The sequence below is a fragment of the Balaenoptera ricei genome, chromosome 10 (assembly GCF_028023285.1).
Source record: "Balaenoptera ricei isolate mBalRic1 chromosome 10, mBalRic1.hap2, whole genome shotgun sequence".
NCBI classification, from domain to species: Eukaryota; Metazoa; Chordata; class Mammalia; order Artiodactyla; family Balaenopteridae; genus Balaenoptera; species Balaenoptera ricei.
Window position 1 is genome coordinate 77,287,641 of NC_082648.1, and position 72,089 is coordinate 77,359,729.

The 72,089-nt window shown below is 36.0% G+C and overlaps 2 protein-coding genes across 2 annotated transcripts; both read right to left on the reverse strand.

The window, feature by feature from the left end:
* Positions 1–1,856: 1,856 nt before the first annotated feature.
* Positions 1,857–3,035, reverse strand: CCER1 (coiled-coil glutamate rich protein 1). Its single transcript, XM_059934729.1, has one exon. The coding sequence runs from the start codon at positions 3,033–3,035 to the stop codon at positions 1,857–1,859; it is 1,179 nt and encodes a 392-aa protein (XP_059790712.1).
* A 6,424-nt stretch (positions 3,036–9,459) lies between these two features.
* On the reverse strand, positions 9,460–43,602 carry EPYC (epiphycan). Its single transcript, XM_059934730.1, has 6 exons — positions 43,438–43,602; positions 22,763–22,934; positions 17,570–17,728; positions 16,531–16,733; positions 15,130–15,225; positions 9,460–9,630 (listed from the first exon to the last, which is right to left on the reverse strand). Exons 1-6 carry the CDS (start codon positions 43,600–43,602, stop codon positions 9,460–9,462), a joined length of 966 nt encoding a protein of 321 aa, XP_059790713.1.
* Positions 43,603–72,089: the final 28,487 nt, after the last annotated feature.

Below are 72,089 nucleotides of genomic sequence, written 5' to 3' on the forward strand. Positions count from 1 at the left end.
TGAACGAAACCCTTGAGGCACTGCTCATATTTGCATCCCTTCCAATGACTACTGGGTAATGTCTTGCGTATGTGGAGGCAGTTAGAGTGTGCTGAATTTTGTAATGTAAAAGTGGAATCTTTTATAAGAATAGCTTGAGGATTGTCCTGATATGACTGTGAAGAAATTCAGTCTTGAATGAAAGTGTTTCTTTAATGAGAACTTAGTGATTGAGGATCATGGGTAAAGTATTTTGGGACTATGGCTTGTAAGGCTTTATTGATCAATATCAGCAGCAGGATTCTTGGTTTCCCCCTGTGCATTAGAAATGCATAATGGGTGGTCAGTTTTATACTACTTTTATAGGTCACTCAAAAATTGCATCTTGTAGAAAATAGTGATTTCTTAAGAGTATAATAAATGTTTGGTTATTCACTGCTGTAGTTTGGAGGGTTTGGTGTGATTTTAAAAATCCCACAATGTTTGTGTGAGTTTTTCTTCTTATGTTCATCCTGTTGGCCACTTAAGTATTGCTGAATAAGAGGTCTGATATTTAAAAAATAAGAAGTGAGAAGCAGTTTCATTCAACACTTTAATTATTTTATTATTTATTTTTTAACAGTTTAAGCTTATCACCCGTGAAAGCTGCAATAAAATCAGCATCCAGGCAAGATATCATTCTAGAGTTTTCTCTTCACTAAATACTAAATTATGGTTCAAACTATACTTAGAAGTATAGTTTGTCAAAAGATGTAATTTTTGAGAAGTGGGGCTCAAATTTTTCATCTAAGGATATTCTGGAAATATGCTATGGCTGGAACCTTTATTAAGTTATGAGTATTAAGGGTCCAAGAAGAATGGTATTACTTCCTAAAAGTGTTTGAATAAAAGCTGTTTTTTTGAGTGATGAATTCTCCGTAGGTAATTGTTTAGACATTAGAAACTAGCTCACGTAGGCTTGCGCTTAAACATATTGGTTTTACTCTCCTTTATAAGGAAGACAACTGGGAAAGAAATTTTAAAAAAAGATATTCCACCCCCAAAAGGCCAATCATCTTTAAAAAAAAAAAATCCATTCTGCAAAAACTATTTTTATTATTCCTGTGAACTTATGACAAGGAATATATCCAGGAAGAAGGCTTCAAAATCTAAGCTATGTTCCACTGTTTGCAGTTTCCTTGGATTTTAACTAGGTGTGCAAGTTGACTTCTGACCATGGGGAATCCTCTCCATTCGTGGATTTATGGATTGTTGAGGCCATGGCAGATAACCAGCTCCACAGAAGCAACTTCACGTTCTTCTGAGGAAGATCCATAGCACTGTGGAACAAGGAATATAAATGAGCAATGCCACAAGAGACTGCAAATGGGGTTACCAAGATACAACCCTCAAAAATGAACTCTGAAGGTGGAAAAACTACAAGAAAAAAATATTAAAATAGGCGTTTTAAAAAGGTTTCAGCTATCATGTTAAGAGCACTGATGGACATTCAATAGACACGGCACATGCTTCTTAGGCATGGAATGTATAAATCTGTTATAAAAAGAAACATTTTCAGCATTGCCAGAATTTAAAAACAAAAACCAAAAACCTCAAGCATCTAGCGGGGAAAACACCAAATGAAACTATTCAAACTGTAGTAATGAATATTTGGCCTTTAATCGTTTCCAGTTAAATTATATTTGAAAGCTCCCCCTCCCTCACTCATAGTCATACACAAACACACCAATTTTTAAACGTTTTATAATGGCCAAAGAAGGGGTTTACATAGATATGTTTATTAATGGAACTCTTTTTTTAATTAGTTTTTAATAAGTTGCTAATTCATTTTAGCCTCACATCAGTTCCATCTCATTCCTCAGTCCCTTTCCTGACGTCTAACAGTTAATGTCCTGTACCATGAGGAGAGCTTCCTGGGGCACTTTGGGAATTATCTGTTTTGGGTTTAAACTAGTACAGTTTATAAAGTTCTCTCTCTCTTCTTCCGCCCCCACGAGGATCGATAAAGGCATTTCCAGAGGCAAACGATTCTCTTCCTCCCTCCGCTCATCCTCCTGCAGCCCCTCCTCTTCCTCTTGCAGCCCCTCCTCTTCCTCCTCCTCCCCCTCCTCCGCAGAGTCAGACTCTTCGACCTCCTCTTCACCCTTGGCCTCAGCCTCTGCATCCTCCTCCTCGCTCTCCAACCCCTTGCCATCACACTCCTCCTCGTCACAGCCTTCCTCCTCATCGTCATCGTTTTTCTCCTCTTCCTCTACCAGCTGTGGGTTTGGAGACTGGTTTTCCCCATCCGGGTCAGGACTGAAGGCTAGAGAAGGATTCTGCCCAAAGCTGTACAAAGTTTCCCGCAGCTCCGCGTCTTCCTCGCCACCGCTGGGGGGCGCATCGTTTCCGAAGGAGCCGGCCGGGGACGCGGTGCCGCCCGCCTGGGCCTGCTGCGCGCGCAGCGCCTCCTGCTGCCGCATATCCTCGTAGATCTGGTTCATGATGAACTGGGTGGTGTTCCGCGGCGCCCGCAGGCCGGGTACCCGCCACCTGGACAGGTTGACCGGCCGCAGCAGCGTGCTCAGATCCTCTGAAGGGCTCCTCTGGAAGGAGCGGCGAGGGTCGCGGCGCAGGCCGCGGCCCCGGCGGCCCCAGTGCTTCTTCCTGCCCGGGGGCCTCGCCCAGCCGGGGTTCCAGGGCCCGCGCCAGCAGGAGCAGCAGCAAAGGCAGAATGGGTGCAGGCCGTACACCTGGATCACTTGCGCCCGGCCGGGGGGCTTCCGGAATCCCTCCGGAGGTGGGTGCCAGGGTCCTCCCCAGCGCCCCCAATTAGAATACACGGCCCAAGAGGGACGTCTGGGTGGCTGGAACCAACGTCCTGAGCCGTGCTGTTGCTTCGGCTGTTTCCTCGGGGGCTCATACTCGGCCTTGGGACCATAGCGATGCCACCACCTGTAAACCGGAGCGCCCCTGCGCCTTCGATGGCAGGAAGACCAGGTGCTTAATGGGGCAGAGGACGCCCCCCCGCGGCCCAGGTTAGGAGGATCCTCTTTGCTATCGAGGGGCTGGGTCATGATTCAGGGAGCTCCGAGAGATCTAAACGGAAGCGTCCTAGAAGCTGCCGTCAAGTTTGGCCAGATCTGATGGTCTGAAGAGCCTCGTGTCTCTCTCTCTCTGCGCAGCACCACGTGCCTGCCGCTGGGATCACGCCTTTCTCTCCAAAAGGACCCCTCTTCTCTGCTCGCTCGATCGTTCTTCCACGTAATCTCTGGCCCTTGGCACCCGGGTTGTCTCGTCCAGGTGAGTTTGGGTGGGACTGGGGCTGGGTAAGGATGGTGGGGGAGGAAGCTGCTGGTGGGCGACGCGCAGTGAGACCCGCTCCCGGGTCCCACACACCCCCGCCTCACTGGAGGCTCGGGCTGGGGACGGGAGAGGCAGGGGTTGCGCGTTACCTTGCTGCTCCCTCTCAACCCAGGTGCTTCACCGTCACCGTCCTAGCTAGACTGAGGCAGGGTGGGCAACGGCAGCCTTTAAATACCGGCCAGGGGCCCCGCGCGCCCACCGCATCCTTGGTTGCCCCGGGAGACAGCCAATTGGGCTTGAGGTCGTTCTCCCTGGGCGTGGAGTTGGGGTTACGCCCAGAACGAGGTTGCCCATGAACATTCGCAGGGGGCTTGTGACGCAGTTCTTGAGGGAGGTGGCGAGGGGCGGGAGGCTGGGTTTGTGCTGCCCACGTTAGGAAACGGTTGAGGCAGCTTATTTGAACCCTTAAACCACCTGGAGGTGCGAGGTTGTAGAAGATGGACCTTCGGCTGAACCCAGAGGCGGGGGTTGGGGAAGAATTTGTGTATCGAAAAACAATATCCTACACCTTTGGGGTGGCCCAGGGGTTAAAGAGAAAAGCCCTTGGAGTCAGAAAACTGGGCCCCACTCCTTACCTTGTGGTCTGTGCCCACTCTTCTAAATCCTAGGAGCTCTGTGTCAACGTACCTGAAACAAGACGGCAAACGTTTATTGCGTGTGCTTACTGCGCACAGGTGGGCTCATGGCACATAATCCTCACACCTACTCAGGGAGGTAGGCATTGTTACCACATCTCATAGATTAGGAAACGAAATTAAGCTACCTAAGGCAGTGGGACTGATGAATTTCAGGGCTAGTGTTTAAAGCTGAGCCTGTTTGACCTCAGAGTCCAAATTGTCAATGAGATTACTATACTACACGGCCCAAGCACCTTAAATAGCACTCTGGTGATGAGTACAAGGAATCTGTATGGACAAGCAGTTTACTAATTGTAACATATGCAAAACATATGTCCGTTGATTAAACATTACCAGGATGTATACCGTGGGTTTGTACCTAAGAATGCTAGTATGCCAATTACATTTTTCCTTTTGTTAACCAGACAGTGTGGTACCTTGGGAGCCTTTATAGTATTAAGGTTAAGAATATGGGCTTTGATTTAAATAGACAAAAGCCTACCCTGAATGATACTATATGGTGGGTACAAGTCATTATACGTTTATCCAAATCTGTAGAATGTACAACATCAAGAGTGACCCCTAATGTAAACTATGGACTTTTGGTGATAATGATGTGTCAATGTAGGTTCGTTATTAACAAAGGTACCACTCTGGTGGAGGATGTTTATAATGGAGGAGGCTCTGTATGAGTCGGGGGAGAGAGTGTATGAGGAATCTCTGTACCTTCTTCTCAGTTTTGCTGTGAATCTAAAACTGCTCTAAAAAACAAGGTCTATTTAAAAGTAGAGGTGTTTCAACTTCAACTCACCAGTTAACCTCTGGAAGCCTTCAGTTCCTTACCCATACCATGAGTACAGTTAGAGTGCCTGCTCCAAAGAGTTATGTTAAGGATTAAGTAAGGTATTGATTAAAGCACTTAGCACAGGTACGCTGTGAGCACTCAGTAACTGTGAACTATCATCATTATCATATTTACATGCTTTAGGACTTGTAAAGAAATTGATACAGTATACGTAAAGATAACTCACCCTGTGCCTGATGCAAAAATAGACATCCCCATCCTTGTGTCCTTTTCTTGTCCTACTTTTGAGAGACATCAAGAAAGTGCTACCAGCCTTGATCCTACAGAAGACCACTGAGTATGTCTCCCTATCACCTTCCTGTGTTGAGTGGAATTGTGCAAAAATGGAACACTGCCCACTGGGAACCTGAGTCCATACAAGCTTCCATTGAATGATAGAGAAGCAAAATTAGGGGAAGCCCTGATGCTTGCAAAGGTCATTTATGCCTTCCTGCTTGAAAATTGAGAACAGTACATGGATTCTTGGTTCAGCCCTCCACCCTTTGCTGTGGGACCTATAGATTCCACAGGCATTATTCAAGTTCATTTGCTCTGTGGTTTGCTGAGGAGACAAGCCTGCTTGACTCAAAGTGCAGAATGCTGACATTTTTAGCCTCCAATGTCTCTTTTTGGATGGAGACTCACACACTTGGCCTCAGCCTCTGATCTGCTTAACTTGAAACGGAATGGTGATAATCCCGATTTATTTTTCTAAGAATATACTTGGTATATGATACTGAGTTTGAATTAAGAGCTTTAGAAATTGGTCATGTTGCTTAGTGGAATTCCCATCAATTTCTTCTTTTTTTAAAAAAAGATTGACTCACAGGTAATTAAAGACATCATTTTTTTGAACAGTTGATGTGAACTTTATACCAATAATACTGGCTTTATACACTGTTTTCATGGTGAGATATATATCTTTCATATTCATCCTCCCTATTAAAAAACATTAATGCAGGATTGTCTTGTGCTACTCTTTCTTAAGAGAAGCAGCAAATTACAATTTATGATTATTGGTTTTTTCAATAGATTGACATTATAATACAGATTGTTCATGTACTGGTAAATCACCCAAGAAAATTAGCACCAGAACATGTTAAACACCACCGTCAGAAATGCAACTAAGAAATTTTAAAGACTTTTAAAATTGACCCATACTCTTTAAATACTGCAAAATGAATTATTTTGATTCAACATTAAAATATAACACACCGTGTTTTTATATATTGTATTCATTTATATTGCTACATAAAAAGTTCCCACAAACTTAGTTACTTAAAACAACATACATTTGTTATCTCAGAGTTTCCAAGGATCCTGGAACAGCTTAGTTGTGTCCTCTGCTCAGGGTCTTACCAGGGCTGTGGTCAAAGCATTTGGCCGTTTGGGTTCTCATCCTGCAGCTCAATTCGGGAAAATCTGCTCCCAAGATTATTCATGTTCTTGGCAGATTTGTTTCCTTGTGGCTGTATAGCTGAGGGCCACACCCTTCAGCTGTGTGTTGGCTGAAGGAAGCCTTCAGGTTTCGAGGCAACCTGCAGGTCCTCGAGGACAGCAGTGGTTCTAGCGGCTGCCCACAGTTCCCTTCCATGGGCTTCCTCAACATGACTGCTCACCCCATCAAGCCAGCCGAGAGCATCTTCTTAGTGCTTCCTAGCACAATGAATACACACACACACACACACACACACACACACACACACACACACACGTGTGTATCATAATCATGGAGCTTGACTTTTGTGACATCCATCACCTTTGCCATATCCTATTGGTTAGAAGCAAGGCCCAGGTCCTACCAGCACTCAAGGAGAGAGGGTTACACAAAGGCATGAACACCAAGAGGCAGGAAATCATTGGGGATCAACTTAGAGTCTGTTTGCCACATGTTTCAAGTCAATGCAGTAAAATATGTCCTTCATATTAACTAGTTACGACTTTATTTGGGAGATTTTAATGATATTGTTGCATTTTGAAATTCTGCTAAGTGCCATGTGACAGCATTGGTTTTGCTATGCTTTATGTTATTCAGAGCATTATGTTGTTAAGTTGAAAACACTGCAATCTTGGTGTTGATTTTTGTGCATTTGGGTGACTTGAAAAGAATGAATCCTAACACTTGATGGCAGTAGTAACTCATTCAAAATTCAGTCAGTGAAAGTCCTTATTTGAAAGAAACTATGTGAAGTTAGACCCTTTATAAATATATTTGATCACGAATACCTTATTTAAATTACTCCAGGTTGCCAATATTAATTATTATTTATTCTATGTACTAGTACTATGTGTAGGTATTATTTGCTATCGTCCTTTGAAAATATTACTAACCCTATAATAACTCAGGGTTTTCAGAGGATTAACACAACACATTTTAGGCCTGTCATCTGAAAAACCTGTGTATTCAGTAAGAATTACTTAGGAATTTTATTTTATTTTATTTTTTTTATTTTTTTTTAATTAATTTATTTATTTATTTTTATTTTTGGCTGTGTTGGATCTTCGTTTCCGTGCGAGGGCTTTCTCCAGTTGCGGCAAGCGGGGGGCCTCTCACGTTGCTGAGCACAGGCTCCAGACGCGCAGGCTCAGTAATTGTGGCTCACGGGCCCAGTTGCTCCACGGCATGTGGGACCTTCCCAGACCAGGGCTCGAACCCGTGTCCCCTGCATTAGCAGGCAGACTCTCAACCACTGCGCCACCAGGGAAGCCCAAGAATTACTTAGGAATTTTAAATGGAAATGTTTGCTTATAAATAGTTTTAAAGTATACTGTAATACAGGGCAATAAAATGCAGTGTCCTCCCTTTTGGAAAATAACCTGTAATATTTAGAGAAAAGTAAATGTGTGTAGCAAATTCATAAAGAAAAAAACGTTGTCATTAAAAAAAAAGGATTGTATTTAATCAGGGATCAGTTTTAGAGTTTTGGAGGCTAGGATGTCCAAGATCAAAGTCTCAGCTGATTTGGTTTCTAATGGGAGCTCTCTCCCTGGCTTGCACATGGCTGACTTCTCATTATGTCCTCACATGGCTTTTCCTTAGTGCATGTGCACATACATAAACACGCACACACACACAAACACACACACAGAGTAATCTCTTTTCCTTCCTCTTCTTATAAGAGCACAAATCCCATCATGAGGGCCCTATCTCATGACCTCATCTAACCCTAATTAAACTTCCAAAGGCCCCATCTCCAAGCACCATCACATTGAGGGTTAGAGCTTCCACGTGTGAATTCTGGGGGTAAACATTCAGTTCATAACAACTTCTCTGTCCAGCCTGTACACCACTTTCTTGTATTATAAAACAGGGAAAAGTCACATTCATAGTATTTGAGGCGGGACAGTGGGGTGGAATAGGATAGGCCTTTGGAGTCAGCCCTTAATCCAGGGCAAATTATTTAAGCTCTGTCTCTGATCTGTGACTTGGAATAGTCATTACTATCTCCAGCTCCTAAGATGTTGTGAATTAATACATGCAGAACACCTTAGTAGATGCCTGGTATGTATTTTGTGTCCGAGAATTGGCTCCTATTATAACAATGTACCTCCATGTAATGGGCTGATATGTGTTGTTCAGAATCAGTAGAGCTGTATGTGCTGATCTGACAAAAATCACCAAGAAATATTTTTAAGTGAAACAAGCAAGGTGCAGAATAGTGATTATCTTTTGTGCTTAAAAATCCATGTTTACATGTACTGATACATACATATTGGTGGTATATATATACATGTAGCAAGCGCATACACTTTTCTGTAAAAAAGGGGGAATTATTTATGTGCAAGTTTTTGTTTCTCATGGAAAACTTGATAAAAGTATGCAAGAAACCATTGACTACTTCTAAGGAGTGGAGCTTAGGGTTTGCTGCTGGAAGGAAACTCACATTTCATTGTATACTCTTTTGTTATCTTTCAATTTTTAAGCAAGTGCCTGTATTATTATCATACATTCCAGAAAGATCAACTTTTTCTAGAAGGTACTCCTCAACTTCTTCCCTACTGTGATTTTCATATCATTGTTTATGTTTTCCATTTTGTATATTTTATTTTTTTCACAGGCACAGAAATATGCCAAGTAACTAGTCAGTTTCGGAAAGGTCTAAAATGAGTTGGCAGGTCTTTAAGATGATAAAATATTTTTCAAATACTGAAGCTATGTGTATTATTGTGGTTATTTGCACGTTGTGATTATAATGAATATTTTTCCACAAAGCCATTATAATTTTCAAATATTTTTATTCTTTTCTTCATTTTCTTCAATGAATTTGAAAAAAGAAACATGCTTTAGTGAAAAAAAAAGAGAAAACTTTAATTAAAAACATTTAAATCTTGGCAATATACCTAAAATGTTAATTTTTAATTTTTATTATATGATTAATTTAAAATTATAGTCCCTAAAACTTGCAAATTACATATGATATATAAGAATATCTGTGAAATATTTTCTATCTTTTAGTTTTGCTCTTTCTGTATATCTTTTAGTTTATTCCTGATTCATCTCCTGTTTTCTTAGATTACTAAGTTGCTATCATATATTAAAACTTTTAGCCGTTTTTTATGTAATTAATCTTTCAGAACACATTTTGAAATTATCATGCTGAGTTTTCTTTTGGAAGAGAGCGGTAAGAATTGTTTTGTTATAGCAGGCATCATAACGCTGACCATTATCTGAAATTAGACAAGACTCCCAATAGGCAAACGAGGTAGGCACATGTATGCTTGAGGAGTTTTGCTGAGATTGATAGGGTTTCCATCCAATCGAATATCCTCTAGTGCCTTACGAATGTAAGTCAAATTTTTAACATTGCAGAAGGTATCTTCATGCATCTCCAGAATGTTGTTATTCTAAAAAAGATTAAAATAAATGATTAGACATGATATAACATATTCTTAGTATTGATTAATAAATAGTCCATTTTGCTTCACCCTTGTTTTTACTCTTTCATTCCTTCTGTCATCCAAAACTGCACGTTATGTGATTATTATACATCAAGCACTTTCTAAGCAGTGGGGATAAATCAATTAACACAATACACAAGTACGGAGCTTGTACTTCAGTAATGGGAATATACAATAAGGAGGTGAAAAAACAAATTTAAAGAAAACAAGTTATTTCCGAAAACGATGTGAACTCAGAAGAAAGGATGGTAACTGTGACAAGTTATCTTAAGAGGCAACAGTGGAGCTGAGCATGGAGTGACAAGGAGACATGGGCATGGAGAGAGCTGAGGCAAGAATATCCCAGGCAGAGAGAACACCAAGTTCCAATTCTGAGTAATTAGTATGGAAAGTTTAAGAATGGGAAAAAAGGGGCTTCCCTGGTGGCACAGTGGTTGAGAATCTGCCTGCCAGTGCAGGGGACACGGGTTCGAGCCCTGGTCCGGGAAGATCCCACATGCCGCGGAGCAACTGGGCCCGTGAGCCACAACTACTGAGCCTGCGCTTCTGGAGCCTGTGCTCCGCAACAAGAGAGGCCGTGGTAGTGAGATGCCTGCGCACCACGATGAAGAGTGGCCCCCACTTGCCGCAACTAGAGAAAGCCCTCGAACAGAAATGAAGACCCAAAACAGCCATAAATTAATTAATTAATTAATTAATTAATTTAAAAAAAAAGAAATCAAAGCCTGAGTTAAAAAAAAAAAAAAAAAGAATGGGAAAAAAGTCAACATAGCTGAAGCGAAGTGAGGGAGAGAGTGAGCAAATATCAGAAAGATATAGATCTGGGTAGGGCCCAGAACTAGATTTTTTAAAATAGCTTTATTGAATACACTTCATATACCATAAAATTCACCCACGTTAAGTGTACAATTCAGTGGTTTTCAGTATAGTCACAGACTTGTATAAGGATCACAACAGTTTAATTTCAGAGCATTTTAAACATCCCCCAAAGAAACCGCATAGATATTAGAAATAACTCCCCATTTTCCCCAACCTCTAGCCCCTGACAATTTCTAAACTACTTTCTGTTTCTATGGATTTTCCTATTCTAGACATTTCACAAAGGGAATCAAACAATATATCATCTTTTGTGACTGGGTTCTTCCTCTCAGAATTGTATTTTCAAGATTCATACATGCTGCAGCATGTATCAGTACTTTTTCTTTTATTGTTCAATAATATTCTGCTCTATGGATATGCCACATTTTTGTTTATCCATTTATCAGATAATGGGAATTTGGATTGTTTCCACTTTTTGGCTCTCATGCATAATGCTTCTATGAACGTTTGTGTACAAATTTTGTGTGGACATATGTTTTCAGTTCTCTTTCATATGTACGTAGGAGTTGAATTGCTGGGTGATATGATAACTCTATGTTTAATATTCTGAGGAAGTATTAAATTGCTTTTTAAAATAGCTGCACTCTTTTACACCTCTACCAGCAATGTATGAGGGTTCCATTTTTCTCTGCATCCTAAGCAACACTTGTAATTGTCTGTCTCTTTTATTTTAGCCAACCAAGTGGGTGTGAAGTGGTATCCCATTGTGGTTTAGTTCATTGCTAGCATAGAAATACAATTGATATTTTATGTTGATTTTATAACCTTCTACATTGCTGAACTCATTTATTCAAATAATTTAATAAATTACTTGTGAGTTTCTATATAAAACATTTGTAGATCAATTTGGGGGGTATTTCCATCTTAATATTAAGACTTCCAAACCATGAATATGGGGATATCTTTCCTTTATTTAGCTCTCTTTCTCCCCAGGTTTATTGAGGTATCTTTGACAAATAAAACTGTAGATATTTAAGGTATACAGCATTATGTTTTGATTTATGTATACATTGTGAAATGGTTACCACAATCAAGCTAATTAACATTTCCATCACCTTACATAGTTACCTTTTGTGTATGTGTCTGGTGAGAACACTAGAGATCTACTCTCAACAAATTTCAAGTATACAGTATAGTGTTATTAACTACAGTCACCATGCTGTATGTTACACCTCCAGAACTTATTTATCGTGAATAACTAAAACTTTATACCCTTTGACCAACGTCTCCCTATATCCCCCACTCCCCAGTCCCTGGTAACCACCATTCTATGAGCTTGACTGTTTTAGATTTTACACATGGGAGAGATCATATAATATTTTTCTTTCTATAGCTGACTTATTTCACTTATTTCTCCAGATTCATCCATGTTATTGCAAATGGCAGGATTTCCTTCTTTTCTAAGGCTTAATAATATTCCATTGTATACATAGACCACAATTTCTTTATCCATTCATCCATTGACAGACATTTAGGTTGTTTCCATATCTTGGCTATTGTGAAAAGTGACACCATGAACATGGAAGTGCAGATAACTTCAAGATACTTATTTCTTTTCCCTTGGACATATACCCAGAAGTGGGATTGTTGAATCATATGGTAGTTCTGTTTTTAATTTTTTTTGAAGAAACATCATACTGTTTCCTGTATCTGTATCACCTTACATTCCCACCAACAGTGTACAAACGTTACCTTTTCTCCACATCCTTGCCAACACTTAACTTTGGTCTTTTTGATAATAGCCCTTCTAACAGGTGTGAGGTGACATCTGTTTGTGGTTTTGATTTGCATTTTCCTGATGATTAGTCTTGTTGAGCTCCTTTTCACATACTTATTGGCCATTTGTACGTCTTCTTTAGAGAAATGTCTAATCAACTCCTTTGCCAATATTTTAATTAGCTTATTTGTTTTTTCCTATTGAGTTGTTTGAGTTCTGTATGTATTTTGGATATTAACCCCTTCTCAAATGTATGATTTGCAAATATTTTCTCCCATTCCGTAGGTTATCTCTTCTCCCTGTTAATTGTTTCCTTTGCTGTGCAGAAGTCTTTCAACAATACATCGTAGTTTTCAGTATACAAATTTTGCATTCTTTTATTAATATTATTCTTAGGTAATTTATTATTTTGTGACTGTTATAAATAAGCTTGTTTTCTTAATTTTATTTTCAGATTTTTCATTTCTAGTATATACATATACATTAGTATTTATATATTGATTTTGTAAACTGTCGTATTGCTGAACTAATTTATTAGATTTCTACTCTGATCCATGGCTTATTAATGAAGGTGTTGTTTAATATCTACATATTTGTGAATTTTCTGTTTTCTTTGTTGTTGATTTTTATTTTAATTTCATTGTAATCAGAAAAATACTTTGTATGATTTCAATTCTTTTCAGTTTGTTGAGGCCTGTTTTGTGGCTTAGTATATTGTATATCCTGGAGATGTTCCTTGTCACTTGAGAAGAATGTATATTTGCTGTTGTTGGGTTGAATGTTATATAGATGACTGTTAGGGCTAGTTGGTATATAATGTTGCTCAAGTCTTGTATTTCTTAGTTGATCTTATGGCTAGTTGTTCTATCCACTATTAAAAGTGGAGCATTGAGGAATCCAATTATTACTGTTGAATTGTCTATTTCCCCCTTTAATTCCGAGAGTGTAGTCTTTATAACTTCTGAGGCTCTGTTGTTAGGTGCATATGTGTTTATAAGCATTACATCTTTCTGATGGATTGACTCTCTATTATTACAAAATGCCCATGAGGAATAATACAGATTTAGTGCCTATGCACTGTACTATTTTCTTTGCTAGGTAGTAGATACACATTGTTAATAATTATCATGCCTCACCTTTAAGTGATACTTATCATGTATCAGTAAATGCAGTACCCACTTTATAAACTAAACCTGAGATGCAGGCAGGTTTAGATATTTGTCCAATCATTAAATAGTGTCAAGTAGAATTTCAGCCCAGGGAATCTGATTTTGCCAGAGTTGTCATTCTTAATTACTATACCATATGTTGAAAAACATTTTTCAAATGAATCAAAAAAGGAGATTTCTATATGAGCATTAAAAATGAATATAAAATGAAGATAATTTAAATTAAAAACAGCTTTATACTGGATATTGGTGAGGTGATTGTGAAAGAGAAATATTTTAAAAGGTTCACTTAAGGCCTTTTTAAACCTTAGAATAGGGACTGTAAAGCCAATTACTTCAAAAAAATCTTATATTGTATATACAAGCACATTCAGTTGAAATATAACATCAGAGACCTGGTTACTCTGTAGAGGTCAATATCATCAAAGACAATAATAATAAAATTTAATTCAGAATTGGAAAAAAAATTCCAAAATTTCCCTGAGGATGCCCTTGAAAATCCTCTTCCAATCCTAAACAAGGCAAGAAATCCTCATATTTATAGAAATTCACCCCCAGAAAAAGAGAGACCAAGAGAGAGCCATAGAGAAACAGGACGAGCACCAGAAAGGGAATACACATTAAGGAAGTTAACACAGCCAGAAAAACTCTCAAAAGTGACAGACTCGTAGACAAGACTCATAGACAGATATTCACAAAAAGACAGCAAAAAGAAGTATGGAAAGATATAAATAGGAATAAAAGAAAATTCACAGAGGTAAATAATTACAGGATCCACAGAGAAAAAAAGAATCAGACTTGCTCTCACATAGCAAAATCACTTCTTGTGATGGTCTATACTTTTTTTTTTGCTAAAAGATTGTAATATTACACCATGATATCGTGTCTTTGAGCACATAATGGTTGTGTTCCCTACAGATTTATTCCACAGATGAAATTATTACATTGATTACAGCTGTAGAACAAAAGTTACTCATATCTGAAATAAATAATTTATCTTTCTTTTTTTCAACAACCAAAACCATTTGTTTTAATTGATCATATTTTTAATATATTTAGAAAATATTAAATCATAACATTTTGAAAATGTGTTTTCACTCATTATTTCAGAGATAAAATGTAGCTTAAAGGGATTTAAAATAATGCAAGCTTTCAAATATGTTGGTTTAGAAAAAACTGCATTTTCTTAATCCAGAGAGATGGAAGTCTGTCATCTCTCAGCAGATAGGAATGCCCTAGGATTGAATCTTCCTCCGTACATGGAACCTAAAATCAAGAGCTAAAACTGACTTTTTTTTCCCCCTGAAAGCTAGAAATCAAATTAGATTTTTCTTTCCCTCTTTCTTCTCTTCCATTTCTAATCTTTACACATTTCTTCAGCAGATGAAGCTCTCATTTTTTTTAAAGAAGCTTTGTATGTCAAAAAGATGCATTATGACTTGGCAAAGAATGAAAATAAAGACTAAAGTTATCAGAAATAAATCAGTAGAGATAAGAGTCATGAATGTATAATTACCTTGTACTCAGATTGAGAGAGAGAATGAATTAAAGACAGGAGAAAAATAAAAGAAAAATTGTCACAATGTATCAACATGCCATTATAAACAGCTTTTGCATCCCATCCTGTTTGCTTCTGTTTTCCATGGAGGTGTTGGGGATAACTTACTAGTAGAAGCCTACCTGGAGGTGAAGGGCTCGTAGATTTTCTGGGAGTGGCAGAGGGATGTGTTCCAAGTTGTTATCGGAGAGGTAGAGATGATGGAGATCATACATATCCTGTAAACATTCCAAATGTAGGGTCTTAATAAAAATTAGTGGTGCTACAGTTGTATTTTTCATTCCCTGTCTGTGAAACTATTTGTGAAATAATACATGCCTGTTCAGGTCTTGTTTTGTAAAACTGAGGCAAATTAATTTTCTATGTTACTGGACAATTCAAATGAGTTTTGGAAGAACTGAAAGCAAACAAATATCTCTCGATGCAAATGAAACGTGTTTCTCAATCTCTAGGCAGAAGCTTTCTTTGCCCACTCTAACTTTCTCTATTTAAGCAAGGCAGCGACTTCCCACATAAGACACTCTGCAATAGGATTTTGAGGATTTTGGTGAGACATAGCAAGAATTTCCTTCATGTTACAGGAATGGAGAAATGAAAAGTTCTCCCCAACAAAATCCTGCTCGCTCCAGCCCAAGTACCAGGTAAAGGGCAGCCTAGCAAGACAGAATAAGTTTAGACAATAACAGGTCTACTCTAGCCAAACATCACAGGATAAACTGTGACTCACTACCGCCCATGCCAACAAAATCTGAGTGGAGAGACTAGATTTTGACCTTTGCCAGGCTCTAATGAGGTGCCCTAACTTCCTTGCCCACCAGGGTGGTGTCACAGGAGGGCTAGTGGAGAGACAGGGTTTCCACCATTGCTCAGGGCTAATGGGTCCACACAACCCCCTGTAGCCTCCATGGAAGTAATGTGATGTCCCTTCAAACAGTAGTTTAAATTTATTTGTTCAACATATATTTAGAGGAGCAGCTTGAATGGAGAAAGAGTGGGTAAGAAAGCCAATCTGGTTACTATTCTCAGACTCTGTGCCGTTATTCCAAGCAAGTCACTCTAACCCCAAACTTGTTTCCTTCACTTAAAAAACAAAATGCATAAAATTAACTGAATCCATTCTCCTTACAAAATAATTTAGAAGGCTTCTACCCTCAAAGGCAACACCCACAGTCTGTACAAGTAGTTGTCCTTCCAACTACATAAGATACTCTTGTTAAGTGGCGTTTTTGGTAAATACAATTCATCCAGCTTACAACATTTCCAGGTGCAATTTATAGACTGGTGCTCCAGATAGCCACGCACTTCTTATTCCAGCTCTGCTTTCTGTTCTTGGTGTTTGAGCAGCCTCAGAATGTACCAGAACACAGTATTTCCCCAAAGCATGATACATAGTGTTGTAAAGTTTATTTTAGGAGTTAAAAGTCTCATCAAATTGAATCCCTTTGTGGAAATAAAAAGGCTAGTCATTGATAGCAAAGGGAATGGGAAGATGAAAGTCTTTCATATTCAAACTTAAAACTCACTTTAAATGCTTCTTGCTTTATTCCTTTCCTTCCAAGTCTATTGTTGCTAATATCAATATATGTCAAAGTGGTTGGCAATTCTGGGAGCTGCCTTATCTTGTTGTCACGCAGGACAAGCTCTCGGAGTTGAGGCAGCTTTCTGAATGCATCTTCATCAATCTCAGATATTAAATTTGATGTCAGATCAATCCTTCTTAGATCATCTGGAAAAAAGAATGAGGGAAGTAGTTAAATATTCTTGAATATGTTTTGCTCACATAAAAATAGGAATATAAATTTTCCCATATACAAGCAAATATAAATATGAATTTAATTAGCAATGGACAATTAATGAAACAATTATTTCTAACAACTTTATAAAAATTTAATTGTTTTCCCCAAATACTATTCATATTTATGCACTTGTAAGAAAGTGTAAATTTAGCAAAGAAACTGACTCATTATATTTAACTGGTCTTTTCCCTATATTCTTCATAAACTTTGTCTGGATTTTCTATTTAAAACATTTTTCTCATTGATGGCAGATTGTTGTATTTTCTAATAGTAATAGATGCATTAGCATTAAAATACAAAGGCATTAAAAAGAAACTTTCGAATGATTAAAACACTTAAGACAAGTACCAAAATTCTTCAAAGTTGACAACAATTATAAAGTCAGATTTAGGTTTGCATTCATCAACCATAAAGCAATTGTGCTTTACTTGAAGTCTATTCAAACAAGCCAGATCCTAGTAAATATATGACCATGACTTTCTACTCTTATTGTTACAACATGATAATGAGTTTTAACCTATAAAATAGAATTATTTGTGATTTTTCTTTAGTTGAAAATAGTTTGAGAATATCAACAACTATATAGTTTCGTAACAACCTTTAATTATTCATCATTTTTTCTTATAAAACAAACCTTCAAACGTAAAAATAATTGATTTGAGTCATATTTGGATATTCAAGTTTCATTTTCAGTACCAACATTTCACAGTGCAAACATTTTAGGAAAAGTCTGTAAAGAGAAGGATATTAGTGCCATCATCCTTACTTAGGCTTGCAAAATCATTTCTGTTGATCTTTTTAATTCTGTTAAAGCGGGAATAGAAATAAGCAGTGTTCTTGGGCAGCGGAGGAATAGCATCAAGTTCATGGTCATCACAGTATACAGTGGTACTTATACAAGTACACAGAAGGCAGGTTGGAAAGTCTAAAAGAAAGAGGCAAACAATATATGTAAGCAACAAAAGTAATTTCTAACAAATTATGTGATTACGAATATTTATTAAACAAGATTCGAGTCTCATACAGACTATTCTGGCATATTTAATATTTTCTCATATAGTTTTCTTTAAATAGAATATTAAAGTCAAATATACCAACTAAGGCTACCTCAATAATTAGTATATTCTTTGTAATGCTTTAAAATTTTATTTTAAATTACTGAGTGAATATTGCATGGTTATTGCTCTTATATTTACTGGAAATTCTATTTTCAAATGTAAATATTAAGATTATGGTTTTTATAAATTTAAAACATCACATATAATATTTTTATTAGGTCTTTCATTCAATATTTAAACAACCCACTGAATCAAAATCAAGAAGAAGATAGGGCAATAATCATTAATGTTAATTCACTCAATGTGCATTTATTAAATCTTTTCTTTGTAAGTGGCACTGTGCTAGCTGATGAAACAGTGGTGAGCCAAAGAGACAGTTCTGTTTTATAATCTGCTATGTAAGACAAATGTTAATCACACAAATAAATAAAATGATGACTGTGGTAAATGTCAAGAAATATCATAGGAGCATAAACTACAGGAATTTGATTCAGTCTGAGAGTCATCGTTTTCTGAGGAGGTGATAATTGAGTTGAAATCTGCAGGAAGAGCAAGACTTGATTATGCAGGTGAGCGGGAAGAGCATTCAGGCAGAGGAAGCAGCAGGTGCCAAGTCCTTTCACTTTGGAGGAACCAGAAGGTGGTCCCTGTAGCTACAGCACAGCGAGCATTGCAATGTTTAAGACATAACACACACGGGCCTTATAGGCTGTGTTACAGGTTTTGTTCCTTATCCTAAGGATGGGCAGGGGTATTACATGATCAGATTTGCGTGTTAAGATGTCACGCTGATTGAAGGTGAGCTGGAAGACTGAGGGAGGGCCAGCAGGCAGAGAGGAGATGAGTTATCTAGATAAAAGATGATGGTTGCTTGGCTAGGGTAATGGTGATAGAAAAGACAACAGATCCAAAAGAGTTGTCAGGCTGGATTATATCTCCATTTATTAATCTAATTGTTTTCTATCACCCCCGTACATACACACTCCTACCCGTCCTTCACTCTCTGTTTATTGGTCATGTAGAGGACAGTGAGCTTCAAGGGAGATAGAGAAGCAATGGCCAGAAGAAAAGAAGGACAATAGGATGGACGATGGAGGCCAAGTGGAGAGATAGTTTGAAGGAATAGGGAATAGAAAATAATCTAAGCCTCCTGAGATGTCAGTTAAGGACTGAAAAATGTCTCTTGGATTAGTTACTGTCGGGATTATAGGAAACTTCAGTAAACACTGTGGAGTGATGAGGCTGGAAGCTGGATTACAGCCACTGAAGGAGGAAGTTAGAGGTGAGGAAATAGTTACAGCGCATACAAACAATGCTATTGAGATGTTTGACTGTAAAGAAAAAGGAAAGAAAGATGGTGATAACTGTAAGAAGACATATTTGTGGTGTGTATGATGAGGAAATGGACTAAAGTGGGAGAGATTTGAAGAAAAGAATCCAGAGGAAGAGAGACTGAATATAAAAAGGATCCTGAGAGGGCAGCAGGAAATGGGACTAAAAAAAAATGGGAAGAATGAAGATTTCAGTTTAATTTAAAATCTGTGGTGTGAAGGACGCATCTGTGAAACCAAGGTTCCTAGCTCAATCCCTGTATGTATCATTTAGTTCATTGAGAGAAAGTTTGTTCTATAATTTGTCAGTTTTCCTAGTTGTTTCTGGTCACTAGTCATACCCTGGAAAAATTATGAATTAACTTAATGTAATTCTACCACCGTTACTGGAAAAAGAGTGCAAAATTCTGATAATAAATCATAGGTGTAGTAGGGGAAAAAAAACACAATCGGAAGAATTTACATCCCACATGTGGGAGGACAGACTGTTCCTCTGTTGTAATAGGAGGAGATGCATGGATGTAGATGTAGGTAAATTATACGTCTGCAAACAGAAAGACCAAAGAGCTGCTGACCGGAAGACAGCATTTTCTTTGTGAAGGAGGCGGCTAAGCTCTCTGATGAGTTTGAGGAGTTTAGGGAGGAGGAGAAAAAAGTTGTGAGACATGAGATGGATGGGGAAAGTGAACTAGCCATGAGAGATAGAAGAAGAAAGTGATGGAAGACTTTCTTGGGATTGCTCAGTGTCAATTCATCCCCATTTAGCTGAGACTTTGCTAGTTTTAGCACTGGAAGCCCCCGGTCTTGGGATCCCTTCACTCCCAGGCAAATCGGGACATTTGGTTGCCTTCGTTGAAGGAGCCATTCGTGGTTTGAAATCAAGAACTAGTAATGCACCTACTAAGGTCTTATTACTGTTGTTAAATAGAAAAATCACTTATAATAACAGCTTCAGGAATGAAAACTATTTTAGGAATGTAAATCCAGGGAAAAATTTTAAGAGAAAGCTATGAAATATTTAATACTTGCTAATTTCTCTAATCACTGTTAATGAATATTTGCTACTTATCACAGTTTTTAGAAAGTAAAGGATTTTGTTCTTCTATATATTCATGGTCATGCTAGTTTAATAATCACTTAGGGTAATTATATATAGTCACACCAGTTATTATTTAATTCTAGTTTTTTCCACTCATAACTCAAGCCTACTTTATGTGGCTTCAGAATACTATTTCTAGAAATTGGTATTCGTAGTAACAAATAATATTTTGATTTTTAATGTTTTAAATATTTCCAAACTATTTGCCTTTGATAAATTTATAAGATTTAAATTTAATTTTAAGGTTTAGAATTTCGAGAGATGCTTCCTCTTTGGAAAGTAAAATGTGAATTAAAATTTTAACTTCATTGCTTATTTTCAGACTCCTTTAGAGACAAAAATTTTTTTAAGTCATACTTTTTCTTATATTGTTTCAAAACTGACATTATTGAGCCATAAGTTTTACTAAAGCTTTTAAAAAGATTGGACATTCTGCTCTTCTATTGTTCCTGGCTCATCAGGTAGTGATGCCAGATCAGTCAACTTTTGAAAGATCTGAAATTACTTAAAAGTAAGTAATGTTCTAGAGATATTTAATTTCCCTATTTTGAGGACTTTCTGCTGGATACGCACATTTCCTTCTCACTGTGTGTGTATCTCCCTGTTTCTGCCTGTAGCGTGTTCTGCTACCTCATAGAAAGTTGACTATGTGGAAAGAATATGGTGTCTTCATTAAAGACAGGATTTAGTGGCCTCTATTTTCATTCCAGCACCCCTACGTACCACTTCCATGACCTTGGACAACTTTTATAGTATTTTGGAATTTTAGTTTTCCTATTTATAAAGTGAAGATAATAGTAACTAGTACTTACTTAGTGTTGTTATATCTCTTCAAAGAGCTAATGTACATAAAACACTTTAGTGGCTGGCGTATAGCATTTCACAAAAGACAACTTTTTTACACTACTTATTGGTGAACAGTTAAAAACTCACAGAAGCAGAGGGTAGATCGGTGGTTACCAGGGACTGCAAGGAGGAGGAAAGAGAGCTGTTCAACAGGTGTAAAGTTTCAGTTATGTAAGATGAATTAAGTTCTAGACATTTGCTTATAACACAGTGCCTATAGTTAACAATGCTGTATTGCACACTGAAAAGTTTGTTGAGAGTAAACAAAAAAGATATACTCTCCTATCAAGAATAGAGTATTGAGAATAACTAACATTTATGATGTTTACTGTGGGCCAGGCACTAACTTCACTCAATTAATCCTTACAACAACTCTATGAGGTAAGATCTATTATTTATTATCCCATTTTTTAGATGAGGAAACAAAGGCCAAAAAATATTGAATGCTTTGCTCAAGACTGTATATCTAGCAAAGTCTCAAAGCTGGGATTTGAATGCTCTCTCCTCTCTTCTGTTCTCTCAGTGTGTTCTGTACAAACTTTTCTTATATTACCTATAACACATTACTGTCTCTAAGTTGGTTTACATGTCTGTCTCTCTGTACTAGACACAAATATCTGTGAAAACAGTAGTCATTTTAAGATAAGTCTTGTGTCTCCAGAATTTATAGTACAGAGACTCTTGATACTAACTAAACCTTTGCAATGGGAACTCTATACCCCCTCACAACACCATTCTCCGTGTGTGTAAAAGTGTTCTGGTGTGAGCCCACTTGAACAGCCCCCAGGGTTGACACTGACAAATTCTAACATGAAATACCGACAAATCATAGAATCAGCTTCAGCACCAGGAATTCCTTCTCATGACCTAAATAAAAGGCCATGGTTTACATCAACTTCAGGCCCTACGAGATGGAGTCCAATGTTATGAAATACTTTCTTCTCTTTTCCTTTTCCTGCTGCTTCCCAGGACTGAGTGAAAAGAAGCCTGTTTTCCAATAAGTACACAGACAAGAATCAGAACAGGCTTGCTTCAAACCCAGTGTGTGAACCTAATATCTATGTGATCTCTGGAAAGTTCCTACGCTTTCTGAGCTAGTTTCCTTGGTAATAATGAAAAAAATTAATACTAATACCTTCACAAGGAGGTTGCAATAGTCAAACGAGATAATGTGAAGAGCTGAGCATTATGGCCCACAGAAAGCATGTGCTCAATCAATGTAAAATATCATTACTATCATCACCATCATCATCATCGGCATCCATCATCACTTGATCTCCTTGAACTGCTGGGGCCTGATCTCTCAGACACAGATTCTGATCTTGCTGATAGTGTATAATTTGTTCTAGAAATGTGTTCCTCTACAAAGCTTTCTGAGTAATGATGCCAGACAAGTATTTTGACCCCAAATCTTTGGTTATTTGATCACGTCCATCGTGCCAAAGCGGAATTATTAAAACAACTTTATATTTTAATACAAAATACATGTATATCTCCTGCTTCAAACCTAGCCTATAACAAAGTTTTCTCCTTGGGTCATGGGGGCTCCCTGCAGAGTTGGAGCTTGGCAGTTTTGAGGAATGAACAAGTGGACTTCATTACAATCCAGCTTTGATGGACCTGACCTTCATTGGTGTGTGGGCCCAGAACCCCAGGGAATTCAGGCTCCTGTGGAGAAGAGCCATCAATCAGCCTGGGGGTGGACTCCTCTTCCTCTTCCTCTTCAGCCTCCTTTGGCTGTGGTGGCGGGGTGAGGAGCTCTCTGTTCCCCGAAGGTATCACTGTCGCTATTTCAATCTGAAAAAGCAGCAGAATTTCATCAGGCAACCTTCTCAATCACCCTCTGTGGCAGTTAACACAAATTTAAAATGTATCCATCTTTGCCGCAAGAGGTCGCTGGTGTTCTGAAGTTGAACAGGGTGGGACGCCTGCTTGCCTGGGAAGGTACATGCGGTTCCAGTTACTGTTATTGTTTTCAATTACTTTTGTTTCTCAAATCTTAGTAATAGTTTCCAATGCCTTTTTAATTTTGGTCTTACTGCTCTTTACAACATTAAAAATAACCTCGTTTATTGTTTTCTAAATACCTAGCATTCCAAGAATACGTTATTGTTGTGAAAGATTCAAATTAATCCAGAAGTGTGCAGAGTAAAATCCAAAGTCCCCTTCATCCTGCAGCCCCAGTTCTACTCCTCTTGTAGACAATAACCAATAAGAAATCGATGTGTGTTTTCAAGTCCTTTTAATCCTTGGTTTTCTAGATTCAAATATTCTGTTCCTTTACAATGACTTACACTTCCGCCAATTGCATTTTTAGTGAAAAGTATCCTTTGTACTAAAATAAAATATATGGACACAAGAAAACTACATGATTTGATTATGGAATGCTGTTTCTCATATATTTTCACTATTCTTTGAATAACAAATATTACCAATAATATTTGGGTATTAAAATTGACCTTTTTGAGAGCTTTGACAATAGGAGGCACTTTTATAAAATTTAAAAAGCTTCTCAAAGATTTTTTTCATGGCTTCTATTTTAGATTACACTTGCACTTACACTCTTCTTACTTGCGTATTTTATGTAGTGAGTTGTTGCTTCTAAGAACAGTTTGCATTTAAAACAACCCATTACTCTCAACTTTCTTCCCTTATCTCAATGTCTGTTCCTTTGTATCCCTTAGTAAATCCCTACCTCCCTACCCTACATTCCTGCCGACCTTGTAACTTTGGGCAGGAAATCTGTTCAAGACAATTGGTTATCAACATGTAGGAACCACTCTTTGAGGCCTAATTTTTTCATGGCATCCCAGAAATTCCAAATTCTCCCTGCCTCCTGATTCTTTCCATCCTTCTTTATTTGCTTTCATTAAAAAAGAAAAACACACAAATTACTTTCTAACTTATTTAATGTCAAAATGGTATGCAAGCTATTACTTTCATGTGTAAAATAAGTACATAATTAGGCTAGATATTTTCTGAATATTTTAGATAGATGTTTCAGTTAACCATAAAATTTTAAGATAGTCTTATGATTTAATGTCACTTTTATACACTTGAATACATTCCTTCACAAATGAAAATTATCCTTTTAAGGAACGCTAAATTTTTTTTGTCAGTTTACTTTTCTGGATGTGTCTCCTTCTATGTTTCTGTAGTTTCTCCATTTCAGCCCTTCCTACATTGTATGGGATTGATTCCATCAGGTTTCTGCCAACCCAAGCCTACTTGATGGTACGCTTTGCGTTATGTCTTTTATCTTCGTACCTCAAGGCTATAGCATAGTAGGTGATCAACAAGTACTTACTGAATATAATAAAAAATTTTGCTTGTCCAAAATAAATCTAATTCACAGCTCTATGCTTAATTTTAGAGATTTTGCTGAGAAAAAATCAACGAATGTATTAATGCGTTGAAAGCAAACCAAAAGCAAATTACAGTGTATTTGGTGCATTAGGAAGCCATACATGAAGATATTATAAAACGTGTCTAGAAATCTCTGCTTGAGAAGATTGGGCACACTTCCCTAAACAGAGAAACATACGGTTTCCATCTGCAGGGTCGGAAGGAGGCAGATTCAGAAGGAATGGATTTGCGGAGAGACCAAAAGGAGGCTCTGGGAAGAGCGGAAATTGAGACAGATCTTTCATGGAATGGAGGCAGCCTAAAGGGAGAAACACATTCCAGACACGTTGCCTTGAATCTTTAGCTTTGTAGAAAAATGTTTGCACATACTTTTTACAGATAATTGTTTTTCCACTGATTTGATGTGAAGCTGTAAGGTCTCACTTGTCATTCAATATAATGAGGCAAAATAACTTTTGTGTTTATCAAAAACTGTTTTGTTCATGCTTACTTGCTAATAAAATGTGAATGTTGAATAAATTTTAAGACCAAAGAAAAGGAATGTTTTTTCAGTTCAGCAGAATTACAGAACTATAGCCTCAAAGTACTGTGTCTGGAGAGCCTTTTGCATTGCAGACACCATTTATTCTCACCATTGAATAGAAGTGAGTTAGGTTTCTGTCGTCTTTTCCTCTTTAACAATTTTCATACTGTGATGTGAAGCTGTGAGGCAATGCACACAGAGAAATGAGGCCAGGGAAACGTGACCACCTGGCTCTCTGTGTGGCAGACTTTTATGCTTATGCTGCAGAAACCTAAATTTGGGAATAAACACAAATGGCCAGAAAAAGCCCTGCCCCCCTTTCTCAGGCTACAATTGGTAACACTGAAATGCAAACATATTTGAGCCTCTGATATAAATATTCATTCTTTTGGAGTTTTTCTCCACTCTTTTTCATTTTGCCTCCTTATTTTACTCTGACTTGCTCCCTACTGAATTGACTTTTTGATCTAATCATTATATTTCCCTAAAGTTTAAAAACACAATACAAGGTCACTCCCACATGTGACCTTGAGCTTAGTTATCACTGCACTTGCTTATCTTCTTGACCCAGTACCAGCAGGGTACATCTTTGAGTTGATTGTCATCTCATTCTATTCTCTTGTTTACTGTCCTTTACATGACTGATGCCATGGTCGACTGTGTTTAGAAGCACCTTCCGTGTCCACGAGAGAGGTATATCTCTACCAGGGATGGCAAATGCATAGCCCATAGACAGTGACCTGGGTAGAGTGACGTCTCAGCAGACGTCAGGCTGGAGAGATAATAGTGCCAAGAGGAGTCCTCCACCCTGCCTCAGCCTCCACACCCAGCACAGACTTGACTCCACAGAAGCAACCCAGCACCTCAGTGCGATCTCAGGAAACTCAGGGCTGAAACGACCCTGAGGTGTCTTCGAAGAAGTTTCTGCTCCTGGAGAAATAAGGAATCTCAGTAGAAAGTGAGTCAGTTACAGTTTTTTGTACCAGATGCTGTGTACTCAGACTTCTACCGGCAATATTTATATTGTTATTAATAATACTGCAAAAGATTTGAGACTTTTACTCCCCAATAGTCAGCAACGTTGCCCATAGAAGAATCTTCCTATAAAAGTACTCAGCACCATTTTAAGTGACAATAACATAAAGGGGGGAGGGATAAATTGGGAGATGGGGCTTGACATATACACACTATATATAATAGATAACTAATAAGGACCTACTATATAGCACAGGGAACTCTACTCAATACTCTGTAATGACCTATATGGGAAAAGAATCTAAAAAAGAGTAGATATATGTATATGTATAACTGATTCACTTTGCTGGACACCTGAAATGAACACAACATTGTAAATCAACTCTACTCCAATAAAAATTAACTTAAAAAAACAAAAAACAAATTTCAATCAAATCTCCATTTGTCCCTTAGCAAAAAGCACATATAAATGATCCATACAGCCATATTAAGCATATTACTACCGTTAAGCCTACTTATTTATCTTAATTTCAGAGGAAAAATATGAAAAATTAGTATGTTCAGAAACAGCAGTCACACTTCTTCCTAATTGTCTCATTCACCGCTGATTCCTTCAGTAGAGACCGCTTGTTGACCATGCCGCTCACACCTGTTCAGAACACTCACAAACCATTTGCTGCTGTTGAACATTGTGTTTGAATTAATAAAAACTAATGTATTTTGTTTTTTGATATTTTAATATTTTTTCATCTCTGCGCTTAATCTGCACTAAGTTTCCAATGAGGAACTCAATGAAAATGTAATATATGTGTGATGGAAAGAATGCTATGAAAGAATTTGTTACTCAGATTTGATTCCTGTCTTTATGAATGAGTGAAAGGATCACTAAATGAATAAGTGAATTTGTAAATGATGGAAGGTTCACCAGTCTTTATAATTGTCTAATCAACCAGACTGAATGTCTGTGCCAAACATTACACTTAAGTTATGATCAACTGTCCATTTTACCCATCATTAATATTTTCTAAACATCTATAAATACCATTGTTTTTTTCTCCCTGTCTATTACCATCACCATAATCTAAGTTACTTTGTTCTCTTGCCTGAAATACAGTCATAGTCTACTTACAGGAAGTTGGGATCTCCTCTACTATATATTCAACCTTCAGTGAGAATGAACTCTTAAAAATACAAAATTGATCATGTCTACCCCTGTTTGAAAGCCTTCAGTGGCTTTTTATTGCTCTTGATAACCAACAGAACAATGGCCTTGAAGAAGCACTGCAACATATTGATTATGAGGAAGGATCCAGACTAGATGAGTTTGAATCTAGCCTCGCTGTTTAGGCAGTTACTTTACCTCCCTGAACTTCAGTTTCTTTATTTGTAAAATCCTGATATAAATATTACAACTGTGTTAGGATGAAAACGTTAATACACATAAAACACTTAGAATAATGTCAGACACATAGTAAGTGCCATGGAAAGGTTTGCTATTATTATTAAAATAAATTTAAAACTCTTTGATTCACAGAGTCCTGCATGGTTTGCCCTTCAAGTGTCCTCTGCCTTCATCTCCTGCCAATTGTCCTCTTTTGCTGCACTGGCCATCTTTTGTTTCTTATACTCTCCACATTCCTTTTTCTATAGGACATTTGGACATTTGCATGCACTAGTCATCTGCTTGGAACTCCCTCCACTCCCCAGCTTTTTTTCCCTTATTTTATTTTTAACAGCTTTATTGAAAGTATAATTGCTATACAAAGAACTTCACATATTTAATGTGTACAGTGTGATGAGTTTGGATATGTGCAAACATCTGTGATGCCATCATCACAATCAAGATATTGGATAATATCCACCACCTCCCAAAGTTGCCTTGTAATTGCTTATTTGCCCCTCATATCTAGTTCAGGTCTTACTTCCTCAAGGAAACATCTCATGATCTTTGTGACTTAGACAAACATGTTTGATGAGTGGCTCTCAGAGCTTTGTGTACTTCTTTTGGCACATCCACCATTGATTTCATGGTAGATTTGTGTGGGTTTTTTTGGATTGTTGCAATTATTCCTTTTCTAAGATCCTTTGTAACATGACTTTTCAACTCCTGCAATCAAGAAGTAGAGGGTAATTTCTCATCCCTTGAAGTTTGAATTTAGACTGGCCTTCTGATTTGCTTTAGTCAACAGAATGTATTGTTGTGTCAGTTCTGAGGGTAGTTCTCCAGAAATATTGCATGTTTTCATTTGCTCTCTAGGAACCCTGCCCAGTCATCATATGAACGAGCTGGCTCCAGCCTGTTGGAAAATGACAGAGCACATGGAGTACAGGAAAGCCATGTAAGCTGAGGCCAACCTAGTCCATCCATCCCTGAACCAACCCAACAGCTGGTTGGAGATATATGAGTGAGCCCAGTGCAAACTAGAAGCATAGCACAGCCCAAATTGCTGAACTACAGAATTGTGAGCTAAATAAATGGTTGTTTTAAGCCACCAAATATAATGATGAAAAAAGAACAATAAGGTATATAACATTAACCCTCATGGGGAAATAGATATTAGTTTAATAGTCACATATACAACACAAAAATCTGTACCAATAATTGTGCACATTTAATAGATTTGTAAACTGAGGATGGAAGGAGGGAGGGTTAAATAAACTGCCTGAGGTCACATAGCTTCTGTGTAGTAAGGCCAGGATTTGAACCTGATTATCGTTGCCACAGAACTGCACAACGTCCTTAATATTTACTGATTCTGTACTCAGCCAAAAAAAAAAAAAAAAAAAGAATCATGCTGAATAATCTAACTTCTTAAATATCTTCATTCTGAGGAAGAGGAGCTCTGGATAGGAAAAGTGAGCATTGTCATCCCTGGGAATGACTTCATATTTCAGTTGCTGAACCTGAAGGCTGAACACCCTACCAAGGCCATGTTGCCCTGTGGGAGCACTTGGCAGCCAGTTGTTCCCTGAAATTGACAAGTATAAAAAAAAAAAATCACATAACAGTGATGTAGGTAGAGTGTAAAATTCAAGCCGCATTTATTATAATTTTCTCTCACTTTCGTGAGAAATAAGTATTATGTAGAATGAAACTCTAGTCTGGTTAAGCATGATGGCTAAGACAATTTCATATATTCACCAAATCATTTCGTTTTCCTCCTGGGCATTCAGCTAAAATAAATTTTCCAATTTATTTGACTCTAGCTTGGGTCATGTGGCTAGTTCTAGCCAACTGATGGGTAGGGAAGGTCATGTGCAACATCTGGTCAAATTCAGTGAAGAATAAGCATACTTTCTTCAGATTCTTTCGCTTCCCTTAATCTGTCAACAGAAGATCCACTGTGACAAAGGTGAGGATGGTGACGTTATAGCATGAAAGATGTTCGAATCCCTGAATAACTACTTGGAAGACAGTAAACTCATTGACCTGCATTGGGTAGTCATGTCAGCAAGATATAAATTTTTATTGTGTTAAGCCATTGGGATTTTGAATTGTTTGTTACAGCTGCTAATGTAACTTGCCCTAATACAGACCTTTTCAATTTTTGTTTTCTTATGTGTTTCCTAATTAAACTGATGGAACAGTTTCTAATATTTTGGGGGTTGAGCTATCTAGCACATATCATTGACATTAGAAAAAATAAATGCACATTTTTTTGTCTCTCTATCCTCTCTGATTTCTCTTTTACAAACAACTGTTCTTTGATCTGGTTATTTGGTATAGTACTTACTGAAATATTATATCACTTAATTTTAGTGAATTCACCATTGTTTCAATTTATTTTTAAATCTCAGTATTTTATTAAGTCAAAATTAATAAATCTATATAATGAATCAATATCTGCAAGTCAAAATCAAAATTAGTTAATGGCTTTTTGTTTAATCAAAATAGCATATAATAATCATAGCATTTGATATTGACTTGCTAAGATATGTATGTATTGACGAAAACATGTAAATGCTTCCTTTTCTTTTAATCTATCCTAATGTGTGGTTACTCTTCATAGATAACTCTACATGGTAATGCTTCTTTGTATTCAGTGCAATGTTTAAGTGAAAAATTTAATGCAAAAGAAACAAAAGCTAATGATTTAAAGGTTCCGTTTAATCATACCCTCCCCAGTCTGTGTCTCTTCTGGGACCTCAGCATTTTTTTCTTTGTTCACATGTTTATTTTCTCATTTCCTTTCCTTGTTGTCAGAACATGGCAGTATTTCATTTTTACTTGCCAGAAAGGTTTTTTACTTCAGTTTTATCCCAGTTTATTCAGGACTCTGTTCACCATCATCCCCTTAGACTCCAGAAACTTAATAGGTTTCCAATATCTTAGTTCTCCCAAAATATATCATCTAGTTCTAACTGAATGTCTCCAAATAATATTGGTAGGGAACTTTGGCAAAGGCTGTAGAAACATTATTTAATAGCAAAGTCAGTTCATGTTCCCTTTCCCCTTACTGCCCTTGTTCCCCAAGTAAGGATGCCAGGACAATTTAGTGTAGGCTGAAATCAGTACTCTCATGAGGAAGGGGGGGTGGGGAGAGACAGTCAATCACAGTAATTGAAAACAAAGAAGTTGGACGGAAAACCAAGATATTTAGAAACTTTCAAATGCTAGCTCTTTATTTTATGATGAAGTAATTTAGTATTTTTTTAAGTTTCAATCTTTCCCATCCTAACACAAAGCAAATTGTTCCTTCTAACACAGGCTTTATTGAGGCACAAACTATAACAAGCTGTGCCTTTTAATATGTAGAACTTCTCTGCATACAACTGCTATTCATTGATGATGATGTTGATGATGTATATATTATCAGATGTAATTATAGACATTTTGAATAAGAAAACGTGCATTTTGGAGGATGTCCCAGGGAGGAGCAGCTAGTAGCCAGTTGCCTTCAAAATAGATAGTTATTACATTAATTTTTTTCCTAATGTACAGGATCAGTGGTAAAGGCTTGAAAAATTTTACAAATTTAGAAACCTGACTTTATCTCTCAGGGGAAGAATTACTTTAAACAAATTCCAAAGACGGTACTAAGCCAGGATGCTAGCGTGAACCCTGTTATTGCCACCAGTATGTTCTCTGTAGTCTCTGTAGCTTCACTTGGGGGCCTGATTATAATCAAAAGTTTGTAGGAGCAGAACAAAGACCCTGGGCATATCAGCTCTATAATAGCATAATGTAAAGGAAGGGCTGTCTTTCAAGGGTTCAAAATCCTTAGATTTGCTGACTATCATTAAGTTTTTGCAGGCATTAACATGATAGAAATCCTCCTGCCAGTAGGAGAAGGCTGCTGAATAACAGTTAATTGGCTTTGGCAATATTTCACTCTATGATCTTACTTTTTAATCTCAGTACCAAAATGTACGGATCCCCTTCAATATCCATTCTATATATGTTATAGATTCAATATAGTTATTGTGAAGGATTTTTATCTTAAATGTTCTGTATTTGATTTCTTTCATGTTTATGTCTTTGATCAGAGTTTTGATATCATAACTCCAGAGAAAACACACTTTAAAAAGAGTTGATCAATCCTCAATATCTTTTAGATATATTTTATTTGCTTTTTTCCTTGTATGCATTAAGAAATGGAGTGTTTAATATAGTTACATATATACCATTTACCTCTTTAAAGCCCATATTGAATGTTAACAAAGATATTGATATGCTGTCACTGTGATTATCCTTTGGGGCCCACCTATCTGCATCTTATGTGGAGTACACTGACATCACAAGCCAATAATTGTACGACGTGATGGATGACGACATTACCAAGTAGTAATTCTTGAATTATTTCAATGCCTGTGTGTGCGTGTACCTTAACAGTGTAAGCCTCTCTGTTCCTAGCAAACTCAAGACAAGGTTTACCATAACTTGGCCTAGGAGTGTTAGAATGAGAAATTTGTGGAATTAGGGAGGGTCTAATGAAAATCAGGCATTTAAGAAAAAGGCTATGTAGGGCAATAAGAAGTCAGGTCCCATCTGGGGTTAGAAATTAGTATGGTAGGAGAACATGTCCAGGATAGGATTATCCAACTCAGAAATGTGAAGATTTCCAAAGATTTTTTGAACAGTGTTACTTTTGGCAGATTTGTAATTTACTGATTTTTTAATGTCTCTGTGGAAGATGCCACAAGACAAAATCTGGAGAACTATGTCAGAAAAACAAAAATCTGGACCAGAAAGAAAAGAGAAAAAGGCTCTTATTTAGCACACAATACTAGAGAAGTAAAGGGGCCAAATTAAAAAGCATATTACACTGGTTAAAAAGATAGTACCTGACACACTAAAAGAATAGCTGAGGGACGTCAAATACCCTACCTGGGTCCTACCCCCAGAGATTCTGATTTTAATAGTCTAGGGTGTGGTCTAGGCATTGAAATGTTTTAAAACTCTAGAGGTGATTCAAACATATGGCCAAGGTTGAGAACCACTACACTAGAGGGGAAATTCCGCAGAATAGGACGTGGGAGACAGAAATGCTAATTAAGTCCTGGGACTTTGAAATGTTGAGTAAAGTCTTGATGGGAATATGGTAGAAGGATTGTTTTTTACTAGCCTCCCAAGGACCACAGGCATCAGAAACATCAACAGCAGTTTCAGTTCATGAATCTGCTGAGGCTGATTCTCCAGCTGAAAAACAAAACAAAACAAAACAAAAACATGGGGAAGAAGTGGAAACTCTCTGGGAGGCAGATTTCTTGAATTCCACAGCCTGAAGCAAGAGTAAAAGCCCCTGCCCTGGGGCACATAGCTTCCAGACTGAAGAAACCCCTGGCTGAAGATCCTTGCTTACAACAGAATCTGTCACTTGACAGAACACATACTCAGTGCAACACCAGGGACCAGAATACCAGGGCTTAGCAGGAAAATGGGAATTCAAAGGCAGTATGCAGAAAGAAAGAGAAGCCTAAGATGGACCTGGTAATTGGGCCTGCCGTCACTCACCTGTGCTAGAAAACAGGATGTATAAAAACTGTGCTAAGAAACAGGAATATCTCCAATAATACTCTGAGAGAAGAGCCATTGTGTTTGGGGATGTTGTGCTGCTCATACCGTAGGTGCATCAGAATGACCTGGAGGGTTTGTTAAATCATTGATCACTGGGCCCCCCTCTCGAGTTTCTGATTCGTTAGGTCTGGAGTGGGACCTGAGAATTAGCATTCCTGACCAGCTCCCAGGAGATGCTGACGCTTTGAGAACAGCTGCTCTAATAATGGTAACACAGTGCCATAATTTAACTCCTGGTGGGAGATTTCTCCCAATTGTACTTGAGCTCACACTATGCAGACTAGAGACAATGAACATACGCTGACCAATATCTGGATGAGGTCAAACCAAGATTTCTTCCATCTTCCAACTTCTCAGGTACCATCAACTCTCTTCTTGGTCTCTGGTAACAGTATGTACTGGTTTGGGGAATATACTTTTGCTTAGAATAACTATTTTAGGGACTCAGGATTACCTGGTTTTTAAAAATTTGATGGGGGTTAAGGTCAATAATGTGACAATATTGTATGTGCAATTAATGCTTCATTCTCTTTAAATATCAAGGTCATGGGAGACTTGGTAATGAACAGATAGCAATTTATGTGCCTCTGAAGAACTACATCTGTATGTAGTAGAGGCTACTCAGGTTGTAGTTACTGAAAGAAGCCAGCTTGACCCAAGCAAAAAGAATTCATCTAGCTGGGATGAAGCAAAAGAAATTGAGAAAGGGGAGTTTTGGACTGCATATTCTTTGGACTTTTAAATCACAAGGCAAGTAATTCTGACTTTGTACAGCAATATCTTTGGATTTAAACAAGTTTAGACTTTAATATGCGAGAGACATTAATGTGCAGTTTTTAATTTTTCCTCAAAAACTTTATAGAGGTAGGAGAGCTATATGCTAATCTGTGTCCTCTATGTTTCTGGAATTGTCTTATTGGAGTGTATTTACTTAGCATTTCATTTCATTGCAGAAACTCTCATAAACTCTGATATTAGATAATGTGGCTTGATATAATTTGAGGTAGAACGCAGAACTGAGAGTGAAATTTCAATCTTAGGTGCAGAGAGGCCTTTGAGATAAATTTACTGATGTTCTTGGATCCACTTCAGAGTTTTCTGGGGCCAAAATCTACAGACTTGCAGAGGACATCTAAGAGTGCCAGTTGGCATGAGGGCAGGCCTCATGAAGGTAGGAGTGACTGTCCTAAGAAATGGGCTGCTTTTCTCTCTTAATATGGAAAGCTATATTGAACCTAATGGGCAAGCCTGATGGCTTGAGAGGCCACCGTGTTGGGGAGTGGGTATATCCTCTGTGGGCCCCTTTACTCACTCCTCCTATGAGAGGAAGAAAGACCAGGGTAATTGGTGAGTGAGAGAAGGAGCTTGGCCTGAGTGGTTCATCTTCTTTTTTAGGGGAAGTTGCCTGCCTGTCAGGAGCATAAGTTCTGGTTTGCCCCTCTGTGCATGCACTAAGGTTTACTGTATTCTGAGGCCTGTGGTTGACCAGCATTGCCTGTGACTGATGACCTAGTCTGTTTCTGAAGTTTTGTATTAAGAAGCCCATAGTTGCTTCACACCTAAGTCATATATTACAACCTAGCCTTTATCAGTAATAAAGGGGATATTTTGAATGTTATTTGTCTGAGTCCCATTTCTGTCCCTCAGTTGATTCTAAAGTTAAGTAGGGCATAGCAGAAGCACGTATGAGGTTCCTTAAAACCTAACACTATTGCCCAGAAAACTTCAATATTATATGTATCTATATGTATCATAATACAAAATGGTATGCATTTTCACATATGTACTTGGCCCCTGGCTTCATATTATTTTCTCAACTATTATTTTTTCTTTGCCTCACTCTCCTAATTTATATTTTTATACTATAATGTAATACAACACATAATTAATAATATACAATATAAGATGTGATATTATAGACAATATAATATACTCTATATTATATATATAATAAACTATTTTATGAGATAATATTATTGCATGTAGCTTATATTTAATCTAATTTTATCTATATTTTATTATATATATTTATATATCTATTTCTGTATTCATTATAGCTTTTATTCATGTAAGTAGACTTACATACTGTTCAAAAAAGGTGGTGGATAAACATACAAGTAAAATAATGGCAGGTTTGGAGACATAATTTCTCAGCATATGTATATATTTTGTGACTGAACTCATAGAAACCTTATGTCCCAATAACTACTGATCTTGTTTATTCTTATTTTTTCACTTCCTTTATTGTGTTGAAATTGTGTGTTTATAAGATAACTAGACTGAGAGATACTGAGGGACAGGGAGGGACTTGGTCTGATTTACCTGCTTCCGTTCCTGGCTCTCAGCAAGAGATTGGGAAGTGGATGCAAGGTGAACCCATGCCCAGTAGAGTTAGTCTTCATTATAGCGCAAATCCCATCCCTTCCCTCCTCTGATCACCAGTCCATAAGCTTCCGTGGCTCTTGATTCAGTGACTGATTCCATGGTAAAAGTAACATTTATTGAACATTTGCTATGTGCCAGGCTCTAAGTTAAACCATTAAGTTTTTAATTTAATTCTCACAAGTTATCTTATAAATAGGAAGCTGAGGCTCAGAGAGGTTGTATGACTGTCCAAGGCCACACAGTTGGTGCGATGGACTTGGGACTCACACATGAGGAGACTGACTCCATAGCCCGTGTCACTCAACACTGTGAACAACGGGCTCTCAGGGATGAATGGGGTGTGCGCATGAGCAACACCCAAAGCTAGTGGTTTCTCCCACCGTTCTTTGTAGTGTGTGTGGTAATGATTTAAGTGCCCAGGCAAAGCCAGAGTGAGAAGCAAAAGTCCTCATCTGTTTATTTGCTTAGTTTAGGGTCGCCACTCTGCCAGTCTATACCTAACCAATAAGCTCAGTTCCTCAGCACATAATATTTAAAGTATAGGCCCATCTCCCTTTTTGTTAAAGTCTTCGAAATCCAGAATGCTGTTTGGATTTTTACTCTAACACTAAGTAAGATATTTGTAAAACAAAACAGAATTTTAAATTTATCTTTCTCCCAAATTATCCCACCACTTGCTACTCAGTCTTGAAAGTGTTCTTTGTTGTTATCATTATATCAGAAATTGGTTTCTGAACATGTTAAAAGGCCCTGGGCCGTTCGGCCTGAGTTACTAAAGAATATTCTTGTGGGTTCCACATGCTGGCATGTAGGTATGCTAAGTGCAGTGAAATTCTGCTCTAAGCATAAGTCTGGTACTCAAACTGATTTAAATGATTCATGTTAATTATCTAAAAGAATGTGACCATGAACATTGGCAGTGAAAGCTGTATCTTATTTTCTACTTTATCTTGAAAATGAATGAGGAAGAAATGTGTTTGGCAAAGATTGCTCAGTCCCCATATTTTTGACAAAGCTGCTTTCAGTTCAGAAGGATCATCTGTCCTGTCTCTCCCTTAAATACTTTGACAACTGAGAGAGATGCTTAGATAGTGTGTTAATTGCAATCACTTGAAAATTTTTTTCTGATTCCTAATAATCAAATTACTTAATTTCAGAGAAAATAAACCTCAATATTGGACACAGCTAAAAGAAGTAAAGATAAAAGAGAAGGAACAGGAAAATAATGGAGGTTTTAGTGCCAGGGTCTCTCTAGTTTGATGTTAAAAGAACCTGGTTTAAATTTTACTCTGAAACTTACTAGTTGAATAACCTTGGGCAACATTCTGATCCTTAGTTGTTTTTAATAATAATAATATTAATAACAAGTCTTATTTCAAGGGACAGTTATGATAATTAACTTATATTTGTGGTCTCATAAATAATGTATAATACAGATACAAACACAAACAAATCACTGGCAAATACTATGAATAATTTTTTGTTTCCTGTGAGCCTGCATGACTGTACATTTTTGTTGCTTCATTTTTTTAAGGTTTTCAAATAGCTTACAATAAGAATCAAATGGTTTAAGGCTGCTTTTGAAAGAAGCATATGGAAAGTCAGTCAGACAATCGTATTAAAAGATCATCAGCAAAATTCTTTCCTCTCATCCTCCAGAGGATCTTCAGTGAAAAGGGAGGGTAAAGAGAAAGATTAGCTTTTATTTTTTGCCATATCCTGAAAAAGAATATTTACTTCAGGCTGACTGACACTTTAACAAGTTACTTCTTCCAATAAGAGGTATTTTATATGCCAACCATATATTTGAAACTTTAAAACATATTGTATAAATTGGCCAAAGTGAGACATAATTCCAAATATAAAGATAAAAGTATTGCATGCCTTTTTCACCAGAGGAACTAAATTGTAGAAATATTTGTAATTTAATTACTTTTTGTTCAGAAAGTATAAAGATGAGTTTTGAGGCCAACTATCCTCTAGCATTAGCAAAGTTCTATACCAATTTATTATACTTAGATAACCTAATTTTAAGATCCTTCTTATACATCATTATCTAAGGTGGATGTTGCTTTCTATAAGTAGTCCTAAATTAGTTTGATTCTACTTAAGTAATTTCAGGTGTTACAGACCATCAATACGTATTCTAAAAGAATAATAATATGTGTTGCATAACACCCTGTTATGACAAGAGAAAAGAAATCATTGCTCCATTGTTAATTGATACAACTGCCTTCACTGAGTTCTCTCACATTCCTATAACTTAACTAAATTTAATTTTCATCCCTTTGATGAGCTTATAGCTTCTTCATCCATAAATGCTATTTTTGAAGCTGAGTGTGTTTATTTCAATGGGAGTTTTCTTTATAGGGTTAATTTTAAACAATCTAGCCACTTGTTCTTTCTGTGAAAGAGAAAAACTGGCCTTCATTTTAAGATCAATGGAGAGTAATAGCAAGAAAAGCATTCCTCATTCAAGAAATTTCCTATTGGCCAATTGTTACTGATGTGTTTTTTTTTTTTATTAGTTGTTAATGTTATTTACTTATGAATGCATACCTTATCTCTTTCCAGAAAGTATATAAGGCAGCTTTTAAAGCATGTATGGTAATACTTCAAAAAAATCTCCATGAGGAGATTAGGATGATAGGAAAATAAAGGTGTGGGAAATAATATGACACCAGGGAAGAATGAGGCAACAATTAAGAGCCATTTTTCTGAGCAAAATGATAAGCACACTTATCAAGTTACAAGATGTATGGCCCAGAAAATAAACAAATTTCTCAAAAATTGCAACCTGTTCCTCCACGTTCTCATGAAAGAGCATTGTGTGGCATTGTAAATGCCCTCACGCCACCCTACAGCAAATACAACCAAGTGCTTCTTGGGACCACAGGGTATAACATTCCTGGTATTTATTGAAGACGCAGGAACAGTGCAGGCTCACTTAAGTAGAGGTAATTATGTAAGACTAAATAATGTGATATAGGTGAGGAGAAGTCTAATTATCTGGTTGGAGCCAAGGAGAATTTCTTGGAGGAATGGAAGTTCATATCTTTCAGCAGAACTTCCATAAATATTAACATAGTCACTGAGTACTTTTCTGGGCAAAATAAATTACTCATGGTCAGGACCAATGTTTTTTTAGACCTAAGAGGAATGGAAAATCAATAACCCAAAAACTATAGCATGAAAATGGAAACAAATACCTGCCTTGGTCAAAAACGCAGTCTCAGCTTAAGCCACTCAAAGAATACAGAATTTTGAACTATTTAGTTTTGTGGTGAACCCTTTAAGGAAAATAGGGAAATGTTTCCCTGGATCCTAGACTCCCAAATATATATATATATATATATATATATATATATATATATATATATATATATATATATATATATATATATATATATATATATATATATATATATATATATATATATATATATATATATATATATATATATATATATATATATATATATATATATATATATATATATATATATATATGTATATATGCATATATTCAAGTTATTACTCATAACTTAGATATATGTTGGCAAATACATATTCACAATTATTCTTTGAAGTATAGACTAAGTAGTTAGTCTAACTAAGTAGTTAGTCTAAGCCATTTTTTCCTTACAGTAATTAGATAACAGTCAGTTGTCTATAAATGTTACCTCTAGTTCACATTATTCACCCATAGAAGAATGCTTTTCTTTCTAAGAGTGCAGTATAGAATGCACCTGGCATTCAGCTCAACCAAAACCAGTTCAAGTTAAAAGGACAATTAGAAAGTGGTAAAAAATGGAGGGAGGATAATATAATCTTTCATTAGTCTGTTGGAAATTATTTTCTGATATGAGAACATCACTATGATTACCCATTATGAATAACTGTAATCTTATTCAAGTTACTTAACTGCTCTGTGTCTCAATATCCTCATCTATATTCAATGGGAATAATAATGGCACTTCATTGTTTTTTTGGGAGGAATAAATGAGATAATACATGTGATATTCCTAGAACACTACTGACATATAAGTGCTCAGGGTTAGCTAGTATTCATCAGTAAGCAAAACGTCTGCATTTTGGTCTTGTGGCTTATAACCAGTTCCTATCCATATCATTAAAGTAAAATGAAAGCTCAGTAAAAACTGCAACAACTTTATGTTATACCAACAAATTTATCCACTGGCTAATATAGAACATTATGATGGAATTGCTGGGCCTAAAATCTTTTTCTAACATAGTATCCAGTGGATCCTGGATATTCTAGATCATCAGAAATCACATAAGTCATGAGTCTGAAATACTATTGCTGCATATAATTTTCAAAACAGAAATACTTTCAATTACCCTTTTCCAACCACTGAGGAGGTAATGAATATACTACCACCAATAGAAATCAATAAAGCTCTATTGAGATTCTAACCCTGGGAATCAGGGGTGGTTTGGTTCACTGACTAGATAAATTGTTGGACTCATAAATGGAAGCCTTGCAGCCTTATAGTAATTCAAATCTGGCTTTCAGAAAAAAAAGTTTAAATCATTACATTGTAGTAGTTTTCTGTTGCTGCATTGCAAATTGTTATAAACTTAGCAGTTTAAAACTATACCCATTTTTAAACCCATAGTTTCTGTGGATCCGAAGTCCAAGGATGGCTTGACTGGGTTCTCTGCTTAGGGTCTCACAAGGCCAAAATAAAGTGAGGGCCAGGGCTGTAACCTCATGTAGTACTTGAAGTACTTGAAGTTTCTTGTATCTTTAGGACTGAGTTTCTTGTATCCTTGTATGCTTGCTGACTGTCAGCTTCTCCTCAGCATCTAGAGAATTCCTGCATTCTTGTTATGAACATAGACCCAACTATTGATATCTTTAAAGCCAGAAACAGTTTCCCCTGCATTGAATTTCTCTCATGCTTCAAATTTTGTCCCTAACCTCAAGACACTGATTTAAGGGGCTCATGACTTTAGGTCAGGCTGACCAAGATAATCTCCCTTTTTAAATTTCAACTGTGCCATATAACATAACCTATTACAGGAGTGATATCCCAATATATTCATGATGTTAACAATTACAAAGAGCATGGACACATCAGGGGATGGGCCACTTAGGGCACATCTTAGAATTCTACCTACCACATATATCAAAGGCCTTAAGTATTAATCATTCCAAGTTTAGACCAAAGGGTCTACTCTATTGGCATAAGATGCCAAGTCTTCGACTTTAAAAGAAAGAAATTGGCATTTGGAAGCAGTTATCCTATAAATTTACAACTTTAGAATATAAAGTTGTCTTTTGTACAGATGAAATAAATTCTAGGCTAAATTATGCAGAACCCTACTCTTGGCATCAAGGACAAAAATCTCAAGAATCTGATCCCATCGTTCCCTATATCTATCATTTACTATGAACTTTTTCATCAACTGGACCTTATATGGGTGTGTTATCAGTGTTCACTCAAAAAGTGTCACATAAGATCAAGAACATGTGCAACCACTGCCTTTAATTTATAAAGACGAGATAAATAAGTTTATTTGACCTTCCAGAATCTGAACTTACAAGACTGCATTCAAGAAATTCATGCCATGTTAACCAAATTCTAGAATGCGTTCACATGACTGGAAGTATTGGCTTTATTTCATATTTTCTCATATATGCTAGTTGTTTGTTTGTAAAGAATTTATAGTAATAAGTTATTGAGATCTGAGTTAAAGTTCTGAATTTTGTTCCTTATGTCATCTTATTTTCTTTATCATATTGATTTTGTTTGTTTTGGGATTTTTTTCCAATAGGTGGTGGGTGAGTAGGTTGGTTGACTGATTTTTGCTGTTGGAACAACTTCATAAATGTCTTTAAAAAATTATGTATAGTTGATGTTTTCAAATGTGTTATAGTTTTATTATAGCACATGTATATATCTATATCTATATCTGTATCTGTATCTATATCTATCATCTAACTAAAACCAGTTTTCTGATGATGACTTCACCACAAAGGATTGTTAAATCAGGGCTGACTTGTATATTTCAGTCAACTACAAGGGATTATCAGTGGCTTTCTGGAACCCTCAGTTGTTAGGGTTTCTGAGTCTGGCTTAGCCAGTATGAAAATTCGAAATGTTTGCATGAAGTAAGGGCTAGGGTGTGTAAGGATACAATGCCACATATTCAGTACCTTACAGGAAGGTTGTTATTCCAGAATAAGCAAATACTGAGGAAAGGTTGTATAATAAATCATCTTTATATATATATACATATATATATATAAAATTAAGCTAATATATAATATATATAATTATATATATATTATATATATATAATTAAGCTAATTAAGCTAATATGTATATATATATTAGCTTAATTTTCCTTGATGGCAGGAAGAACTTCAGACTCTCATGAGAATGTCTAGGGCCTCCTGGGCAACAAAAAGGATCCTGACAGCAAGGAATAGCTTAAAAACAGTCTGCAGATAAAATTCACGTCCTTCACAGTTTTGCCTAGGGTAGGCTTGGTCTCAAATGGTAGTCCCTCTATTATGCATGTGGTCTTTGGAAGTGAATAAATAAACCCTTGAATCCAAATTCCCCAGCCCTACTTAAAATAAAGAATTCACTATGGTACTCACCGATCCAATGAAATATTTTTTTGAAGAATGACAAATAAGTTTAAATTAAAATATTTAATTTGGTAGATAACTGCAGATATGCACTAAGTTGTTTTTTTTTTTTTTTTTAATATTTCTGCAAGATGGAAAAAGGAACAGGGCAGATGAATTAAGCACTGAAAAACTTTCTTCTTATACTCTACATTGATGCATTAGATTAGAGATACAGAGATCACATATAGCAAGACGTATTAATGACTATAAATTCTCAACAGAAAATCCCCTTCACATAATAGAAGCCACACAGTGAAATGAATCAAGCACTGAATGTTGATAAAGACTTAAAAACAGAGTCATAACTAAATGTTCAGAAGAAAAGCGGCCTGCTGTCAAGCCTGAAACTTTACTAAAAAGAAGGGAAGAGAAATATAGACAGAGAGAGAGAGACAGATGGCAAAAGAGAGAAAGACAGGAAAAGAATAGTGCAGGGAGAGAATACATAAAAACTACTGTACTGTGAAAATCTAATTCTTGTATTTTAGAAGGCAACATAAACAATAATGAGAATGTTTACTATCTTAATAAAGATGTGTCTAAGTCCCATACAATTTAAGTACATGCTTTTGTCTAAATATTTCATTTCCCTAGTTATCAAAAGTAGTTATTCTAAGAAAATTTACACTTGAATGACTGCCCCAAATATGTTCTGATCTTGTAAAGGTGATGTAATTTCCCTTTCGGTTTATTTGTACTTAATTAGTTTTTGTCAATGTTGTACATTCATTAGACTCCAGCATTTCAAGGTCTGCTTGTTTTCTGATTCAGAAAAATTAGTCTGTATCCTTTAGTTATGTAAAAAGCCTACCATTTAATTAGGAACATGTCATATCAGATTTAGGTAATGGTCTGTAACTTTGCCAATGCCTACATTACTGCTGAGGGTAATCAGTCATTTAGGGAAGCGTATTTGCGCTTCGAATACAGTAAAGTTTCAAATCATTGTCCTTTTTCTGCATTCTTTTAGTTTTCTTCTATTACATTTTAATCTCATGTCTTTTTTTCTTTACTTCAAACTTCCCAAACTTCCTTATCATTTTATGTGTACTATTTGAATTCACCTTTTCCTCATTGATTGCCTCTTCCCCTAATTTTCTCTGTTCTAACTTGATAGAAACGCTTTTATTTTTCAATTTTATGAGGAAATATAAAGAAAATAAAGTGAAGTATAAAGAAAGCAAAAGGGTTTCCCAATGTTAACCTCCATCACATTGAACATGTTCTGGAGAAAAAGTTAATATGAAATTATTAAGATGGAACATCTCCACTTACAAGTAAACAAAAATCTATTTAAAGAGAAGAAACCCTAATAATTCCTCATACAATGCTTTAAAAAGTCTCAGGAGTGGGAGGAATCCGTTACCTCAGCTTGACCCATTGGTATGTTTTCATAGTTGTGTAGATTATCCAGGTCTTCTAAGGTGGCGTCGTAGGTTTCTGAGTCATAGTTGATGGATTCTAGAGTCGGGGCAGTCACAGCAGCACCCAAGACGACAAGTCCCAGCACGAGTCTCGCTAATGTTTTCATTTTTCAAACTTTCCTAATCATAAAATATTAAAACACATACATATTTAATTGATAATAACTTATGAATAGTTTGCACTAAATAGGAATGATAAATCACTGTCAATACTGAGAAACTCAAGCTGGTAGCTTTCTTTCCATGGATAATTTATAAACATAGCACATGAAATTGTGTGGCTTCCGAGGACTACTGATGCCAGATACTCAAATGAATTCACAAACCTATCCACATTTTTACGGTAGATATTGGAATTATGGTGAAATTGATTTTATTTTATAGAGAAACATGGAGAAAATGAGATGCAGAAAGATGGTGGTATACTTATTCACAAAAGCCTTCACATTATCTAAGAGTTTTACCACTTACTAAGCATTAAGATTCTTTCATCAACTCTGGGATGTAGGGATGATGATGATGATGGTGATAATCACTGTTAACTGTCACACCACTTTACAAATGAGGAAACCAAGACAGAGCTGGCTAGTAATACAGCTAGGACTGTTTCTTGTACCTTTAAGTCTAGGGCTTTTTCCAGACAAAATAATGAAAGTTTGTTTTTTTTTTTTTTCTTCTTTGTTGCCTCTGGGTGTCATTAATACATACATAATTTAATATTTACACACATAAAATTAATATTTCATGCAATATTTTCAAAACTTGTCTTAACTAAATGGAGCAGACAAGAAAATTATTTTTTTCCTTTAGTCCTTAGTGTTTTATTTCAATCCTTAATGGCTATCTAAAGTTTAAACTCAGAATCAATAGGAATACATGTCTAAAAGTCACCATTTAGCAAGATTTCCTTAGAGGAGGATTTGCACCCACATGGGAGAGCAATCTTTTGTTTTGTAATTCTTTAATAAATGCTATTCTTAGTTTCCATGATAACATCATGCTTTTGGGAGATTGAGTCAAGATCTTATAATTTTAATTATTTTAATTCTGTATGTACTCCTTTGCATACATTTTAGTTTAGAAAAAAATCTCTTATGTTTAACTTTAAACATTTAAATTAGGCCTATGAAAAGTGTTACCTAGTGATCATTCATTGAGGAAGCAAGGTATTTGTAAAATTTTTATCAAGCATGTCTAGTTTTAAAGGTTTTGTATTTTGGATACACTTCTTGGGTTTACTTTAAGAACAGTACATGTGGTGTTTGTACCTATGCACACATACAAAAAGGAATTCATGATAAATACTACTTTTAAACTTGAATGCACTGGCAGACAAACTGACCTTCAGTTACTTGAAAGAAAGTCTTTATGAAGCAGGTTTAGGCAGAAGGATATGAAATTCCTCTGAGAATAAGAAGTAGTACAAGGAGCTCCTTTTTATCCTTTCCTATGCTTTCTTCAAATAAATTTTTTATTCATACTGGATAAACTAAGCCTCTATTTTACTTGCCTTTGCAGAGGTCTTTGCAGGAGCTCAGATTTGGAACAGTTTTATGCAATTATCAACAAAGTCCTACTTAATAAAACAGTGTGATTTGCAAATCTTTCAGAAGCCATTCTCCCATATTCAGATGGGAAGCATTAACAGTGGCCACCACTAACCTAAAAAATGTATATTTTCCTTGTACAGTTCTGGCAACTTTCATTGTTCAAAAAAATTATGCACTTGCTTATTCTTTTTCTCACTTCATACTCTATGTTTGATTATATATATCTGCATATTAGAGTTTACTTACATTTGACATATCCCCTAAAGCTATCATCAATAAGGCAGTCTGTGAACCTTAGAAATATGAAGAACACATATCCATGTGTAGTTTAAAAAAGCATGTTCCTTCCTTCGAATACTTACTTTAGTATTTAATGTAATGTCTTTGTTGAAACTTTAAACATATTGTCCGCTCTATACCATTTAATGACATTTTAATACATATACTTATATAAAAATTTAAAATATATAGCTTAAAAATACATTGTAAATGGAAAATTATAATCATCAGTATATTTTAAACACCTGAAATCTTATCATTTTCTTCTTTTGCATAATATTTCAATCAATAACAATCAATAGTGCCTGTCAATACTGGCAAAGAACGTGTTCCATGTCAGGGCACCTGACTTAAGGAATATATTGGAAACTACTATAATTTTATTGGCATCTAATTTTATTGTCATGGCTATTAAGATCAACTATTTTTCTGTATGTTATGAATTCCTAAGCTAATTGAGAATTTTGGATTTTCCAAGAATAATATAAATATAAAAAAAGTAAAATTAAACCCAACTGATTGAATCAAAGTTCACCACAAAATATTAAAGCAAGTTGAATTATTTTTTTTAAAGGTTATTATAGTAGGGAAAAAAGTGTATAACCTGAGAAGAAAGCAAGTGTAAAAACTTACCTTTGGCTCCTACTTGGTGAAATGGCACACAGTGACTGAGGACGCAGAACCAGTGGTGTTTGCCCCTGACCAATAGTTGTGAATTCTGGTCTGTGGGAGGTGGAATTTATAATACTCAATTTTCTGTTTGGAAAAGCTAACCATGGGAAATGCTTCTCAGTCTCTAAAAACTCCAAATTATTTTATAATCACTCAAATTAAGCAGTAGAATCCAAACTACAGAGTATATGAAGCTCTTGAAATTATGTTAAAGGAGGTATAATTGCAAATGTGTCACCTTAAAAATTTTAAATGGAAAAAGTTGGTTTTAACATATCTCATCTATAACCAATTCACCAATTAAGACATTAATGTAAACAGTGATACTATAGATGGATATTTCAGAAATGTTCTAATAAGAAATAATTTTCCCAAACCTTGCATATCTTGAATTGTTTTCTTCAATTTTCACTAATGTTAACTGAAGTTTAATAAATGTTGCAAAAACCTTACCTGTATAATGTTGGGTAAGTAAAAGCAAAAAATAAAACAAAACAAAACAGTTATTTTGATTGCTTGGAATGCTTTGAGAGCAATCAAACCATGAACCTCTTGCATGAATATTTATGAAAAATTATGCCCAGAAATAATGCATAAATATGATCTGAGTGTTTTGAAAAGAAGGCTCCTTTTCTTCTCTTTTATCTATCAGAGCCAAACAAATCAAATTACATTAAAAAAAATTTTCTCCCGGAGTACAAGATTTGTTTTAGGCTTTTGGTACCTGACATGGTTTGTGAAACTGAGTTTTATTACAGGTATGGAGAGAAAATATATTTGTATTAAATCTCTGTTCTTCACTTCCACTCACACTGCAAAAGTTCTAGAGAAAGATAAAACTTGCATTTTGTATTCTGGTATGCGTTATGTAAATCTAGCTCTCACCTGTGCATCAGGAATCTTTCCTCGTGACCAGAGGTGAATAGCTTTACGTACTAGACTTTGGAAATAGGTTTGGTCCTGGACAAACTGATGGAGGAGATGGCGTGTCTTCGGAACTCTCTTCCCCTTTCTGCTTCCCTCCCATCTTTCCTCCCTCAGACTGCTTTGCCCGTCTGTTCAGGGCACTCTCAGTCATTACTCCCATCATCTATACCTGCTTCCAAATAATTTGTTCTCAGTGTGAATTATTTTTCTTGGGACCAGCTTTACTTGTAATGGAAGCAGTGATACAAGGTAAAGTATGAAATCTACCAAGACCTCTCAAGCAGTAGAGAGGCCATCTTGGAGGCAGTGATTTCCTCCTGGCAGTCCTACATGCTGGCAGTCTTACCACATCATGTAGAGGCTGCTTTCAGAAGCATTTCTGGAAAGAGACGTGAATCTGAATTCCTACCCTGGCTCTGTTCAGCAGCAATGTCCCACACTGTGTGTTAGATGATTTTATATGTTGTTAATTTTTTTAACACATTCTCAATCAGAGTGATCATCGCTCTTTACAGAGGTTAAATTATCCAGTGTCACATGTGACACAAACAAAGAGAAAATCAATTGGGACAAGTTCCCAGATGTTACTGGGCCCATCTAAGGGATATCGGTGAACGTAAAAAGGCAGATATCTCTCAGTTACTTAGATTCGAAAGCTGCTTACCTGCCACTAGTTTTTCAGCTCTTTCAAATGCTTTAGAATAAAAATAGATGAATAAAATATCCATGAAAATATCTAATATTTCTTCCTCTTCCTGCATTATTTAATCTAGTACTTTGCACACATTGTCAGGTGACGGTGAGGTGGGATCTACCTAGTTCCTTGCTTTCTGGAAGGCTCTGGCTGACTTTGTAAGACTATTTCCAGAAATAACATTTGCACACTATCCTTTAACTATTGGTGTTTAAGTGATGTCTTCTATAGGCCTCAGAACACTCTGCACAAATGCAGTTTTTTTCATGATAATTTAATAACCAAATTACTTGTCTTATATATAGAAGTAATACTATATACAGAATTAACATTAGATTAAGACAAGTACGAGTCTTAATATAGAATTGAAAGCAGAAATGATCATTTGTCAGTATTCTCTTCTTCCAAATTCTCTTTCCTTATAAAAATGGAGATTGTCATACTGAGTGAAGTAAGTCAGACACAGAAAGACAAATATCATATGATATCGCTTATATGTGGAATCTAAAAAAACAAAAAGGGTACAAATAAACTTATTTACAAAACAGAAGTAGAGTCACAGATGTAGAAAACAAACTTATGGTTAGCAGGGGATAAGGGGGAAGGGGAGGGATAAATTGAGAGATCGGGACTGACATATACACACTACTATATATAAAATAGATAACTGATAGGAACTTGCTGTATAGCATAGGGAACACTACTCATTACTGTGCAATGGCCTATATGGGAAAAGAATCTAAAAAAAAAAAAAAAGTTTAGATATATGTGTAGGTATAACTGATTCACTTTGTTGTACACCTGAAACTAACACAACTTTGTAAATCAACTATACTCCAATAAAAATTTTTTAAAAAATGGACAATTTAAAAAATAATTTCTCTTATTCTTATTTGGACTCTCTCCAATATTTCAAAATCTGTTTTGAACGGTGGGAGCTCAAATTTGTAACCACCTCATGAGGCCCTAATCTCCGTTGAACAGTGAGGGAGGATTAATTACCAGTTCTAGCCTTTCATATCCCTGGTAAATGTCTTCTAGTTTCATGATAATTTTCTTAATAGAGCCTGAACTTTGTTATCAGACACCCTCGGGAGATCAGTTATTATGACTAGTTGTATTATCTAGTAACAGAGGCCTTATGCCTTTATCCCTTTAAGTCCCCAAACATTTTACAAATCCTTTTGGCTACAACTCTCTACAAAATTAATTAAATGCCATCCTACTTGCTGAGACAGAATTAATTTTAAACAGAATGGTCTTCTGCTAATGAGTGCCTTCTCTCTGTTCTGTAACAGTGATGAGCAGAGAGGAGCAGTCACTCTGAGGACAGTCCACTGCGCTCTGCCTTTGTCCCCAGCCCCCAAAGGCCACATCAGTAAGACCTGCAGGACGGTATAGATATCCCACTCCACTGATTATAAGGAATAAAACCATTGCCTGAAATGATTAGCTACCCCACTATGAAGAATTCCCTTGTTGCCTCAGACACCTATTTATCAGCAGAAGTCCAAAGCTCCAAGTCTTCCAGCATCACCATAAACTCACATACGATGTGCTGCCTGTATTCCCTAATCTTACCCAGTCTCCTCTTCCAGAAACTTTCAAGCCTGATCCGCAACCCAGAAACTCTCCTTTGTCCTCAGTTTCTCTTGGAAAATTTCCCTTTGCTTTTCTTAATCTTAAAAGTATCTGGCTGTCTCCTGACAAAGGTTTTGCACTGCAGTCCTTTAAAGTAGTGGCTGTGTTTTCTTTTTCACTCACATAACTCAAAGAACACTCTACTGTTCCTCGCTCTACATTTTCACTTCCAAACAATTTCTTCTTTTTACTCTTTCAAAAAACTCCATCCATCCTGAAACTCATGACATCTGGTTTAATTACCTACAACCTCTTCCCTGTCCTCAACTGCTGGACCTCCTAGTCGAGCCTCTTCTTGTCAATGACTTTTGCTCCTGGCTCACTCATACTCTCTACTGATACCTGGTCATCATGTCCGGTGATGTGCTTCCATGTGCATAATCCACATACCGTGGTGGCCTAGGAGTTGCCTTATCTCCTGATGTGTAGTAAAGTTACCCACTATTATTGTCATACCCTCCAGCTTATTATCACCAGGCATTATATAACCCTACTACTGGGGTATTGTTATCATTTTTCCTTTCGCCTCGTGAGAACTTCATTCCACAGACTCCATCTCTTTTTCACTGTTTATTAAATCTCCTATCTTCAGATCCTTCCTTAACTTTAGTTTTGATGGACCATTATCATAATTACTCCCTTTCAAGCACTTTCTGCTTTCCTTCTTTTTTTCCTTTTATCATACTCATTTATGAAGACTTAAATTTCAGTTGAACACAACACCCAACTCTCTTCTCTCCTGCATCTGAGCAGCTGTATATTCCTAGTAAAAATCATGTACAACAATTGGTGTTACTTTAAATTCTCAAAGATAAGCGTCAACCCTAGCCAGCAGATCTGCTGTGTTTCTGATGTTGATTCCCTTTCCAACACTCTAAGATGACTACATTATAACATTTTGTTTGTCCTTAAAGTCTTATATTCCTTTTCTCCTCACGGAACATCAACAGAGTGATGGTAGAAGTCATCAGAGAAGTGTTCAATTAACTTTCCACTATAAAATCCACTTGCACTTGTATGTGTCTTCTTTGTTTTCCCTTCTGTGACAGTGCAAGAATTTAAAAGTAAATTCCCCCAATTATGCCCAGGATCTAATTCCCTTTCCTCTTCTCAAGGTCTACACTTCTTTAATTATCTCCTCCCCCTCAGTATCTCCCCTCCCTACTAGGTCAATTCTATGTACAGACGTACATGGTCTGTGCACAGTCAGGCAGACATTCTACGTAACACAAGTGAACTGAATGAAAATACAAACATGGGTACAGTAGTAGCTGTGAGAACACATGCCATTTCTAAAATAAAATTCAAAATCAAATTATTTTAAAACACTCCAGAGTCCAAAAATGTATCTACAGACTTGAGTCATCCTGTAAATTCTTCAATTACGACTTCAGATATTATGTCTTATCTTTAAAAAATAATGTCTCTTAGACTCCACATTTTCCTCCTCCTACTATCCCATTTTATGACCCCTTTTATGGAAAAAATGCTCAAAAAATGTGGTATGCATTTGCTATTTCTTCTTGCTCTGTTCCCATTCACTCTTCATTGTACTGCAGTTTGGGGTTCTGTATGGGTAGTTTTCTGGCTTTGCCTTTACTGCTGTCCTGGCAGCCCACCTTGGCTTCCATACCTCATTGGCTATACCTTCTCAATTCCTTTCTCAGCCGTCTCTTTCTCTACCGGGCCTATAAATGTTGGAGTACCTCAGGTTTTAGTCTTTGGGTGACTTCGTCTGTTTCCACTCTAAAATTACAACAAAAACAAAAGTAATTTTAATAACTACCATTTTGAATGCTCACTATGTGCCTGGCATTTTTTTATCATCCTCACTTATTGGAGAGGTAACCAAGGTCCAGGGAGATTAAATGACTTCAGCTAGTAAGAGGCAGAGCCAAAATCAGAGCTGAAGCCATCTGGCAGCAAAGCCCAAGTTCTTAACCACAACACTGAACCACCGCCTTATGTTTAAATTTCCCAGCATTACATCTCCAGTCTGCACAGTTCACTCTGAGCTGCTGATTCTTTTATGCCATTGACTACTTAGAACTTGACATCTTCACTTGGATGTCTAATTGGAAAATCACAATATGCCTGAAATAATGACCTTTGGATCCCCCCTAAACTGTGTTCCTCTACTCTGCATCTTATTAAATGATATCACATCTCTCTAGTTGACTCCAGCCTAAAGCTTACAATTATTGTAGATTTCTTCCATTTCCTTAATGTGTCTCTCCCATCCAATCTATCGAAGAGATCAGTTCTACTTAAAATATATTTTATTCCACCATCCTCTCTCCCATGGACTACCAAAAAAGCATACTTCTGGGTCTCCTTGCTTCCTCTTTTGTGCTTCTATCATTTACTCTCCAAAGACCAGCAAGAGGTCATTTAAAATGTAAATATATAAAACTCCACGTTTTTTCATTGAAAACATTCAGTAGCTTTATATTTCTCTTTGAACAAAATCTAAACTCCTGAGCCATGTCCTGGAAAGCTCCCCATCAGCTGGGGCCTACCTACTTCTCTAAGCTTAGATCAAACACCTCTCCCTCAGTCACTCTGCTGCAGTCATATGGATGACCTTTCTGTTCTTGAATCACACCCAATCATTGTTTCTTCCAAGTATTGCACTTAATATCGTTGCCCCTCATTTTAGAATGACTGGCTCACTTTTTAAATAGTTTACATTTCTGCATAAATGTCACTTCAAAGGGCCTTTCCCTGTCCTCCTCACCATCGAAACAGACCCACTTCCTTCATGGAAAAAGAAGGTGATCCCTCACCACAGTTGTTTTTCATAGCACTTGCTACAACCTGTTATTATATTTTTCTGTTCTTATATATGTCTCTCTCAGGTGAATACAAACTCCACATTGCATTATCTTTACTGGTCATATTCACAGTTGCATCCTTCATGTCTAAAGTAGTCCTTGGCCCACAATTTTTGTGCAGTATTTTTTGAATGAATCAATCAATTAATGATTGACTGTATGAATCAAGTGCAAAGTAATTCAAAATAATAAACAATCACTTAATAAACTGTAATGATTTCCTTGGGCTATTCTAAGATATATAGGATTACTTCCACTTATGATAACTGGTTCTTGGTTAGCATGCTAAATTCATTTCTTTCTCTGTTTTTTTTTTTTTTTTTAATTGCATTTTTCTGTTCTAGCTAACTGCCAATCTGTCTGGTTGGTGACACTTTTCAAGCCGTTGCTCATGGGCCTCATGGAGCAAGGCTTTATGTTTATTTGCTAAAGACTTTCTTGTGTTACATACGAAGATATATAGTACAGACTTTTGATGAGAATCTGAGAGAGTTCCATACCACTTAAGACTGCTGGATAGAAGTATAGACAACTCCAAATCAAACTGACTTAGAAAAAAGGTAATTGGGGACTTCCATGGTGGCACAGTGGTTAAGAATCCGCCTGCCAGTGAAGGGGACACGGTTCAAGCGCTGGTCTGGGAAGATCCCACATGCCACGGAGCAACTAAGCCGCGTGCCACAGCTACTGAAGCCTGTGCGTCTAGAGCTGTGCTCTGCAACAGGAGAAGCCACCGCAATGAGAAGCCCACGCACCGCAGCACAGAGTAGCCCCTGCTCGCCGCAACTAGAGAAAGCCTGCGAGCAGCAATGAAGACAGAACGCAGCCAAAAATAAATAAATAAATAAATTTATTTAAAAAAAAAGAAAACAGGTAATTGACCCAAGTAACTGAAAAGTACAAGTTTCTCTCTTTCCAGAGAACTTCCTTTTGGTTGATGTCATAATTGGTGGTCTTCCACATGGAGGTGTGGCTACATCTGCTCCATATCTTATATCTTTTTAGGTTAAAATCAAATGAGAAAGTGGCATTTTTTTATTCTCATAACCCAAGAAAATATTTCCATTTGTGCTATTGATTCTGATCAACTCATAGGCTCATCACTTAAAAAACAAACACCAAAAAAATAACAATAGATTTGGGAGAATTTGGTGTCTATTTGGTTGAATCTGTACCTCATTTGAGGCTCTGCTTAAATGTTACCTTTCAGTTACTCCTTTCCTGACCACTCCATATAAAAGAGCACCAAATTCTTCATAACGCTTACAACTATATGACAATGCATAAATTATTAATTTATTTTCTCCACCAGAATGTTATCTCCACAAAACATGGTTTATCTGTTATGTTTATTGCTGTACTTCTAGTACATTGCACATATTAGGCATTCAATAAATATTTGTTGAATAAATCAATGAACTGACTTGGACCTTTGGCCAAATGCTTTCTCCTTGAGCTTGCAACAGACTGAAAAGGGAGTGAAGAGTAGTTCCCAGGAAAAACTAGTGAAAGGAGGGTGAATTAGTCATGAGTCGCAAAGTCTTTTAACTTTTGTGCATTGACTTTCTGAAATCTATTTTGGCTGTTTCTTTTGCTAAATTTCTGATTCTCATCTGTCTTGCAAATGAATTGGATGTAAGATATATACAAATCATTGATGAACAAGATGTTATGGTAGTATCATTAAATCTCTGCTTCATGCATAGTTTATGGTATACTATATTTTCCTTGTCATTTTCACATTACTCATGCTTAATCAGTAAAAATTAAAATAACAATTTTAGATACTGTTAATGCTTATTTTATCATAATTGAGACTCTGAATTGTTACATTTTACTTGTCTTTTTTATGTTGAATTTTTATAAAAAGCTTATTATTTTGGTAGAAATTATACATATTCATCATTATGAAAATTCAAGGACTATAAGTTTTGAGAAAAAGGCAAAATAATCATCCACATGCTTACCACCCAAAATGTTATTATCTCTGCATATTTACAGATAAAAAGGGATGAAAGAGGTAGGTGTAAATAATATTACAAGATATAATACTATGATATAATATATTTTATTTAAAATATTTAACTTTACTTATATTTAATATGAGAAAAATTTACTGAACTTTAATTTAAGGAATTGGTAAAAGTTTGATAGACATTTTGTCCAGAAAATATCCAAAATTATCCATTTAAAGATTAAAAATTATGAAAGTTATTGGGTTAAATCTTTTAAAAATATTTCTAGTTTATATGCACTCATTTACATTTGTACTTTTCACTTTCCAATTTTGTTATATTTTACTTATCAGAGATTGATAATTTTTCTTTTTGTCTGAATACACGTTTGCTTGCTTTAGCTAACATATTTTGAGGGGTTCTAATGTCTCCTTCACTTTTATTTACATATTATAACACATTTAATCTTCACAACGGTCTCCTGAAATCTTTCTTATTATTAATTTGCCCAAGATTATACACCTAAAATGCATCAGAGTTGAAACTATAGTATAAGAATCTGGATCCAGACCAATTATTTGTCCCATTATACAATTATGTGTCTTATGTTTGACCTTAGATATATACACAATAGTATTTAATACCAATGACCTATTCTTTTTTTTTCACATCTGCTTTAGTTTTGAATGTACAATTTTGATACAACTCTTTTTAAGCTATATTCCTTTCCATCCCTTATGTGCTATGTTCCCTGAGTCCTTGTGTTTTTTAAAATGTCTGTGAACTTTTTACTCTAAGGACAAATAGTTTGGTGGGATATTCTTAGGTAACATTTTTCTTAGAACATTGAGACATGGCTTCATTGTCTTCTTGCACTAAAGGTTGCAGTGGAAAAGTCTGAAACCAGCCTAATTATTTTCCACTGCTTAGGTCACTTACTTTTCCTCTCTGGAGGCTCACAAGATGTTTTCTAAACTTTGAACCTTGTAACATCACAAATGATGGTTTGCCCTTTACAGTTTCATATCAATCTTTCCAGAAGAAGAAGGTCCATTTTTCACTTGCAGGTTAACTACTATTGTTAATTTCAGGACAAATCTCTTCTTTTGTACCTTTGAATTTTTATTTCTGTTTAATTCACTGTAATCATTTTTCTGGAATAATAATTATGTTGTATTGAAACTCATTTTGCTTTGTTCCATCACCATCATTTTTCACTCAGTCAATTTGTTTATTATTTCACTCTTTTTGTATATTTTCTTAACTCTGCCACTATTCTAGAGATTTTAGTAAATATTTAAAAGTATGCCCAAAGGAAACTTAACAACACCCTCCATAGGAAGGTACTCTACCCTACCTGACTTGAGAAAAGGGCAATCAAACATATCCAGGCCCTGCTAGACTTGTCTCTCATAAAGAATGAGAAAAAAAGGCTAAGGAATGTTCTGAAGATCACATCCCAGGGACTATTAAAAATCTGATATTTAATTATAAGAATATAGAATTCTTACCCTTCCCAGCACCTTACTGCCACACCAACAGGGCATCAATATAAAAACAGATTACAAGTGAGAGTCACAGACTCTATTTAAGAAGTTCCAAGGGAAACCCAAAGGCAACAGGAGGAAAACAGTCTGACAAGGAAACTAGAGAAAATTGAAGCTTCTGGCGCCTACAGTTATGTCAAACTTTAAACACAACCCAACTCTTAGCCAGATTAACATAAAGCCTCACACTAAAAGCTTAATTACCTCAGTGCCTATTAACCAATCCATCGTGTCCAGCTTTCAACAAAAAATTACAAGGCATTCTAAAGACAAAACAAACAAATAAACAGTCTGAAGAGACAAAGCAAACAAAGTAACAACACAACTAAGATATGGCATGAATTTTGAAATTATCAGATAGAGAATTTAACACAATTATGTTTAAGATGTTAAAGACTCTATTGGAAAAAGTAGACAACTTTCAAGAACAGATGGGTAATGTAAGCAGAGGGATAGAAACTCCAAGAAAGTCAAAAGGAAATTCTGGAAATCACAGACACTGTACTAGAAATGAAGAATGCTTTTGATGGCCTCATCAGTAGACTAAACATGGCAAAGGAAATAATAAGTGAGCCTGAAGATATGCCAATAGAAACTGCCAAAAGTGAAATGCAAAAAGTAAAAAAAAAGAAAAAAAAAATTAAAGAAATGGAATATCCAAGAAATGTGGGAAAATGACAAAACGTGTACCATGTGTATAATAGAAACGTGAGAAAGAAAAGGACGGCGGGCAGGAGCAGAAGAAATATTTGAAGTACTCATAATAGAATTTTCCAAAATTATTTATAGACACCAAAGTATAGATTCAGAAAACTTAGAGAACAACAAGCAGGATAAATACCAAAACAACTACACCTAGGCATATCATATGCAAACACCAGAAAACCAAAGACAAAGAGGAAATCTTGAAAAAATTATTATGTGGTAGAGGAAACTTATCTTTAGAGGAATAAGAATAAGAATTACATTGGACTTCTAGTCAGAAACAATGCAAGCAAGAAGAGAATGGAGTGAAATGTTTAAAGTGTTGAGGGGAAAAAAACTCCCAAATCCTAATGTATTATGTATTCGTTTAACATACTTTCAAAAGTGAAGGAGAAATACTCTTAGACAAATGTAAACTGAGGAAATCTGTTGCCAGCAGATCTTCCTTGCAAGAAATGTTAAAAGAAGTCTAGAGAGAAGAATGATATAGGTCAGAAACTTAGATCTACATCAAGAAAGGAAGAGCATAAGGGAAGGAATAAATGATGATAAAATAAAACCTTTTCTCTTATTCTTAGTTTAATAATTGTTTAAATAATCATAGCAATAATGTTTTAGGTGATTATAGCATATGGACAAATAAATAACAGCAATGTTATAAAGGATGGAAGGAAGAGGTTGGGAATACTCTGTTTATAGCAGTTTTATTTATGATCACCAAAAACTGGACGGAATCAAGGTATCCTTCAAAGGTGAATGAATATACAGTGGTATGTCCACACAATGGAGCATTCCTAAAAGAGTTTTTTTAAATGAGCTATCAAACCATAAAACAACTTGTAAGAAATTTGAATACATGTTACTAAGTGAAAGAAGCCAATCTTAAAAGTCTACATATTGTATGATTCCAACCATATGACATTCTGGAAAAGGGAAACTATGGAGACAGTAAAAAGATCTGTGGTTGCCAGGGGTGTAGAGGGAGTGAGTAGGGATTAAGAGGTGAGGCAGAGTGAATTATTAGGGCAGGGAAAGTAATCTGTATGATACTGTAATGGTAGATACCTGACATTGTGCATTTGTCAAAACCTATAGCACTGTACATCACAAGTGGCAAACCTTAATATAAACTATGGAATTTAGTTAATAATAATGTGTTAATATTGGTTCATTTATTATAACAAATGTTCCACGTTAACACAAGATATTAATAATAGAGGAAATATGTGCAGGGGATGGGAGGGAGTAACATGAAAATCTCTGTACCATCTGTTCAATTTTTCTGTAAATCCAAAACTCTTCTAAAAAAATTAAATATCCAGTCTTTTCATTTCACACCAATAAAAAGATTAATATATTAATGTACTCCCTAATTTGCCTTATTTTTTATGTGCCTATTATATATCAGGCACAGTACTTGGGGTATATGGCTTTACAGAATTCTCCTAATGTAGAAAGAACCTAGACTAAATATACATATTATACCAGATTAAAGATTGACCACATTTCATAATGAAGTGAATATTATTATGGGTACTACCTCTCCCACTGTTGCTACTTTAATTATGGATGTGTTCCTACATTAATCTTCAGGGATAACCCACACACTGTGTACATTATATACCTATTTGAGAAATTTTGTCTCCTTTAGCAAATATTTGCTAAAGGAAAACATTTGAAATCAAAAGAGGCTTTTATCAGAGCAGGAAACTGTATCACACAGTACATTTATGATGTTCTTACTAGAAAATATTTTCTGACGTCTAACTTTTAAGGTCTGCACAGCCATATAAATGCCAGCAATCTTAACACTTCATTCCCAAGTTTTCTAAGTCTGATGTTTGTTGGCTCTGTTACAATTAATATCTAGTATTCTCTTGGCTGAAGTTACTTTGTGTTGTCTAACTTGGTTAAATCACTTCTTCTGGATTGAATAAGTTAATTCATGTACTTGTTTACTAGATATTATGTTTTTCATCTTGGCCTTCACGGCGGGTGTAGGTGAGTAGGCTTTTTGCTTCAAGCTTGATTCTGATCCCAAAATATCATCCAATTTTCACTCTTTCTGTTTCAAACGTTGATTTTACTCTGGTGTTTGCCGCTTCAGATAGCATTCAATACAGGTTTTATAAGTTGCTACTAAGATTTTCTCTCCTATTCTCACAGGTTCCCCAGTTATAATCATTCTTTAGACTTTGTTTTTTAATTATTTAATACCAAAATCATTAACAAAAAGATAGATAATAAAAAAGAAAACAAATATACCTAAGAAAGAGAGCTAGAATGGGGTTTTAGGAAGTTTATTAATAATTGATGAAAAATTTTAAAAGCAACTGTATAGTATACTAGGTGGTATGGACACCAAACCTAAAGATTTAATTCTACTTAGTCATTTTTATTATGATTTAAAATACCAAGTAAATGCCTCAAAGAATCATAAATGCTTCTCTTTACAAGAGAAAGTATAGACAAACTGTTTACAACAACTAAGGAACTTTTCCATTTGAAGGACTACTAAATTTATATTTCTAATTAATGCATTGGTCTGAGTTTCTTTAAGTTGTCTACAGTGCATTGTTTTACACCGGAGTTACTAAGATAACCCTCTGATAATACGGTTGATATCCAAAATGAAGCAATGACTCTTTCTTATGCTTAGAATTAAATAGAAAAACACAAATATAGCTGAAATGTGTTTTCTGATATGGTCTAGTGCCTTTCCAACTTGATCTTATCCTGCTGTGTTCCTTGCTCATCAAAGATTCAGCCACATCAGTCCTCTGCCTCCAGTACACCAAGTTCATTCCCATTTCAAGTGCTTCTTCTTCTTCTCCATAGCATCCTGCTTTATTTTACCATATTTCTTACCAAATATTTTGTGTTCATGTACTATCAAATTTAACTTCCACAAAACTGAAATGAGGTAAATATTGTTATGGGTACTAACTACCTCTCCCACTGTTACTACTTTAATGGGGGCAAAAATTATTTTCCCACCTTTGGATACCCATTATCTAGCTCTTTCTCTGGAACAAAGGAGGGCTCCAATCAATGTTTGTTGAATCAATAAGATATAATTTCAATATTTAAATTGTAAGGCTCTTCAGGCCATTCAGCTTTATTGAGTCGAATTAGTATAGAAATACAATACTAATACAAATTAGTACAGAAATACATAGGATCCAAGTAAAGACCACCTGGATCACTGTTTCCTCATATGGTCAAAGTGTCTATTTTGGAAACAGTACTTGGTACTGGTGATTATTCAGTACATCTTGTGTCAGTCCTTGAGCTGACACTTGGTTGAAAGACGCACCATTCTAGCCACTCAGTGGGTAATTACTGTTGGGTTTTCCTAACTTTTCTTCTACTCACTCTTTCATAAGAGCCCTTTTTCATTCAAGAAGTCTTTCTTCAGTCATGATATGCCAGTCACCCAAAAGTCATAGGGAATAAAAATTAATAAACATGATAAACTTTAGAGCTGGAGAGGTTGACAGGAGGCAGTAGAGAGACTATGATACCAATTCTTCACTCTGCCTATGCACATCTAGACCACATTCTATGTAAATACTCATACATACACACGCGCACACACACACACACACACACACACACACACAAAGACTGGAGGGAAATATACCAAGTTATAGATGTTTGTCTATATGGTTTAAAATTACAGACAATACCATTTTTTCTTTATCTTTTATACAACTTTCATTTTTCAAAATTATCATTTAAGTTGAAGAAGTGTTATCTGTCGTTAACCTCCATCAGCTCTGAGCAAAATGTCAATTGAACTATGCTACCTGGAAAAGTCAAAGCTCTTTAATCAGTTTTTATGATTATAATTTGTTATAGTATTCTTATAAAAGTTAAAGTAAAATCTCTGGCAATAATTAATTATTTTGCCAATATTACTGATTATTATATCAATAGCAAATGTTACATTTTACTCTCCTGTTTGGTTAACTCTGTAATTATATCTCTCAACTACTAGTGAGTGTTGCCAGATCTAGGAAATAAAAATACAGCAAACACAGTGAAATTTGAACTTCAAGTGAGTGACATGTTTTAAAGGTATAAGTATGTCTTGTGCAATATTTGAGACATATTTATACTCAAAAAGTCATTTATTATTTACTTGAAATTTAAATTAACTGAGTGTCCTGTATTTTATGGTCAACTCTAATTAGTTCAGAACTTGAGCGAGAAAAAGTAAGAGTGGATCTCTTCAAACCCAGCAAGTCACTGCAAAGATCCCACATAGAACCTCAAAATCTCTAAAATGACAGGGAATTTAAAGGTCTTCTAGGAATGTAAAATGTACAATATGTAAACGCCTCTCGTGGGGTATTCAAATGAGGTTTCATTGAAGGCAATCAAGAAGAATTTGGGAGCAAGTGTGTGGAGCCTGGGGGCAGTGGGAATGGGCCAAGGGAAGTTTATTTATCGTTTGAAATCTAAGGTGATATCCTTGTAGTTGCCTGAAATCTTAACATCATGTAGAGTTTCAAAGCAGCATGTAGGATTTCTGAAAGTATGCATGAAAAAATGCCTTTGATTTATAATGACCAGCATGAGTCAGCATGTAACATAAGATGGTGCCATTTATGGGTTCTGTTATAACAGTCTAATTTAAGCAGGTTTTTAACCAACACCTTTCCTTGTCAGCAATGTACATGATGCAAGTTAGGGGAGGTGCAAATGCCCTCTATATCAGTCAGGATTCTCCAGAGAAGCAGAACCAATAGAATCTATGTATATTCTATAGAGATTCATTTTAAGGGATTAGCTGAAACAATTGTGAGGGCTTGGCAAGCCCAGAATTCCTAGGGCAGGCCAGCAAGCTGGAAATTCAGGCAGTAGTTAAGGCAGCCTTGAATCTGAAATTTATAGGGGAGAATGAAAGTTGAAATCTGAGGCAGGATTTCTATATTAGAATCTTGAAGCCAAATTTCTTCTTCCCCTCAAAACCTTAGTTTTTCCTCTACAGGCCTTCAACTGATTGGGGAGCCCGTCCACATAATCAAGGGTAATCTTTTTGACTTAAAATCAACTGACTATCGATCTTAATCACATCTACAAAATACCTTCACAGCAACATCTAGACTAGTGTTTGACCAAACAACTGGGCACGTTGGCCTAGACAAGTTGACACACAAAATTAACTATCACACTACCTTATAACTGATATTTATTTACAGGTTTCAGAGCATTTTATTCCTAATGCAAGGTAAAGAACCTTGGCTCTGGAGTTAGATGGCCTGGTAATGTCATGCTTAAATATATGAATCAATACGGTATTTTCCAAACTTCCCTTATTCTCAGACTACTCAAATGAATTTTGTTATATCCCTATGAACCCATTAAGTTTTAAATATAAAAACTTAATATTTTTTCAAATCAAATGCAACTTGATTTCTTTAAAAGTTTAGCCTCATACTATCTCATGATTTCTGTGAAATCATGTTTTTGTTATTGTTGTGTGCATATCACATTAAAAATAAATTTTAAAACTCCCTATGTAAACTGCCAAAATATGTATCTCATAAACCACTTGAAAGTGTATCATGCTTTGGGGAAAAATTAGTTTTATGTAGGTAAAAATATAGCTTTTAAAAAGATATTTATGTTTGGGATTGACATGTACACACTGCTATATTTAAAATGGATAACCAACGAGGACCTACTATACAGCACAGGGAACAAGGACCTACTGTGTAGCACAGGGGACTCTGCTCAATATTATGTAACAACCTAAATGGGAAAATGTATAACTGAATCACTTTGCTGTACACCTGAAACTATCTCAATGTTGTTAATCAACTGTACTCCAATATAAAATAAAAACTTGAAAAAAAAGATGTTTCCTGGACTCCTATTGCTTCAACAAATATTTATGAATTATGATGTCAGGAGTTGTTCTACGCACTGCAGATACAGAAACAATCTAGGCAGTCAAAACTGCTGCTTTTGTTGAGTCTACTGTCAGGTGGCGGTGACAAACAAATAAAAAGAAAAAATAAATAAATTTTAAATAATGATATGTGTTACAAAGGAAATAAAACAGGTTAAAAGAGGAAAGTTCCTGGGAAGGTGAAACTTTTATTTTACTATGGACAAGTATAGTCAACACCCCCCCCCCTTCTTCTTGGCAATCATCCAGAGGCAACGAGGAGGATAAGCAATAGAAACATGAGGTCCATTAGAAACTAAATAAAAATATATGAATAAAATCTCAGATGTATCAACAAGCAGCACTGAATTACTAAATAGGAGAGAGGACTGTCCAAACCATGAAGACCAACAGGGTTATACAGAGAGGATCCTTGTGGTTGCAGAACTCAATGAAAAAGCCATAAACACTCTTTATTCTTAAGTGGGTGGTACAAGCTTGAGATTCAAAAGCAACAGTTTCTTGTTTGCAAAAATGGCAACAGGGTGCCTGAAGCACCTGGGGAGCTTCCTTGGAACTGGCTGTGTTTTGAGGAAAAGAAGATGGAAAAGGATGAGCGTGAAATCACACAGACAACCTACATTGCAGGTCAGTCCAAGGAGAGATGAGAGGCACTTCACATCATTGTGAGTTGCCTGCCAGTTGCTAACCTTAATATTTTTGGATCAGTAAAAGCTAATAAACTTCTCACACACACCAACCTAGAGCATGAAAATATTTCTCACCAGCCTGGAATATAATACTGGCCCATCCTTCAGGAAAACCTCCTTCAAATAATCAGGCTAGAAAAAAATCATTTTATTCAAACATGAGTTATCAGAATGGAACCAGCAACAATATAAAATCTAAATAGACTAAGAACATTCCAGGATGCATATTCTAATCCTAAAGTAATTCTAAAAATATAACAAAAAGGGATATATACAACTGAAAAGTAAATATATAAGTTAAATTTAAAAACATACTCAAATAATCAAAAAAAGAAATAGGGAATAAAGGATCAAAACAAAAAGAGAGTATAAACAGAAAACAAATAGTAAGATAATAGACCCAAAACTATAATATCAATAATTCCATTAAAGTTTAGTACACTAAACAAATAAAAGCAAAGGCAAAGGTTATCAAAATAGGTAAAATACAAAAGAATACTACATAGTAATTAAAAGGAATGGACTATAGATAAACACACAATGTAAAGGAATTTCAAAAACATTCCTATGAATGAAAGAAGATTTATACAAAGTGTGCGTACACTTTAGTATCAAATTCGAAAACAGGCAAATGAATCTATAATGGAAAAAAATTAGAACAGTTGCCACTTCAAAATTAAAAAATAAGATATTGGATACATGAAGGAATCACCCAACATTTTATGTATTTACTCATCAGAGTTGAGTACTATTCTGGCCTTTGGATACAACAAATCCTTCAAATCAAGACTCTTTGCCTTAAACACATCATTGAAGTTACAAAAACTCAAAGATTTTTACAAATTATAACAACAGGACAGGACAGAGTTGGAATGCTGGAGCTCAGGGTATAAAACATACCCCCCACCCACCCACCATCAGCATTTATACTGATCTTTCAGTCCTAATTAAAATAAAATCTATGGTCCTTATTTGTGCACCGTTAAATCACTAATGCAGTATAAGTTGTCTGGTAAATGTGTGTTTGCTCTTTCATGGAGGGATTTTTTTTTCATTTAGAACAAATTCACCTCTTTAGTAAAAGTCACTGTTTGCAATACATTCCTTTGAAAAGTGTTGATGGTTTTTGATTAAAAAACAAAAAAGCTAATAATCCAAGAATTCGGCAGCTTATAATATCAGCTGTTTATTCCGGTGGATCTGAGGTTGCCTGAGGTAAGAGATTGCTGTAAGTGCAATTGTTCTGCTCCACCTGGGACCAGTAGGTTAACTGGGGCCTGTTCATCTAAAGAATGGATATTGGTTGGGTAACTAACACTACCACAGGGGTTAAGTTTATGATTGAATTTAGCAACAAGTATGACCCCGGTGACACTGGTAAAAAACTGCTTCAGTGATGTTAGTTGGATCAGGAGACAAATTAGAGTTACTGGAGGTAAAGAGAAATGAAAAAGTAGGAAAAGAATGTGAGGACGAAATTTTCATGAAATTTGACTCTAAAAAAAAAGAATAGCTAAAGAAAGACAGTATAGGGTGAGCTTTACACACTACACAATTGTATCAATGTGCAATGCTTTATTTTTATTAATTTTCTTTAGGTTTACAAAATTTTGAATTAAAATTTATATCAAATTCTTAAAATATGTTTACATATATATTCCCAAGTATGAAAATGAATATGAATATAAATGTTTATATGTATAGACATTCATGACTCAAGTTGTAAGATCTCATATTTCTTAAATTGCACAATTAGAGGAAGAGTCTCATAAAATGATATGAATAGAAGATCATGGTTTAATTGAAAACCAATTTACCACAAATATTACATTGGAGAACTCCAATTCCACAGTGGTCACTGGCCTACCTGTGGACTTGGAGGAACGTGGTCCATCCTGGAATCACTTTTTATTTCTCATTTGTGGAAGCCTAGTTCAGTACTTTGCAAATATTATACCCAAGAGACCAAATGATAAATTTGGCACTACTGCTGTTGTTTTAAAAGACTTGTATTGAATACAGCAAAGTTAAAAAACACTGTGAGGAAAGTTTGTAGTGACAGATTTGTCTGTTGCTATTTCTCAAAGAAGGTAAGGGTTGTGGAATATTTCAGACATGTGGAGTTGGGAAGTACGGTGAACTTGTTTTCAACTTTATGGAAAAATTGTATTTATACAAGTGTTTATGATAGGTGAGTAGTTAAGTAAAATCATATCTCTTCCTGTGAGGAATGCAGGAGGAATTTTTAGTTGAGGAAAGAGGATTTCCTTTTAATTTCATTGAGAAAGCTTTAGAATTATTGAATACCAAATTTAGAATTTGCATTTCAAAGTTAAGCCTTTTCCTAGGTTGAGAGATAAAAAGGAAAGGAACATTGATTCTCTTTTGTGTTTTGTTTTCCGAATGAAATATTACTTTTTATTCCGTTTGGTATTCAAATCGTGTATGCCCCAATTGTTTTACTGAAAATATTTAAAGATATGAAACATATTTGAGCCCAGTTGGTATCCTACTTTATATTAAAACCAGACAATTTTATAAGGTGATTTGTCTCCTTCTTTAATTTTTCTATACATTTTTTTCTGGACACAGTGTGCTTTGAATACTAAAACATTAAGTTATGAGAACATTCAGAATTTAAGCACATACTAGAGTTTAGTACAAATAATAACATAGACATCATTCTGTGTGAAATTTGTTCTACCCCTTTCCATGTCTAAATGTTCATTTTTGCATAAACATTATCTTTGGCTTCAATAGAGATTTATAACCCCTGGAATTGTTTAATTTTATGAAATGAACCACAGTCAAACCAGGGCTTCAAATAGTTCCTTTATAAGAGACAATTTTCTGGTTATAACTCTATTCTTGCCTCTCTAGTCAACCTAAATATTAAACTTAATCAAAAATGGTATATGCCAGTATATCTACAAAAATGTCGGGATTTTATAATATTTGTCATTTAATAAGAGTTAAGGCATAGATTTATAGACATATTAGATGGAAATTATGAGAGAATAATAATGAATCTTGGTGTTTTTAAAAGTAATGTAACCAACTGACTTCCTTCATCTGAAATAATAGTTAAATGACGATTACGATGTCTTCCAAACCCACAAACACTTCTAAGGGAAAACAATTCCACTCAGAGCTTTTATCACAGGATTGCTCTGTACACCTAGTTTTGTACCGTGTGATACTACTCAAAAGCATCTCTGACTAGACAATGACTGAATCCAAGAAGTGTATCCATGCCAGACTAAGAGAGTGGCCAGTGGGAAATGCTCTGAATGGCAACATAATCATTGTCGGAAATCTGAACTAGGAACTATTTAGTAGGCTAGCCTTCTTTGCGTTTATGTCCAATAATTCTTTTCATATTTCTTCTAGGAATATAATAATTTTACCTATTAGAAACTTACTGGATGTGGTTTGGGAGGGGCTGGCATTCTCCCTGCTTCTACTGCCATAGGTATGAAACAAAGATTGGTTCAGAGATGGGCACATAATATGTTATGCTAATTAGAGTCAATCAGAATACTCCTTGTGGATATTATGTTAAAGCTCTCTTTCATCCAGGTCACTAAGAAGACACGATGTAACTCTAGGACTGGTAATGTCAATATGGCCATCATATGGAGCAGTCTGGTCTAATATATATGTATATATCTTTATCTCTATTTCTCTATCTATCTATCCACCTACCTATCTAGAGAGAGAGAGAAAAAGAGATTGAGAGAGAGAAAAAGAGATTGAGAGAGAGAAATATTATTCAGTCCCTGCATCAACCATTCCTGAATGCAATGGTAAACCTTTACTTATCTGTTATACACAACAATAAATTGTTTTACATTAATGGTAATTTGCTTTGCATTTTTATTAATTGCAATTGAAAGTATCCCAATTAATATAGAGAAAATTTATGCATAGGCAAAGAAATCTGAAGCTAAAAAAGAAACAGAGATAGAGGTCACCCATAAGGCAGAGAAAAGGAATCATAAAAAAAATCAAAGTTATGAGGAAGCAAAAGCTATAAGGAAATAGATTGGTTTGGGGAAAAGAATGAAAAGCAGATGTTTGTAAAAATTCATTAAAGGTTAGTCACTACTGCATTACTTAGAGCTGCTTAGAATCCAGTCTCAGCCTTTGTGATACCAGGCACTGCTATGGTTTCCATTATACCTCAGATCTGATTGCATACCTGAGTGTCATACTTCCATATATCCACTTGTATCCTTACAGTAAGCCTCCCGTTATTTGGTGATAACTTGAATAATTCTGTTTTACTTGCATCCACAAGGGACTAAATAAAGTAAATTACTTTAAACATTTTAATGAAATAGTGGAGGGCTTCCCTGGTGGCGCAGTGGTTGAGAATCTGCCTGCTAATGCAGGGGGCACGGGTTCGAGCCCTGGTCTAGGAAGATCCCACATGCCGCGGAGCAACTAGGCCCGTGAACAACAACTACTGAGCCTGCGCGTCTGGAGCCTGTGCTCCACAACAAGAGAGGCCGCGATAGTGAGAAGCCCGCGCACCGCGATGAGGAGTGGCCCCCGCTTGCCACAACTAGAGAAAGCCCTCGCACAGAAACGAAGACCCAACACAGCCAAAAATAAATAAATAAATAAATTAAAATGAATAATGCTTTAAAAAAAAAAAGAAATAGTGGAAATTTTCACACTCCTCTTGTACTACCACAGATTGATGCCAGTTATGGGACCATTTGAAATTGAAATGAGGAAATTATCATTTTCATCTGGAAGATTTTATATGATGGCAATATATAAATAAAGTGAATTTTTAATGTAAAAAATTCTGGATCTTGACTAATTGATATCAGTACTTACTAAATTCTTACTCTTTAGTCAAGATGCTTTCAGATAAAAAAACTGAATCAAATTTATGATATTATAAGGTAATATTACATAATCAACAACTCAAAATCCAGAGGCAAAGTAAGCACCAGACTCTATGGTGTATCACTCAATAATATAACAAAGAAACCCGGGATCTCTGCCAATAAATTTCACAAAACTATATGAAATAAACAAGTACGTACAAAAGACAAATTATTAAAAATGACCAAAAGAGAGAGGGGGGGGGGGGGAGAGAGAGAGAGCAAAGAAAAAAAAATCTGATGTGTCCAATAGCTATTTTAAAAATGTAAACTATTACTAAAATCCTTCCTATAAATTCTTATCCCCATAATGGTAGAGTAGATGGTACATTACTAACCCTAATTCAGATAAAAATTATAAACACTGGGTAAAATATTTGAAGAAATAGTGAACAAAGTAGACAGAAACTGGAAGGAGTTGACCCATGAAAGGAGGAAACTACACTGGCTTTTCTCTTGAGGGCACTCTCAAGTTAGTATACAAGCCGTATTTTCACTCGGTTGAGGAGAGTAAGGAGGAAGATTCAATAAAGGAGGGACTAACAGAGGAGAGAGCCCGCATCTGTCTATAAACTTTATCCAAATTATTTGCTAACCACTGAACCTCACATGGGCGGAGAGTTCAGATTTCTCAGTGAAAAACACAACCAGAAGACTGAGATAAATGAGTCATTTCACTGATGCCCACTTCAGGGGAGCCAAAACTTTGAGTTTGTGTCAAATCAATTTAATTAACTACTAGAATAATAATCATCTTTAGAACAAGGTAACAGAATCCAGTTTCTACAGTGGTCATCCACAATGTCCACTATGCAATAAACAATTAGTAGACAATGAGAAGGAACAAGAAATTATGACCCACACTCAAGAGGAAAAGCAGTCAACAGAAAACAATCATAAAATACTATGAACATGGAAATTAGAATACAAGGACTTTAAATAAACGATTATAAGTAAGTTTGGGAACTTGAAGTAAAATATGATGATGATGAATAGGCAGATAGGGGATCTCAGAAGAGAAATGGAAACTCTAGAAAGTAACCCAGTGGAAATTCTACAACTGAGCAAAACAATGTGTAGTATTAAGAATGTCAGATATGGTAAAATAAGTGGTTACTAAGCTTGAGGAAAGATCAATAGAAAATATCCAATTTTAATAGAGAACAGAGAGAAGAAAGGTTGAAAATAAATCAGTAGATTCTTAGTGATCTGTGAGATTATATCAAAAGGTCTAAGATATGTGTAATTGGAGTCCATGAAGGAGAGGAGAGAAAGAAAGGGAAATAAGAAATATTTGGAAGATATTTTAGTCTTCTTGGGCTGACCTAATAGAATATCACAGACTGTGTGGCTTAAAGAGCAGAAATTTATTTTCTCATAAATTTTGGAGACAAGTCCAAGGTCAAGGTGCCATTAGGGTCAGTTTCTTATGAGTCTTCTCTGTCTGTCTTGTGGACTGATGACTTTTCACTGTGTCCCCACCTGGCCTTTCCTCTGTGGGCATGCAGAGAGAGAGAGAGCTAGTGTCTCTTTCTCTTCTACAAGGACACCAGTTCTAATGAATTAAGGCCTCATCCTGATGACCTCATTTAAGCTCTACTACCTCCTGATAGGTCCTATCTCCAAACACAGTCAAGTAGGGCATTAGGACTTCAACATACAAATTTCGCAGGGACTTAATTCAGTCCATAACAGAGGAATAATGGCTAAAATTTTCTCAAATGTGGTAACAAATACCTACTAACAGACCCACGCAAGATAAATATAAAGAAAACACTCCTAGTTTTATAATGATAAAACTTGAAAATCAAAAATAAGGAGACTATTTTAAAAGTAGGCAGAGAGAAACACATTACCTATAGGGCATTATGGAGGGCAGATGACAGTGAAGCGACATCTTTAAAATGCTGAAAGGATGTCTACCATGAAGTTTATATTCAGAAAAAAAAAATGTTCAAAAATAAAATTTAAAAGAGAGTAAAATAAAGACATTGTCAATAAATGAAAACTAAGAGTATTTGTATCCAGTAGAACTGGATAAACTCTTATGGGAATTATGACATATGTAGATGTTATATATATATGTATATGTAGATATATATACATACACAAAAATAGCAATACAAAGGATGAGGGATAAATGGAATTATACTTTTTGAAATATGAATCTAAATTTTAGGCATGCTATCATTTTTTTATTTCCCTCTCCTTTTTGACTTGGGTTATGCTGTACCACTGCCTTTCTGTGTACCCTGGAAAATTTTACTCAACATTCAAAATTCAACTGATTCTCTCTGAGGAAACTTCTTGACAATTACAGAGTAAAGAAGTGCTTAGGACTTCATTAATAGCAACTATAGGATTACTCCATTTTATTATAACTATCCTGTATGATACAGCCCTGGTAGACCCCTCAAGAGCAGTCTGTATTTTATTGTTCTTTATATCTGCCTTAGCTTCTGCCAACGTATCAATCCCTTGTTTGTTGAGTGAAGAGGTAATAAATAAATGAAGTGATGCTTGAATGAATGAACTCGAATGAAAAGGAAATCAGCCTGAGGAAAGAACTTTTAGAGAAAAGAAGTTTGGACATACTAAGGGATCAAACACTATGGGGTCTCTATGGTGCTAAAGCAGTAATCAGGTAAAGATGTTACAAAAGCTGTGAAATGTGGATTTGGACTATAAGAGAAAGGCAGGATTTGGAGACATAGCTAGTGACCATAAATGAGACTCTAAACTCATCGTAGAAAAACAAAATACAAAAAAAGGGAAAAGGTCCCCCAAATCTCTCAAATGTAACTTTTTGTGCATTTGTCACATAGCCACTAACCTCCACAAGTCTAAGACTTTTATCCAAAAAAATTATGTATTTTGTCCTGTAAAAAAGATGTTGACTACCCAAACTATGGTTCATTTAAATAAGTTACAGAGGCTTATTGGCTAATCTGACTTACCCTGACTCATTACTTTCATAAGTTAATGTCCTACTGTTTAAAATGGAAATTTCTCTCTGCATAAGTTCTTTATCTTGTTTTCATGCTTAACATCTGGCATCAATAATATGGTAGTTTAGGAAACAATTTTAATCATAAAGATTTTTTTTTGAAGATTTGGTTTGTTTGGGATTCTAGCTTTATTACTAACACCTGGTAACATTCTCTTTAAAATTCAAAATTAAACATTGACTAATTTCAAGTCTTGAGGTAACATTGCTTGTACTACATGGACTATTATGAAAATTTGTGTGAGCTATTAACAGATAATTTGGTTTCTCCTGAAAAGAGATTTTGTTTTAGCCATGTTAATTTATTCACAATACAGAGGGCTTTCTGACATTGGAAAGGCATTCTATTTTCTATTTAGTGAAAAACGTTTGTGCGGCAATGAAAATTTTTAGGGTCTGACAAAGAAAAGAGTAAACTTATTCTAAACATCATAAAAATGCATTTAATCAAAGATTCTTGGGACTTAGAACTGGCAAAACAATTAGTTTCATCAGCAATCCAACCTTATCATTTCTCAGATAACAAAACTCTAAGGCCCAGTCAGAGAGGCTACTCCATTTTGTTATCAGCTAGTGGCAAAGCCAGAACCAGATAAAACCCAGGTCTCTGATCAAATTCTCTACTCTTTCTACTACCAAGACAAATTTGTAATACTGCACAGCACATATTTTTAATATAACTTTTTTTTTGTTTTTTTTTTAAAGAGCTATTCTTTTTTTTTTAAGTTAATTAATTATTTTTTTTTTGGTTGTGTTGGGTCTTCGTTTCTGTGCGAGGGCTTTCTCCAGTTGCGGCGAGCGGGGGCCACTCTTCATCGCGGTGCGCGGGCCTCTTACTCTCGCGGCCTCTCTTGTTGCGGAGCACAGGCTCCAGACGCGCAGGCTCAGTAATTGTGGCTCACGGGCCCAGCAGCTCCGCGGCATGTGGGATCTTCCCAGACCAGGGCTCGAACCCGTGTCCCCTGCATTGGCAGGCAGATTCTCAACCACTGCGCCACCAGGGAAGCCCTTTAATATAACTTTTAAAAACTATGCCTATGTGTCCAATTACTCACGGTGCAGTCATGTTCAGTTGTCCATTTTACAGAGGTGGAAGGTTGAATTGGTAAGAAGGGGAGTAGTTATACAAGAACCCCCAGCTTCCTCATCTCTCACTGGATAATTTTGGGAGATCTTCTCCATAGTTTCTCAGCGTCCCCATAGTGTTGGATCCCTAGTTGCCGCCATGGTGGTTGCTTATTAATGCATCCTTTATTGGCTTTCCTATTTCACTTCC

Coding starts and splice junctions, on each gene's coding strand:
- CCER1 (XM_059934729.1), bottom strand. CDS start 3,035: ATGACCCAGCCCCTCGATAGCAAAGAGGATCCTCCTAACCTGGGCCGC.
- EPYC (XM_059934730.1), bottom strand. CDS start 43,602: ATGAAAACATTAGCGAGACTCGTGCTGGGACTTGTCGTCTTGGGTGCT. Junction 16,734..17,569: donor AAATGATTTTGCAAGCCTAA/GTAAGGATGATG, acceptor TCTTTTTTCCAG/ATGATCTAAGAAGGATTGAT. Junction 9,631..15,129: donor TACGAGCCCTTCACCTCCAG/GTAGGCTTCTAC, acceptor AATCTTTTTTAG/AATAACAACATTCTGGAGAT.